At 41.2% G+C, this 60,948-nt stretch overlaps 2 protein-coding genes across 11 annotated transcripts; one reads left to right on the top strand and one right to left on the bottom strand.

The window, feature by feature from the left end:
• On the top strand, positions 29,419-37,493 carry SCOC (short coiled-coil protein). 3 transcript variants are annotated; one of them, XM_021396975.1, is made up of 4 exons: positions 29,423-29,748; positions 34,320-34,391; positions 34,495-34,578; positions 35,194-35,336. In XM_021396975.1, exons 1-4 carry the CDS (start codon positions 29,685-29,687, stop codon positions 35,334-35,336), a joined length of 363 nt encoding a protein of 120 aa, XP_021252650.1. In that variant the 5' UTR covers positions 29,423-29,684. The 3 variants fall into 3 exon arrangements, with proteins under 3 accessions (XP_021252652.1, XP_021252650.1, XP_021252653.1); XM_021396978.1 differs by lacking the exon at positions 29,423-29,748 and adding an exon at positions 33,826-33,850 and having other exon boundaries at positions 35,194-37,490; XM_021396977.1 differs by lacking the exon at positions 34,495-34,578 and having other exon boundaries at positions 29,419-29,748; positions 35,194-37,493.
• On the bottom strand, positions 39,055-60,165 carry CLGN (calmegin). Of its 8 annotated transcripts, none has more exons than XM_021396968.1 (17): positions 60,033-60,165; positions 58,669-58,847; positions 57,204-57,274; positions 56,165-56,223; positions 55,338-55,479; positions 51,099-51,180; positions 50,145-50,337; positions 48,470-48,659; positions 47,748-47,861; positions 47,016-47,172; positions 46,415-46,630; positions 44,777-44,896; positions 44,463-44,607; positions 43,873-43,932; positions 42,955-43,026; positions 40,974-41,074; positions 39,055-40,155 (listed from the first exon to the last, which is right to left on the bottom strand). In XM_021396968.1, the coding sequence occupies exons 2-17, from the start codon at positions 58,828-58,830 to the stop codon at positions 40,075-40,077; spliced, it is 1,965 nt and encodes a 654-aa protein (XP_021252643.1). In that variant the 5' UTR covers positions 58,831-58,847; positions 60,033-60,165; the 3' UTR covers positions 39,055-40,074. The 8 variants fall into 8 exon arrangements, 7 of the variants coding, with proteins under 7 accessions (XP_021252643.1, XP_021252641.1, XP_021252648.1 ...); XM_021396966.1 differs by having other exon boundaries at positions 40,974-41,077; XM_021396973.1 differs by lacking the exon at positions 60,033-60,165 and adding an exon at positions 59,726-59,895 and having other exon boundaries at positions 40,974-41,077.

The following is a 60,948-nucleotide window of genomic DNA, read 5'->3' on the forward strand; positions in this document are numbered from 1 at the left end:
CTAGATAAGAATGTTTTTATTTTCCTCCAGGGTAGAGGAGCAAAGACAGAATGGTACAAGAAATCATCATGCCAAAGTCATGATGGGTTTTTTTTTGTGCCACGGCAAAGTTATGTAGCTGTATAGGAATCCTGTCAGATTCCCTCCTTGCACTTTCCCCATGAGTGTAAACACACCTCAAATATCTAGCTTTCATGCTGTATTTTTGCACTTTTCCAATGTTATCTGCACAGCACATGCATTGCTATTCCTTTCCTTATTACAGCAACAACAGAGTGGTGTTAAGAGCTATGCATCGTCGCAGCTTCTCAAACCATAGCTTAACATATTGGCTTTGGCACTAAGACAGGCTTAGGAAATTGCCCTCCTCTGTTTGTCTTGCCTGCTCTGTTTGTTGGGTTAAAAATTGTGTTTATCTTGATTTATTTCACTAATGTCATTCCAGATGATCCAATTAACACTGGCAAAAGAGGGAAGCAAAGGGTGGTAAACTGTGGCAAAAAGGGGAATGAATGAGAAGAGATGAGCAGATGGAAAGAGAGGGGAGTGGTAAACATTAAACTGTCTTTGCTGTTGGAGAATGTACAAGGGAAAAATGCTCTCAGAGAGTTCAGTTATTGGTAAATCATCTTTCCTCCTTCAAATATTTATCTCTATTACACATATTCCAGCTCACATGATTTCAAAGTGGCAGCCAGAACCTTGGAGCTGTCTGTCAGGGCCCTAAGCAAAAAGCATGGACTGAAAGGACTCCCTTAGCAAATACAGGGCATGCACCTCAATTCTCCACACTGGTCTAACGTTTGGTAGCAGAGCAGGTAGCTGCCTGGAGCAGAACAAAATGCTCTGAAGGATGGCCAGTAGTGCTGCTCAGTCTCCAGCAGTGTGAACTCCACTGTACGTAATGACAGCTGTTTTGTTGAGTGCTGTGATACAGTCCAAGGACCCTGTTAAAATGCGTGGGGTCAGAAACTGCTGTGACCTTTAAGCAGTGGAAACCAGTCATTTTTTCAGCCAGGGAGACAAAACTCTTCTCATATCACATGTGCTTAGTACATTTCTGGGGGACCCGTGTCTCTGTGCCTAAGCTTCAGTGTAAAGGTCTGCAGCAAGAGGGTCAAGAAGTTCGGGAATGATAACAAGCTGATAACAAATATGGCCTTGTGTCTTCCAGAAACCTCATGAAACATTCCCCTACATAGACTCTGCAGCACTAAAAGCAAGGACAGTTTTCTCCAGAGGGAATTCTGTCAATATAGGAAATTTAGTGCCCATATATGCACCCAGGATATGAGGCAAAACTTAAAAATTTACGTGAGATAAACTGATCCAAGGTTTAGCATAAGTTCCCTTTTTGGCTAAGGAATGTAAAAGCTGACTACTGACATGCCATCCTGGGGGCAGAACATTTAACTGTAGAGATGCCAGATCTGGAGCTTGGTGGTCCTGCCTGTGGCAGGGGGGTTGGATGATCCTTGGGGTCCCTTTCGACACAAACCATTCTATGATTCTGTGAAGCTAATAAGATTCCTATTAAAGGCTGTTGACGTGGTCTACCAAAGGCTGTTGATGTGGTCTACCTAGACTTCAGCAAAGCCTTAGACACTGTCTCCCACAGTATTCTCCTGGAGAAACTGGCAGCCTGTGGCTTGGACAGGTACACTCTTTGCTGGGTAAGGAGCTGGCTGGAGGGCTGGGCCCAGAGAGTGGTGGTGAATGGAGTTAAATCCAGCTGGTGACCGGTCACGAGTGGTGTTCCCCAGGGGTCGGTGCTGGGGCCTGTCCTCTTCAATATCTTTATTGATGACCTGGATGAGGGCATTGAGAGCACCCTCAGTAAGTTTGCAGATGACACCAAGCTGGCAGGAAGTGTCAATCTGCCTGGGGGTAGAGAGGCCCTACAGAGAGATCTGGACAGGCTGGATCTCTGGGCTGAAGCCAATGGGATGAGGTTCAACAAGACCAAGTGCCGGGTCCTGTACTTTGGCCACAACAACCCCAGGCAACGCTACAGGCTTGGGGCAGAGTGGCTGGAAAGTTGTGTGGAGGAAACGGTCCTAGGGGTATTGGTCGATGCTCGGCTGAGCATGAGCCAGCAGTGTGCCCAGGTGGCCAAGAAGGCCAATGGCATCCTGGCTTGTATCAGAAATAGTGTTGCCAGTAGGAGTAGGGAAGTCATTGTCCCTCTGTACTCAGCCCTAGTGAGGCCCCACCTCGAGTACTGTGTCCAGTTTTGGGCCCCTCACTGCAAGAAAGACATTGAAGCCCTGGAGAGTGTTCAGAGGAGGGCGACGAAGCTGGTGAGGGGTCTGGAGCACAGGCCTTATGAGGAGCGGCTGAGGGAGCTGGGATTGTTCAGTCTGGAGAAGAGGAGGCTCAGGGGGGACCTTATCACTCTCTATAACTACCTGAAGGGAGGTTGTAGTGAGCTGGGGGTCAGCCTCTTCTCTCTTGTAACTAGTGACAGGACGAGGGGGAATGGCCTCAAGTTGCGCCAGGGGAGATTTAGGCTGGACATTAGGAAACACTACTTTTCTGAAAGAGTGGTCAGGCACTGGAATGGGCTGCCCAGGGAGGTGGTTGAGTCACCGTCACTGGAGGTGTTCAAGAAACGTTTAGATATGGCATTGAGAGACATGGTTTAGTGGGGTTATTGGTGGTAGGTGGATGGTTGGACTAGGTGATCTTGCAGGTCTTTTCCAACCTAGCTAATTCTATGATTCTATGATTCCATGATTCTATGACGGAAACTCCAGAACTTTTCCAAGCAATCTGTTTCAGCATTCAGCTTTATCATGAAGAAGCTTTTTTTTTTTTTCAAAAAAAAAAATAGAAAACCATTTACATGGAAGTTCTTGTATTGCAATTTGAGTCTACTGCCTTTCATGAAAGCAGCAAAATCTTTTTGTGTTTTTGTTTCCCCCCCCCCACACAAGTGTGATACAAACTAGCGAGCTTCTTATTTTTAGCAAAAGGAACAAAAGGTAAATTTCTATCAAGATTTACACATGTACCAGCAAGTCTCTCCAGACAGTCTAGCAATAATTGTCAGCAGTGTTGTCAGAATTTAGAAAACCTAACAAGTATCTTATTTCAACAAATGCAATTTGATCGCTAAATCCAGCCTTCACAAAAGGGAAATGCAGTTGTAGGTTTTGAGCCTCTTACCCTTTCCCCCAACAACCTGCCAATTAAAAGCTGGTAAAGGCTGATGGGAGTGATAAAAGTCAGAACTTTGCAAACTTCAGAACCCCCCCATCTCTCGTATCCCCACTCCCCTTCCTGCAAATTGTTCCACTGGTGATTATGACAGATTTCCACTTGAAATAATGACTTTTCTTTGCTACCTTCAAACTCTACAGAACTGCTCAACATAGAGTCACTGAGAGTTTGGTCTTGGCTAACTATTTTCCTCTGCTAGTTTTTGCTCTCAGTGAAGTAAAACAGCTATCACAGATTTGGCACAGCACAGTAGGAAAGATTTTTCTACACTCTTTTTGCATCATGAGCCAATATTAACTTACCCTGAAATCGGAATGTATTAGTGTGATGCAGGAGACAGTTTCTGGGTAAATTGGCAGGCCTGGTAATTAGAGATAATCTTTTATTTCTATCTGTACATCCTCAGAAGATAATAACTGTAGTTGCCCAGTGACAGCATTTTCACAATTTTCTTCCAGAGAAAAACTGAAATTTCAGGCACGTTAATCATGAAAAAGTCACTGTCATAGGAAGTCATCCTCAAGAAAATGGACATAAGATGGAAGTGCAACAAATATAGAAAAAAAATACTTTAGCCTGTAGGCTAGTAAGGAAAGGTGGTGTAAGGCTGTAAAGACAGACTAAGCATGGCAAGCTGCTCTGATTAAGGGACAAGGAACACAGCTTGTTAGGGATGTCAATATCAAAGAGCGACTGGAATTACTTAGAATGGTTCAAGGTAATAAATCTTCAGCAAATGGAATGTACTTAAGAAAGGAGAAATTCAGGTCAAATCTCAGGAAAAGATTTCTAATAGTGAAGAGCAGAAGGTTATGGAATATTTGCCTGAAGGAACAGACACAAGGCACATCCCTGGGGACTTTTAAAACTACACTGGAAAAAGCACTGAAGTATTTGGTACACAATAATCTTACACCAGGAAGGAGAAGGGCTGGATGATCTAATTGGGCTTTTCCATCTCTGCTTGCAGTGACTCAGTGGTAATTCCGCTGGCCGGCTCCAGTTTCAAATTGAAAAAATCCAGCAGCAACCATAAGCATCTCCTGCTGAATGCAAATGCCACAGAATAACTCACTCCAGGACGGAATGCAAATGGTCTTCAGAAATGAAAACGGATCCCATGTTTTAGCTTCTTTTTATGTGAATATGTCTACATTATAACGAGAATTTAAAAAATGTAAAAAGGTGAACAATCACTGTGTAGGTATTTCTATTGAGGATCTGATGTGCTCAACGTGGCTACGCACATTAAAAATGGGAAATATTGAATGGAAATTGTACGGATTCTGTTTAATTCAGGTCGATTCTGCAGATACATTACAATGTTGCTCAGCATGAAGAAGAGCGTCAGACTCGGGTTCTGTGAACTTTCAAAGGCAGGCTTACGCCTTTCTTGCTTTCTGCTTTTTTTTTTTTTTTTTTTTTTTTTTAATGCTGACGCTGAGGGAATAAAGAGAAAAAAAAGAGATGGTATATTTTACAGACAGATATCTGAAAATCTTATTCTTTCCACTTGAAATAGCTGCTACCTGGTGTTGCTCTCGGGTTGGGAAAGGAAGCTGCAGCTGTGCGCACAGCCCTGCTTTAGAAGCAGTGCACTCACCACTGCCTGCTGCAGGCCTGCCGCCTGGCGGCACAACGCGGGCTGAACCCACGTTAAAGGCCTCCCCAAACGATTACTGAGCAAATATTTACCAGGCCTGTCCAACTACCTCCTTGTTTATTCCCTTCCAAAATGCAACAATGGTCCATATTCACTGAGACGTCAGGACACCCTGCGTGGGACTGGGATTATTTACATGTACCTTGTGCGTCCTGAGTGCAGCTGCATGTAAATGTCTGAGAACACAGTCCTAGGAAAGTCATTTGAAAAATAATTTCCTCTTCACATAGCAGCTGCTGAGGTAATTAAGTCACTAATTCTTGGCAAGTCCCCCAGCTCCCAAGGGGCCGCTTGCACGTGGCAGCATTTGTGGATGCACACAATCCTCAATTCTGAACGAGCTCATTGAAGCCTCCCAGTATTGAATGGGAGTTTATAAACATGAGAGAAATCAACTTAGTACAAGGGTAGATAGTGACAGGACAAGGGCAAATTGGAAAAAAAAAGGTTTTAAAGTAAGGGAGGAAGGATTTAGATTAGATGTCAGGGGGAAGTTTTTTTACTGAGAGTGGTGAGGTGCTGGAACAGGCTGCCCAGAGAGGCTGTGGGTGCCCCATCTCTGGAGGTGTTCAAGACCAGGTTGGATGAGGCCCAAGGCAATCTGGTCTGGTACCTGATCTAGTGGCTGGCAACCCTGTCTGTGGCAGGGGGATTGGAACTTGATGATCCTTGAGGTCCCTTCCAAGCCAAGCCATTCTATGATTCTATGATTAAGTCAACACCCATTGCTATCAACCTTCTCCTCCTCAAAAATATTATGCAGATATCACATCAGAACTGCTGCTACATACCATTGCTAACATGCCTCCTTGAGACAAGCCTTTAACTCTCATCAAGTTGCAGAACTGCCAGTAAATATCACACAAAACACAAGGTTACTGGTACTAGAACAAGGAACGGGATTGAATTTCTGTTGTCCCAGGCTTGGTCACAAAATAAAATTCCGTCCAATTAGCAAAAGATGAAGACATCTCCAGGCATGAGTGTGTAACGATGCAAACGCTTAAAAGGATGCCCATGTTTTAAGAAGTAAGACTGGCATTTTAGCCAAAAGACCCATGTATAAGTCCCAATTCATCCAAATTTCTTTCAGAAATGCCATTTGTGCTTACAACATTACAAACATTCAGATCCAGTGAAGTCAGAGAGAACTGATGAAGCCACACGACAGCTAACAAATCAGCAGGACCTTTGATCCAGTAGACAGCTATTTCATGATTTAGGGAAGTTAATGCTTTCTTTCCATCTACTAGCTATACTTTCAATAGTGTTATAAATGATACTATTTATAGTATGCTAGGATAGTTTACTTTCAAATCTGGATACAAGTTTTTTTTATAACACATTAGAACAGCCATAAAGGATCTAACAGAAAGTCAGTTCAGCCCATTCTACCTCCAACAGCAGCCAATGAAGGATACAGAGAGTACCACTGTAATCTTGCCATGTTCATAAACTGTGGCTCAGGGATATCCTTGAGTTGACATTAAAGGCTTACTAGTTCTCAGTCTTTCATCCTTCAAAAAAAGTGCCCAGGCACTAACCTTTTTGCCAAACTTTCTGAAGAACACAGCATGATAAAGTAAATTGTGCATAGTTTCACGTCAAGTTTCAAGATTAGCTGTGATGCAGAACAGATGAACTTTTGAAGAAGAATTAGATAAGCTACTTAATTAACTGAGTGAATTTAGATTCATTAGAAAAGCTATTGAGGTTGTTTAGAGCCAAGTAAAGAATTCTGCAATAGTAGTAGACATGCACATTGTCAACACTCGAATTAGATGGAAAGGTGAAAAAGAATGTCTCATAATGTAGCAATCAGAAGGAACAACAAGATGGACAAGGCATTACAAAAGAGGTGAAAGGACTGGCAGGATAGCAAGGTGCTACAAGGGAAGGGAAGTAGGTCACTCACTCATATCAGAAGATTCTGGATTCGCAGGGAAAGGCAACTTCTGTGGCAACCCATGGGTCTTATCCAGGTCATTCTGTCCAGAGAGGCTAGCTCAGACAATTGCTGCTGCTTTTACCTGCTTTGAGCATGGAATACTATTCTCCTGTTGATCGAAGAATTCTACAGGACTCCTATTTTTGCTGAATTTACATTTGTTTGGATTTTAGATTATAAGCTAAAGGATAGCTCGCACAGAGCTCCAGCCATCTCAATCCCTAGCACTCACGTGAGGTTTGACTACTTGAGGCTGAGTGCCACTGACTTCAATGAACAAACGCTTTTGAACTGAGAGACACATACTAGTTTTATTATCCAATTAACTTAGCTCCATGAGTATACTTGACTGTCTACAAACTGCACTGCTCTGTCAAGGTGCAAGGCTCCAGATTGTTGACACTAAAAATGAAGAGAGGATATCAGTTATTTAATTTGTGTAATCTGTAACATAAGTAGGTTAGAGAATGGACCATATGGAGAAGTTCAACAGCTGCCTGTTGTGTAATATATTCAAAACAGGAATCACTTCCAATTATAGTACTGCTTCTAGTAAATCTCTACAGTTACTTTCCTTACATGCCCAGAAAGATTCCCTCCTCAGAAAGGACGTGTGTGGTCACAGGTAGCTCTGGGGCAAGAAGGAGCAGCAAAGATGACAAAAACTGTAGAATCTTTCAGAATAGATGAAAGTACTTTTCAGTGAAAAAAACCTCCTTGGTAAGCAGCTGCAATGCAGGACAATGCCATCAAAGGGAAAGGAAAGACAGATTTCTCCAAAAAGGTGACAGTCAGCTCAGATATATGAGTCTAAGGGCATGATGTGAGGAGGAGCAGTAAAGAAAGGCACAGACTGCAGTGAGTCTGTAGGTAGGAATTTCTGTGATTTAATTAAATGAAACTGAGAGGAAAGGGAGGAAATTACACACAAAGCAGATTTAAAACGTGCTCACAACTGGCAGGAACAAGTATTGAGCTTGTAAACAAACAAACAACAACAAAAAAAAAACACAAGAGAAAGCAAAACATTATCTTCCTCCATGTCAAAAGATCTTGAACTGATAAACTTTGAAATAATCAATTAGAAGTTGTCTTCCTTGGCACACCATTGCTTTCATTGTTGAAGGTTAGTCAAATTGTAAAATACAAAGTATTAGCTCGAACTCTGTAAAGATCATGCGAGAATTTAGGAACACGTTTTGGAAAGGAGATGTTCCATCTGGTTTTGACTTTCTGCCTCGATGGAGTCAGGTGGTCAGGGAATCGACACCGCATGGGAAATTCTTCATTATACAATACACTGTTAACACGAGTTTCAGTTATTTGTGAAGAATGGAAAGTCTAGGGAGAGCTGGACTTCACCCAGGAATTTTATAGACTGTCTTTAAAGTGAGCTGATACGTAGATGGGAAAGAAGTTAGGAGGAATAGCCAAACTACACTGACTGAAGCTTTTAGCTATCCCAGGATGAATCCAGGAGAGATCTCACTCTCCAAGCTTACACCAGGCTGCACCTATTAAGTGCTGGTGTTAGGAAAACAAAATCAAGACTACTGCAAATTCAGAAGAATAAAGCAGAGGAGGCTGGTTGATTAAAACTTTATGGAGGACCAAAGGGCAATAAAGTGCTTCATAAGGCTATCAGCAGAGCAACAGCATGAGGTAAGTTGGATATTTCTACAGGAGGACAGATTTCTCTGCAACAACTGTCCACAAAGTTGTGATTCTCTGAATGTATTAGGATCATATTATAAACAAACACACAAAACAAAAAAACAACAACCAACAGTCTTCTATTTCAGAAATCCTAGCCTGCCTTTTAATCAATCCTGTACTCTAATGAGCCGTCTTCCTTGCCTCTCACAAATAACACACACTTCATTGGTTTTCTCACTTGCTGCTTCTGAAATCCAGTCACTCACATCTGCCACTCAGAGCCTTAGACTTGACATCGGCAATCAGCAACAGACAAATCTCTTATCTCCTGAGCTGGTTTTTCCATAGGTCTTTGCTTGAGAACCATGAGTAGCAGCTCCTACTAATGCAATTCCCTTGCTGCTAAAAAGAACCCATTCCATAAGGCTGAGGAAAACATGGTTTGGCGTGCCCAATCTATGACCCGCTGGGATTTCAGATACACTCCCTGGCTGTGTCCCAAAATGTCACTTCTGAGGGTGACTTAACCCAAGAAGATAGAATTAAGCAATTTATCAATTGACTTGCAGAACACATATACCTAATCTTTATCAGAACATTTTCAGGAACCAAACCTGAATGGATTTCCATTTTGTTCACTCTAGTAACTCTAAGTTGTTGTTGTTTTTTTTCCTTTCTCTCCCAGCTCTCTTTCAGCAGCTCAGGAGAGGTTGTTTCTCATTTGTCCCTGCTGTGGAATGGCTAGGCAGTAACATGAATGTTTTGTTCTGATTCATTACTAGAAACGAAGTTTGCAAATTACACACTATTTTAGTATTAAGGAAGCTTTTAACTGCACGAGAGACCAATTCTGATCTCCACGTTCTTCCTTCCAGGGGACTAAGGTATTTCCATCCCTAAAAAGCAGGAGGAAATATGATAACCATGCTTTTATCAGCAACTACATTACACTGAACAGCCACTTCCCTGCTCTTCTACACAGGAAGATAACAAAGCACACCCAACACTTTCTACAGACACCATAAGCACTATTTTGCTTATGCCCTGAGTAAAGCACAGCAACTGTATCACAATACTAGTATTCCCAGTCATGTGATAGTTAGTCCTGAGAATTCCTGCATCTGAAAAACACACCACAGTGATGCACTTCATCTCCTGCCTAAAACATTTCCTTCACACAGCTACCACTGGAAATTTACTGCTGAAAACTTCAGAGAGTGCAATTAATTTCTCCACTGAGAGTTCAGACTTTGAGCAACATCACTTGCGTCCAATGTCAGCCCGAAAGTTGTAGAAGTGGAGTCCAAGATCAAAAGGACTCTGAAACATATGTGAGCTGAAGGAGCCACAAACTCCCTTCTCAGTTCTGAAAAGTGCTAAATCATGCTGTTGACTCCTAGAATGGTTTCCCTTTTTCATCCAGCTTGTGCAGTGGCTTTGAAATACGGGTAAGCTCATCGATAAACCTTCTGTAATGGGAATGAAGCCCTTTCAAAAAAAACTCTGCAGATCTGTGACTTTTAAGAGACTTGGATAGTTCTGCACAATTTCAACATCCCCACCCCGCCCCGACCTTTTCACCCAAGCAAATTCTTGTCTTGTTGGTTATGCATAGGGCACTTTCTCTCTGACAGAGTACCTGCCCTTCCTTTTGTTGTCACTTCAGATTGGTAGTCGCCAGGCTACCCTACATCATCTGTGAGAGCACCGATTCCTTTCCAGAGGTGTGGTAAGCACCAAGGCATCTTCTAGGTGTAAAAAGACCCTGCTCACGTCTCTACAGACCTTTGAAGTATGGCGCAAGCCTAAAAACATTAATATTGCCACAGGCCATATCCTGCTGAGAAAGAATCCATTTCCTCATCCTTTACAATGATTTGATTTTCAATGGTCCACAGAGAATCTAAGGCTGATAGCTTTTCTCAAGGATGTACAAGACTCCAGAAATGGCTGACAGTGCAGTTAGATTATTCTGACAGATTTCCCCAGTGATCTGAAAAGCTCGTGTCCTCTTTGCAACTGTTTAATTAGCCAGCCCCTGCTCCACACTCCCATTCTGTGCAGGACCAATGTAACAGAATTCATGTCTTTGTAATGCTGGGGATAAACACCCTGATTCCCAAGTGGGGGTCTCAGACCACTCTGCTGCAGCTCATCTGAGTACTCAGCACGGTGCTGGAGTGCACTGCAGGACCTTGGCTATCCCCAGCTGAGCCCACAGTGAAGCCACCTCTGCAGCAACGAGGTCCTTCTCTCGCTGACCTCAGCCAAGTGCTGTGCCCTTCAAGCTGTGCTCAGCAAAGCATGCTTGAGCTCTTGGTCCCCTAAGCATGAGAAGATACGCACTGAAGGAGATAGACTAGCTTTGGGGTTGATCCCAGGAGATGCAGAGCTGATCATATAAATGCTTAGAGCCACAGAGACTCTCAGTGTTTTGTTAAATTGGACGCAGAGTAGTAAAGCATTTTATTCTGCTGCATTTTCACACACAAATATATGCCACACTCCTCTGCTCTGAGAGATTTCTCTAGCACAGTGTTTTAGTTCTCATGTTCTTAAACAGAGTTTTCCTTAATTTCAGCAAAAAGACTTTGAGAATCCTTCTTCTGCCTCTAGAAAGGGTATTACATAATTTTATTCAAGTTTAAAGGACTACACTGTTCGGTAAATTTAGCTCTTCATATTCTGAAATCACACAGATAAGTCAAGTTACATCATGTGAATTATGAAGTGATAATGTCTTTAGTTCTGTCCCAATCAGAAGTGTAACTGTTTAAGGCTTGCAATAATCATGTTCAAACATATTCAGATTATAATTACTTTTCTTCTGATAATGATAGCTTGTCTGATTGGATGATTACCTATTTGACTTTGACAAGTCTCGAAGGTCAGAGAACATAATTACAGACATCTGTTTTCTAAGAAAAATAAACTCTTGGAAAATAATATTTAAAGTGACATCTGCAAATAAGTGTTTTAGAAGCATGAAAGTCACAGGCAGGCAAATAAAACAACAATAGCCAATTGTCAAGATACCAGGTTATCACACTTCCTTGTAAATAATGCACTTTTTTTTTTTTTGTTACTTATATAAGCATAGATAACTTGTCTGATCAGAATACATTTGAGTAGACATTAAGAATAAAAATAAATGAAGTAAAACAATGCATGTGCTATACATTTTTCAACCACATTTGCAGGCATAATTTGTTTGAAAATAGAATTGTTTGTTTACTCAGAAGGGCAACAGATTACATACACCACCTCTTGTTATTCCTGAGGAAAGAAGAGGAATACTACTCAAAAGAAATAAGCCAAAGAATTTCAGTGTCCTAACATACAATGATTAGAATCAATTCACTTCTTTGATTTGAGGTGTCATGCTCTCCAATGGGAAAAGATGCACTGATTACCAGTTAGCACCAAGGCTACTGCCTGCTGAAGCACGAGAAGTTGCTAAACGAACAAAAGTCACACACACAAGCCTTTGGAAGGAGAGGTGAGAAAAGAGCCATAGAACCTGACACATGGTTCCTAGAAAGCAGAAGTTCTCCACTCCAAAATAAGCTTTTGCTTTGCCTTATATTGTCTGCATTAAGTTACTCCTCTATTGAGTGAGTACAAAAATGCCGTCAAACCAAAATTCTCTGCTCAAACTAACAAATTCTTTGTTGCCAATCAACCTATTTCTTCTACATCAACAAAATTCAGTAGTTTGAATAGTTTTAGTCCTCAGCAGGCACTCAGACAGACACCTTTACAGAAACATCTGTGGTGATTTCCCTTTGCGTAGCTGATTCTACAGGATGTAGATTTCAGTTTTTTTGTTTCTTATTTTTAATTTCTAAGTGTAAATAATGACACTTAACTTTACGGATGCTCCCAGTGATGAAGTGCTGCTTAACATCGTTCAAGAAAAAAAATAAACAGAAATCGCCATAACCTACTAAAGCCAACTGTTGACATTGGACACCTCCTGCTCTTTAGAGCCATAATAAGGTCCGTTTCAATATAGTTATTGTAAATAATCTGTTAGATTCGGACATTGATCATCCATTTATTTTCATCTGCAACCTTTCTTGTTTTGTGAAACTTCATGCTGAGGTGAAATTCCTAAATTCTTACGCTTAAAATATGAACAGTGAAAAAAAAATGAGATATCACAGCTTATCTTCCAAACTGGTTTCCAGAGGTAGGCTGAAATCAGGTTAGAATCACTGTATCTTGAACAACACAGCCAGCTGGGTTACCTGATTGCAAGGAGATTAGGATCTCACAAAACTGAGAAACATCCATTCCAACAGAGATCAGACAGAGAAGGAAAATAGACCATTCAAGAGAATGGGAGGAACGCAAAGGCCTTGCACGGTGAAAATGCACTGAGGAGCATTCTGTCTTACTCAGGATAGAATGCAGAAGATAACAAGGAAAGCTACTGTCAATATGAACTGAGGATGCAGGCAGCTGGCCTCAAAAGGCTCGCAGCTTTGGAAAAGTAGCTAGATGGCTTTATATTCTGTACACTGAAATTATAAAAACAAAAGATCAATAACCTGAAAGTGTGCAACTGATTTCCAAAAGAAGAACCACACAGCTCAGTTTAGTTTTAAAGCACCAAGAAAAGCCATAATCTGAAAATAAGCAAAGAAAAAATGGGCACGTAGGTGGCTTTTTAAAAACTTTACATTTCTTGAAAATCTGAAGGTCTAAAAATCTTTCGGTAAAGTATGACCTACAGTATTGTGTTATAGCCCTCAAAATTTTAAGACACATGTTTTTTTTTGTTTTTAATAAAAGACTAAAATCTTTTAATAAAAGATTTCGCATCAAGGAAATGAAATGTTGAAGAAAAGTGCACTCGAGTGTTGTTAATACATAATAATGAAACTTAAATATTCTCTTGCAAGTGGATTTTTTTAAATACAAATGCAAATGAGTATTTGATAACATTTAGTTGCTTTTCCTGTTTCTGTACTTACACGAGAACAAATGGAGACGAGCAATGGGACAGATTAACCCCAACTCAAATTGGTATTGTACAAATGTAGAACAACAAACAGTTCTCCAGAGAGGTCTAAACAGATGTGCCAGACAGATGACAGGAGAAAGCATATTCCCAAATCACAGAAAGGGAAAAGAGGACACGATACATTAATGACCTTGCCCAAACTCATGCTAAACACTTTCTTCTTTTTTTTTTTTTTTACTCAGAGCTGCAGTTTGAATCAGCCTTCCGATTTTCTGATCTCTTAGTCTCTAGGAAGTATTCCTCTTCTCCTCTTTCCAGAACAGGATCAAAACAAAACCAATTGATCAAAATAAACAACAAAGAATATTACTTTTGCCACCATAACTCTATTATGGCAAGACAACAATGACGCGCAATGCAGCCAGCAGTAGGAAAATGCTATAGTTTACATCAGCAGAGGTGCTAAATTTATATCGAATATCTTTGTACGCAGTAACACTTCTCATTGTATTTGCCAACTTTCTGATCTAATCAGCCTTCCTTTAGGTAGATCAAAACTTCAAGGTAGGTTTCAAAAGCATCTAAGGAGCTGGCAGACTCAGGGGAAAAATCATGGGCTATTCCTCACCTGGCAGGATGAGGGCAGGACTGGGAAACTGCTCCTCTCATTTGTTACAGGACCAGGAGCACAACAAACCAAAGAACAACCATTCTTGAGCTGTGCTTCACAGCAAAGGAAGCAAATCTGATGTTTCAGGGTGCATCCTGTATTTTTTGGCACAAGTATTGTCTTAAATTAAGTGGAACACAACTGAAAAGAAAGACAGAAGTGATCCCTCAAGAAGTGTGCAACTTTCCAAGTATTCAGATCTTGCTTCTCTCTTCAATCACCTCCACCCAGCAGCATGGTCTTCAAGCTCCTTTTACTGCTTTGTCTACATAAATTAAGGCCTGGAAACTGAAGAGTTAAAAATGGCTCCACATATGCTTATGTGAACCAGAACCATTGTAAACAAATGTATATACCCCACTTGAGAAGAGAACAGGTGCTGCTCCTCTCTCAGAATTGCTTTGCTGCAGAAGATGGGAGACTAGGTTACCTCACCAGCTCCTTTGGAGATTAACAGAACAGGAAACAATCTACCAGAGGGCAGGCTGAAAATACAGAGACTTTCAAGTAAAGCTTAGGAGGTCATATGACCTCCTCCCTGCCTTAAACAGGTGTGAAAGCAAAACATCTTTTTACATTATTAGTCTTATCACTGTTCAGCCAAGCAGTGCAAGACACAGATAGAAAGAATTCAGCTGACATATTCATGCTTACAGTAGGTTACCAGCTGTAACTGTGTCCCTCAGCATGCATGTGCACTTAAAAACAAAAAGCTGAGGAGCATTTCAGCAAAGCAGCATACTGATATGTTTGTTTCTTCTTTGTTCTACTTCTCAAATGTCCCACTGTGCAAAACATTCCATCATTCCAGCCGTGACATGAAGTAACACATAGAAAATACATCCAGAGATCCATATCGTATCACAGAGACACATCACAGTCATTATTTTGTCACTGTAAGTGTTGATAGATGATTGGTACTGAAAAAATACCAAAACAGAACAACCATTGCACCTCTTCAAATCACATGTCAATACTAACGATCAAGAAGTCACTTTCTAATGAGTTTAATGTATTTTAGAGCAAGAAGCCTCATCTTGTCTTGAAGTGGACTTGGAGCTGGCTTTTCAGTTCAAAGGGGAAAGGAGTTAATTTACAACCAAGCTGTATTTTTAGAGCTTAGAGCAGGCAGTGAAAAGGAGACTCCTGAACAAATCCTTGCTCCCACAGTAGACGTCCTTAGTAGTAACTTCACAAAGAGGAAACAGCAATTCAGGTACACTTTGACATTGCTATTCCTAATGAAGATTTTACTGAAATATGAAACCCTATTACAAAATGACCCAATCATAACTTAGGAATTAAATCTTACTGGGATCTCTCACGTAGTGTTGGAACTATGGATAGAATAATGAACCACCCACAAAGCAATGGATATTAACCAACCAAACATGATTGCATCTGATGAATGTTTAAAAGTTTTCTTCCAAAAGCTATCTAGGCTGTACTCTTCAATTCCATAAGCTAATATGTTTTAGCAACTGATGCTAGAAATGATAAAAGTCAGCAAAGTTAAACCTGCCCCAGGAAAATGGGAAATTTGCCCTGAAAGGACACAGGACTACCAGTCTCAGTGATACTTCTAGACTATCTCCTACAAAAAGGATTTTAAGATATCAGGAGTGATACAGAGTGCCAAAGAAGACACAAAAACCTCAATGCCGGGCAAACATCACAGCTGACTTCTGTCCATCACTGCAGCACAGTAACTCAGCAGAACACAATTCACATCACTGCTTTCCGCCCCTAATGCCTCTGTGACTCACGGCCCATCGCCCCATCTATTCCTCCTTTGGCTTACACCACTCAGTGCTCTTGAGAACAGAATGAGCCACATAATCATAACTATTGCTTCCTTGTGCAACAAACCTTCCTTCCTCTTCTATTTTAAGTTCTTAAATAGCCAAATCAATCTATCCCGAAAGGTTCCCAAGTCTAAAACCTCATTCCATGTAACTGCAGCTTTTGTAAATTGAGAACTTGCTTTCAGCATCAACCAAGTGAAAGGAGTAGCTATCAGAACACCATCTTGCTTTGAGCAGCCAGCAGCTTTCCCTCACATTAACTCCCAGAAAGACTTCATGGGGAAGTACTCCAAGAAAGTTCTCTGAGCTACGAATCTGCCTTCACACAAACTACTCTTTTTGTTACAAAGAAGAGATTGTTCAGAGAATGTAGGAGAAAGGTCCCCAGCAACAGAACATGGTAATGGCCCACCAAAGATTCCACTTTTCGATAGAACTGTAAAGTATAGTTACCTAGATGGAATTGTAAATCTTTTGTACCATATAAATTAATTTACAGTAAAGCTTTATCCTAGGAACTGTTCTCAGACAGCAGCAAATTCTGTGGTCACTTGTCTGTCAGATTCCGTCTGTAGCCTTAACTATAAGGAAAAGCTTAAGAGAATCATCTGCTGTAAGGATGGGCACGCAACACAGATGCAGAGTTACAGTACTAAAGCTGCTGATTTGAGAAGCAGTGAAACAGGGAAGAAAAAGACCAGCGATGACCTTATAATCAGATTTACACATAGATCCTGGCTGCAGTATGCTGTCATAGAAAAACAGTGCTTTGAAAACCCTTGTTGCAGTTTACTGCTTACCTCTTTCGTCTGTCATTTCGCCCTTCCTCCCACTTCCTCTCCAGCTGTTTGATACTGTTCTAATAAACAGCTGCTTGAGACAGATGACCTTTACTTTCCATTAGAAGTCAATTTGTTCAGCACAAGCTGACTACCTGTATAACATATCTAGAGACATGACTTTTCCACCCGCACAGCTAACAGTTCTTATCTTGATTACCACAACATACTTCTCCTTGGCCTTGACAGATGCAATCCTGTCTTACTTCATTCAAAATATCATGGCAAAGATGATTGTTCCTGGCTCATTCCTTTGACCAGGCCATCTCTCTCCCAGTAGTTTTCAAAGAGCAACTGCTTCTCGGCAAACACATCCTGCCCATTCTGACTCCCGAGGTGTCCCAGACCTCTCCCTCCTCCTCTTCATGCTCTGCTGAGGTGCTCCACTCTGCTCACATGGAGCTGCAGGCCTGGCTTTCACATTCCTTCTCCCACGCTCCCCTGGTGACTGGGAGATCTTCAAGGGTAGCTGCAACATATTGGCAGCATTACCCTATTGTCTTCCTTTGCAGTTCCCTTCAGAATGCTCTCCCCTTTGATGCCCTAAAGAAAAGCTTTGACAATAGTTGAGTATCACTGCATCGAAAATGTCGCCTGGCATATCACCTTCGCTATCCCATTGTTTCCTCATGCATCCTCCTCCTTTTAGTTGGTCTGAATTGCAACCTCATTGGAGCAGTGATCTTTTTGTTCTGTATTTGTACAACATCAAACACTGAAAACCCCATCTGCGGCTAAAGGGACAGGTACACACGTAAATATAGGCAAAAATGAATCCACAGAAGTTCACAGGTTCTTTGGGAATATACTGTAGGTCAGGACCTGAGGAGCTGCCAGTAAGCTCAAGTTTTACTTGTAAGGTGTACTACCTTTATAGTATACTACACGCATAATTGTGTTGGCACACTTTGGCATTTCTAAAGGACTTCATAATATTCCTGGGTAGCATTTCTGGCAAAATGTTAAAGACATTTCGGCAAAACCTAAACATATTTTGGAGTTAAAAATCAGGAGAAAATCCCCCAGTGCACTGTCAGAGCTGCTGGAACAGTTGTAAGAAAGGACCTCACAAACTACTACACTCCATTTCAAATCCAGAGGTAAACTTTACTGTGAAAGCAACTGTGGTGCTAGGAGCCTTGTAGAAAAAATGTTTTTTAATGGTCCCATGAGTTGAAATATTTGAGATGAAGAGCTCACCTGTCCATCTGTAGAACTCTTTGTTCTGTGTTAATTTAGTAGATTCAGTTATGCAACACGGTCCAAAACTCTCGAAAAGCACATTTCCTAGCATTATATCCAGCCTGGTTCTGTGAGTTTCCAGTGATGGAGCAGGTATACATATTTGTTAAAACCTGACTGCAGTTGTTCTGTAGCCAAAGTAGCCTGATCTGAATTAAGTTTTACTCCTTTAAATTTCATCCCTTTGATTCCAGCATACCACTCCACATACCCAACCTCCATCCTTGCTACCTACCTAGTCCAAATATCCAGAAGCATGTGGCTTTGTTGATGTAAAACCATAAAACCCTTCTAATCTCTCCTCATAAATAATATTTCTTCTGAAAATGTATTTTAATGGACATCACACAGACTAGAACATGGGGAAATGTCCTAGTCATGAAGCATTCCCAGTTCCGCTTCCAGACTTCAGCGCAGGAAGGTATTCTCAGTCCCTCTTTCTGGTAACAGTACCAGTTTGTTTTGCAAAGCACCTCGTACTAAATGACAACACTTGAATAAATCTGAATAAATTTGAATAAATTTCAGGTATGGGAAAACATCATTGATATCAATTCTGCTTCTCTTTTTTTGTAATTTTTAACTGAAGGTTGGGCACTTTATTAGAAAAATATCAAAATTAAAAGTTATAAATACAGTGCCAGAACTTGGCTGCTTTTTTAAAAACATTCATGCTGAATTTGCTTCTCATTATTATTTCCATGATTCTACTCAAAAGTCCAGCCTGGTAAGGCTGATTTTTTACAAAGAATTAATGATCAACACTTGTCTTAGAAAAGAAAAAAACATGATGAATGATTACACCTTCTTGCATGCTTCTAGTCTCTTTAAATTTTATACAACTTTTCAATATCTTCAATTCTTTATTATTTGTTTTTCCTTTCTGCTACAAGAAGAAACTAGTTATTTACATTCATGGACAAAGGCTTAGTAGCTATTATCTACTAAGGCATATTCATTCAGGAATCGATTCAAAGTCAACTGAAAACATTTCTCAATAAGCTTTGGAAGACCTAGAAATCACAGAAGGCATTCCAAAACTCTGCAAATTCATGTACCTTCCTTTCAAATTCCTTGCCAGTTTCAGCAGTCTTCTTTCTTTTGTATATGAAATACTGCAGGGCTTTCCAAAATACATCATGACTGTTCTCCTTACCTCTCCCTAGTCTTCCTGGATTCCTGTTTCTTCAAATACCTTGGCATTGCCTGTCATTATGCAACAGAACAAACAGAAGTACCAGACATTCTGGAGAATGCCCTCCTCTGACCAAGCTACTGTGCTGAGTAAGGAGGGGTGCCTCTCTAACAGCAGTCCATCAGTCAGGTTACTGAGCTCTGCTCTACGCACATCCTCAACAGATGCAAAGTTAACTTCATCATTCTACTGTTTTGTCAGGAAAGGAAGGAAACTGTAAAAAGCATTATTTTAATTATACTGCCAAATTACATGTAATACTTTGCTAGTGAAATTGCATTCAATAAAATTGCCAACATACAGAAATGAAAGTGCGTGCTCTCCTAAAAAGAGGTCACAGGAAAACTACTTGAAAACCATGGCATTTAAGGGATTTGTGCATTAATTATCCCCATATTTAGTGAGTGCCCACATGCTCGAGCTACTGGAAAATAACTGCAAGAATTGCCTCAAGTCTGTGCCACACTAAGAGTCTGTACACAGTGACCCGATATGACTGAACGGTTATGACCTATGTTCAAATATAACAATGCTATTCTGAATATGGATACAAAAAGAATGAATTGTAGGATATTGAATATTTTGCCTCAATATACATACTGAGACACAAAGAAGGGGAAGGAAAGCATATGCATCTCCAAGACTGTGAATAATTGCTGCTCTTGACACAATTCAATACTAGCTGAACTACAGCAAGAAAATTGCTCAGCTTTCTGTGTTCTATCATCATTATATTAATATCATCTATGCTTTGGCTTAGCTACAACAAGTGCATGGATTGCTATTATTTATTCATCTATCCCAAGGCCTAATTTGTCAAGCCTGTGCGTAGAGATGACAATTGCTTTATTTACCTACATTGCTCGAAACTGATTCAAATTAGAGATCTGTGTTGTGGGTAATAAATCCACAGAATAAAAGTGCTAAAATTAAATAGGGGCAGACAACAACAAATAGCAGACATAGAAATACTGAGGTTTGACTTCTTTGACTCTGCATGAGTAAGAATTCTTTGCTGAGATTTACTACTATGCCACTCCTTGAACCAAGCAAACGTTTCCTTTATAACCAAGAACTTTCACTAGGCTGTGTAGTTCCACTTTCTATTCTACTCTGAAATACATTCTTTTAAAAATCAATCAAACAAAACTGTTTTAACAATACTTAGAAAATTTTACATAAATATGAGGTATATTACACCAGGGTGAAAAGCGGCTGAACTACACTTGAAGTCTGCCAACCGGTCCTTAATAGCTGATTGCTGAATCACAGAATGGCTTGTGTTGAAAGGGACCTTGAGGCCTGTCCAGTTTCACCCCCGTGCCGTGGTTAGGGCTGCCTCCCACCAGCTCAGGCTGCCCAGGGCCCCATCCAACCTGGCCTTGAGTGCCTCCAGAGATGGGGCACTGCAGCTGCACTGGGTGACCTGTGCCATGCTCTCTGCTGACCTAAGCAAAGACTGTTAGAGTAAGTTCAGTTTACCGGAGATAAAAATTAAAAAAGTAAGTGGAAGAGTCTCTCAATTAAGGCTTCTTTTCCAAATGAACTTCCCTTTTTTAAAAAGTGAAAACATCGCCCTCCTTTGGATCAGACATCAACACTCTTCAGTTAGGTTAGAATACAGCAGGAAAATCTCTGCTCCTGCAAGAGTGAAGTGGCAGAAAAATATTGCATCCTTTAGCTGATTCCTATGTAAGGTCTACCTTGCAAAAGATCTTACCAACTATGCACTGCATTTTGTTCTAATCCATCAGAGCCCAATCGTAGTATAGTTTAAGCAAAAGGTGAAAGAGCACTCTGGTTTACTTTTTTAAGCTACCTAGAACCATTTTAATTACCCTCACAAAGTTGTAGATATACCGGAAGAGAACAGTAAGTAGCATAATAGGACAGTACAGAATTCTTGACTGCTGTTTATTTCTAGATGTAAATAAGTACAGCTTATGTAAGGTGTAAAAATCAGGTGAAAGATGGTAGCTAGATAAACCATAATAAATCAGATTAGAAGTCAGAGGACCAACAGTGATCAATACTCAGCAAAAAGCACATGGTTTAAAATCTTATCTAAAAGGTATCATCCTCAGGGGGAAAAAAATGCATGCCAGGTTTGCCATGAACCTGTAGATGGAAGTATTCGTTGAATTCAAAACTATACAGTAGTATTTGGAATTGGCTCCAATTTGAAAGACTGCGAGCACATTTCTAGACATTTTTGAATGTTACAAAATTACTTGGCAACGTCTTCTCTACTCTCAGTGGAGAGGATAACACGCACACAAAGCAACGGACTTTAGAAAACATGTAGGTAGCACTCTCAGCCAATTAAGTAAAATATCTGTAGAGATTTGGTTTCCATATACATGCAAAGCATACAACACACAGAGCATAAATAATTAGCATAAATGAATGTCAAACTCATCACTGAAGACTAGCCGTGGATTTGGAACACTGCTGAAGTGTAGGAATACCATTCCATGAGGAACAAACACGAGGAAAGGGACTGAAGTCTATTGGGAAAGTCAAAGATAAAGGGGACTTTCTGTGAAAAAAAATGTTAAGAGAAAAAATGTGTTTCTTTTTCCCTTTGTCAGGCAAAGACACTCTCTGACAGTTTGATCTGACTAATGAGAAAAAAGTGCTGTTAGAGTCGCATTCTGAGAGGCTGCTTAGTTTTTGCACAACTATTCCGCAGGGTTTGTCAAAGAAAAAAGTCGAGAAAGCACAGCAAATTCTGGCTCTTCATACATGGGCTGGATGTAGAGAGCTAATAAGCTTTCCTTACAAAGAATCCACAGAGCATAGGAAAGCTGTTTATTCATTAATTTCTTACACATGCAGACTCTGTCTTCACCTTCTGTCTAAAACTGTTCTGCTGGATGCCACCTCTAAAGTTACTGCATTCATTACTAAAGGACAAAACTCGTAATAAAATTATAAAGCAATTCTTTACCTTCCACTACAAAGATGACATTTCATGCTAAGTTCAGTGTAATTTCCCTAAATATACAGCTAAACTCCCCCATCCATCCCCCAGGAGCAAGTACCAGACTCCTGCCTTGTATTTATGATCAAAGAGCAGGGAGCTGTGAACCACGGCACAAAGGTGAGCTACTGCCCATCAAATGATAATATTTTGCCCCTGTGGGAAGCAGACTACTATACTGTGTCTGCCAGAACTCGGCAGGAGACAGGACTTGCAGTAAGTGGCTGATGACAGAAACAGGGTCAGGTAAAGAGGGCTGAGAGGGAAAGAAAAGGTAAAGGTACACAGAAAGAGGGATAAAGCAGAAGCACAGGTAGGGGTAAGTGTGGAACTGGGATACAGCACAGTACAGTGTGGAAGAGCATGAGGCAAGAAAGGGAGATACAGATGTTAGTGGTTTGCTTTAATCTACAGAAATATTCTTCCATAAGACACACTAATCTTCCATAAGACACACAAACCAGGGGTGGTTAGGGCTGCCCTGCGTTTGGCTAGGTACAAAATCCTTCTGTGTTTGATCCTGTGAAACTGTATGAAGGGCCTGATTCCTCTCAGTGGCTAAAACTGCATCTCCTCGCGTGAAAAAGAGGAAACCCAACACCATGAGAAGATAACAGATGTATTGTTGCCATTTTGCCTGGCTGTTGACTGAGAGAGAACAGCTTTCAGATCCATCCCACACTGCACACAAACTTCAGCTAGGACACAGAACAAGCAAGACTTTTTGTGCTGCTGCTGCCTCACCTGGTCAATTTTTGGGGCCATGCCAGATAATTCCATCACTAGATTCACAATACCTCTGAGCAACTTTTTCATCTCTTGGCTTCTGGTGATTTTTTTTTTTTCATAACAAGACACTCACATACAACATCTACTTACTCTTGCATGGGCCTTGCAGCTGGCTCTCACTAAACGGCACATCATCACAACTCTTACAGTTTCATCATGGACTGCATTAATATAATGGTACATTTCTTCCAATCTTGAACTGATACACTTTCATTATGTCTTAGCTTTGACTCTCTATAAAGAAAGATTTCCTTAGGCCTGAATAGATCTTAGGAGCACTCATGTTCATGGCCAAAGAATGCAGAGGTGAATAAAACAATCCCAATATTTATCATTTTTTGAAGCAAAATCATTCAAGAATAGCATGTTTGAATCTTTGGGTTTGGCAATACTATCACTATAATTTAGCTGGCTTTGACATTGAGTTTGTTCATACACACCATTTTCTCCTTCACCCTCCTACTTTTCCAGCTTTTTCTCTTATGTGTTCAGTTTCTTCCAGGGTTCCCAGGAGCCTTTCCTTTAAAGTTTTGATCCTAATCACAAGTTTCAAATTTTTTTTTTTTTTGAATGAAAAATGTCTTTTCAAGGAAACACCAACTACTGGAAGACTTACAATAAACTAAGATCTGGCAGTGCTACTGAATGACACTGGGCACAACCCTATTAATAGAGTCACTGGGAAACAGCCCATTTTATAGGGGTTACAATGTGTCCAAAGATCTCTTCCTGTTTTAAAAACTGTTTTTTTTTCATGCATGAAGTCTCTTTCAACTGTGATTTTTTTTGCTATTGTATTATTATAAGTGTTATTGATCATCAAGACCATTAAAAGCATTAGTCATGTTAAATAATTAATTTCACCAGACTAGCTTCAGCCACAGATGCCATCAGCAATAACCTTCCAAAATACTTCTAGTAAAGAAAATCCAGCATAGCTGCAGCGTAAACAGGCAGCATTCAAGAGCCAGCAAGACAAAAATGGTCTAGCAACCATGTCACGTGATTATATTCCATGGGGATTTCTGTGAAGAGCATTAAATAATCTCAGAGTTTTAAAGATGAGATATGCAGCAACAGGAAATGTGAGACCTTCAAGTGATGCATCACTGTGAGAACATCAATAACATTAGTAAAAGTACAGGCCTTTGAAAAAATGTTTATATACACATGAAAGAATTTGTCCTTCTCATTGTCACTCCTAGCATCTGACTGCTGAATGACTGACATCTTATTCTGCAGCTCACTGGCAGCTCCATAGGCAAAGTGTGGCAGCCTGTTTACTGGCCTTGGCAAGTGTTTCAGGTATATGACAGACCAGGAGGCAGACAGCAGCAGAAAAACTGACAAATGCCTAAACTCCCTTGGTGCACAAAGTCAGCAAGACCAACGTCAGCTGTTCCACATGACCCCCTCTTTAAAAGCCTCCAGCAACAGCAGGCAGCCCTCTCAGGGTACTTGCAATGAAGCTGATCAAGCTCAAGGCAGACAGAATTCAGGCAATAAAGAGAATGCAGTTTGATTTTTCAAAGTAAGTTTGAAATGTCAAAATACTTTCAAGTCCCTTAACTTTTCCCTCTAAGTGCTAAGACAGAGAGAAAAGATAGAGTGTGTCCTGTGCGTGGACACACTGTTGGATTGTGTACCAGTACCTGTCTTGCCGCTGCAGTGCATGGCACGGTAAAAGCCAACTTATTGTGCTCCTGAAGCTAACAGCTCTTCTGAAGCCAGCACTGAAACGTGTTGCTAGAGCTAGACTGCTTGAGTACTCAAACTAGCGATCTCAGCACCTGAACCATCACAAAGGGAAACTTCTGTATCAAGGTCCATCCATTTTTGTAATTTGTTTGCAAAGTAAAATCCATTATTACGTTGTTGATTAACCAACAATTAAATTCATAAACCGATTGGATCTTCCCCAGTGAAGATTGTTTTAATGACTACATATTTAAAATCTGAAGTATTTTCCATTTAACTACACTGCGGAATGGAAGAAGCACACAAGTTAGCTGGTTACACACCTGGATGGCTCTAGGAAGGACCAAGAAGAGGGAAAAAATCTGACTGGCCATGTTCAGTTTAGAAGGATGGTAAAGGCCAGCCACATCAGAGAACACCAATAAAAGCATAAGGAACAGACATCCCAGAACATTGTTGTGCACCACCCAATTTCCTGCATGTTTCCAAGAGCTGGAGGAAACATTTAATATGACTATAGTGATAAAGAAAAAAACATTTGTTGTCAATTTCTAAAATGGTATACTCCAGCGAGTTAACCAATAATTTCCTAGTAGTTTTAATGAACAAAGTGAGAAATCGTGAGATATGTAGAAATTACCTGAGCCAACTCTGTTCCTGAGTTAGTGCCATCTCCACAATTACAGAAGAATGGAGTGAAAGAGAGCAAGCTTTCATTCAAAGAGAAAGGCAGACTAATGATCCTTAGTCACATCCAATGTCCAATGAAAAGTGCTGTTCTGCTGCATGTTGCATATGCCGAGTCATCTAGATAAGAATTACGAAAAGACGCCATCAGTTGAAAGGAGAGGGAAATGGAACACACTACTGTAATTCACATGCTAGTAAAATACAGATAGTCTCCCTTGATGCCCAGTCACTGTCTAGTTTTACAGGAATCACAATAGAATTAAACTTCAAGGAGTGTGTGAAGTACTCTGAAGCAGTACATTTTTTATTTTTCTTTTAATTTAGCGGACAAATGTTCTCCACGTCCAGACAGACGCACGATAGGAAATCTGAGAGTGAAATGGACAAGTGTGAACAAAAGTGGGTATATTTCAAGATGTGCATACCCAATGTTATGAACAAGTCACTCATTTTCAGACAGCAGAGGTTCAGATCCCACTTCAAAATAATTACGGAGGCAGAAAACAATATGTACACTTTTATCAAAATTAAGTGTAGTGAGTTGGCATAAATGCAAGTGGGCAGTTGTTATGGATGGTTTCCAGGTGGCCAATTGTCAGTGCAGCTTCAGAAGCAGCTTTTGCAAATGCTGACATTCGTTTGCATAACATGCCCTGAGCTCATTTCAAGATTTGCAGGACTGCCACAACAGAGCTCCTAAGTATCTTAAACTGGGGGAAGTGGTGAGGCAAGAGGGAAGAGCACATACACCTAGGAGACTTGCTGACAAGTACTAATACACCTCAGTGTACTGGTTAAATCTGCGAATGACACATTTCATACACTTCTGTCACCACCTCAGCAAACTGTTGTTCTGCAAGTGGGTTACTGTCATGCAGTGTCAGTCAGGCTAGCTCTGAGCATGCTGTGAATGTACTAGCGCTATCACTGCTTTATTAGCATGCACTAAACATGTGCCGCAGTTCCCTTCTAAGTTCATTAAAACAGAAACACACTGGCAGCTGTCACTTCCTAACAAGGCCCATATTTTTAAGATGCTGTGTTTTATACACTGTGCGTAACTGATAAAGTGGATGCTTTTTCAGAATGTTTAGTGTAAGAAAAATAATTCCAAACATTTTGTAGTATGCCACAAAATACCGGTAAATTTATGCACGTGTGTTACAGCACTGCACAGTCAGAGGTGGATTCTGCTCCTCTTTATACTTAGAGATTGTCTCACTGGAAACAAAATGCAATGTTTTCAAACGTGCTGACTACAAGCAGAAGGATACAAAACAGAGTTTTCCTCTTCCAGAATGCCCTATTAGCATATTTAACAGACTGCGTATCTTACATCTTACACATCCGCGTTTGCAAAACTTGTCTTTAGAGTGGACTCCTGATCAGACCAGCACAGCTTGACAGGACATCAAACTAAGGCAGTTCCTAGTGCTGCTCTACCAGGATGCCTACTCCCAGTCGACCACCTCAGACACTGAACGCCTCATAGGAGGAGCATAGGATGTCCCGCACCAATATGCAAAGGAACTTCATCATTGTTAAGGGTTACAGACCACTGCAACAGGCTGCCCAGGGAGGCTGTGGATTCTCCTTCTCTGGACATATTCAACAGTTGCCTGGAAGCCTACCTGTGTAGCCTGCTGTAGGGGCCTGCTTTGCAGGGGGGCTGGACTCCCTTGGGCTGGACTCGATGATCTCTAGTGGTCTCTTCCAGCCCCTACAATTCTGCGATTCTGTGACATCAGTCACACACTGTGTTACAGCAAGGACCTAAGCTACCCAGAGTACTCTGTGTTCCCCTGAAATCAACAAAAACCTACTGCTTTGGTGCTCTTGACTTTACAAAAAAAATCTTTTGTATTCCTGACACTGAGAGAGCATTAGAACAATACCAGGCACCTCCCTACAATTACACCTTTGGAACAAGTGGTCAGTGAGGTCTCTCAGCTGAGCAACCTCCTGTCTCTGACCCCACTCTTTCCTCTTGCCTCTCCAAGCAAGAGAAATACTTGAAATAAAAGCACTGGGAAGTGTTTCCAAAAGGAAATCCTTTCTGCTCTTCCTCATAAGGCAAACACGAGGACAGCAAGCAGGGGGTACTCCTACTCCACATGTGCATGGCTTCTCCTGCCCAAAGGCCTTATTTCACAAACAGGCGGCCCCCACCAAAGGAAGCGTTCCTCACCACAGCGCTCCCGTAAAAAAACAGCTACAGTCAGAACCTTTGAATTTACAGAACACAGGTGTATGTTTGAAACATGAAAAGCCTCGTGAGCAAGACGGAAACGAGAGTGTCTGTGGAGCCCTCTCAGCTAAAGCCCATCCCTCTCTGCTGGTACATAAATCGAACTCCACAGAGGAGAACTCCATAGACAAACTGTGCAGGCCTCCCACAAACCTAACAGAAGCCCAGGTCCTCACAAACAGCAAAGGCCTTCCGGGAAACCATGCAGCTCTGTAAATAGGCAGCATGAAGCAGTGTGCCTGGCCCAAAGGCTGCAGTCTGTGGCATTTGGGGATCGGTGAGGTGAGGCAGCTGCTCCTCCCTGAGTCATACCCCTTCACCCCGAGGAGTCCTTCTTACCCACTCTTATTAAATACAGCTTTTGTTCTGCATCACTTTTACTCACAGCTGTGACCCAGACATGAGTAACAGCTGCACAACTCCTGTATTCACTCTGTTGCTGTGAGTCTTTGTCTAACACTAGCTAATGATCTACCTGGAAACTGCTCCTATCAGAACAGCACTGACACAGGCAAGAAAAGTTAATTACGCATTTTAGATGAGAGCTGCATGGCAAAATACAACCCTTAGTTCCATGGGCATGCAACTTTACAAAATGCAGAGGTAATACTATATAATTGTCTGAGTTTTTAGTATATGCCCTTCCAAACCAAGTTGTTGATACGCTTCAACCATATGTAACATGTCTGGAACCAAAAAGGAAAAAGACAAAACTCAATATGTTTTCTAGCTTCATGAATGCTACTGAGAGGATTCTGAAGCATGCTATTGCGTCACTGAAAGAAGGAGAGAGAAGGATACAGAATCCCCTTTCCCAGAGGTAAGATGACCAAATTCCAACATGACAACAAATAAGCACTGTAAGCAGTTACTGCTGGCAATGGCCAAGCAAAGAGCAGGTAACAGCTGAACAACTACTGAAATAACAGAATTACATTCAGCACTGTGCTGAAAATGCAAGGTGTGCCTGATTTTCAGTAATCTCTGAAGACAGTTGTCAGTACCTTCCCTATTTTACGAGCTTATATAAAAGCAAAAGCACACACAAGCAGCTAAGGGACCAGAAGAAAGCATCACATCCATCATTTCTGTAAGTTGGCAACGCTTCGCAGAACTAAATTCAATTTTCAGCAAGACTTCAGACAGGTTCCTAATTAAGAAAAAAATATTTGTCAACATCTAAACCTGGTCTTTTCCTGCATGCAAATTTTGATTAAAAAAATCCAAGTCAGGTAGATTGGGCGTGCAATCTGAGCAGGGAGCAGTTCCACTGCTCACTACACTATCTTTAACCAAGACCAGGGCAATCTATACTTTTAAATTAATTGCAAACAACTATGCTATTCCATGCATGCAAAAGAAAGCTATTTCTAAGAGGTAAGAAGCGTGAGATGACTTTCTAGTTTATATGTTCCAACGACAGTCAGGCTTTTTTAAGATGCAAAAACAAACTGCCCCAAAAGCTGGGGTTTCCTTTGAAGCTATTTTCTCTTTCTTCCTCCCGCCTCCTCTCACAGAACCTCAACGCTCACTTATTTTACTTCACTTGTACACATCAGCCGGTTGATTTTGGTGTGACTGTTCAAGTCAGTAAAATTCCAGAGAATTTGAAGATTATACGTTAAATTTGCTACTTCAAAATCTGTTCATTCTGGACTGTAAGTAACACTTTATGATCACATAACATTAAGACTTTTCCTCTATCAAAAAAAACAAAAGGGCAAACCACCTTAGAGAGCCTCAGAGACGAATCACAAGCACCACCACCACCCCTCCGATTCAGGTGAATGCACAGCTCTTTCCCAGAAGGCGTGCAATTACAGTGTTTGCTCAGCACATATCCGATGAAGCTGTTAGAGCCTTCCAGCTTAACGATTTCCGGAAAAGAGCTCAAGGTTCAGAGGAGATATCGCACCATACCGCGCGATGTGTAGCTGCCCGCAGGATCCGGTAACACCTGAGCTGCACTCATTAAGGATTTAACAAGAGAAGCTGCATGCACTGAAAATGGCTGACAACTGCCACGCTTAATGCGCTTCCCTGAAAACTTTGAAAGAAGGAAACAAAATGGATTTACCCTTAGATGAGGAGGACAGCACTTTCACCAACATTTCTTTGGCTGATGATTCAGGTATGAAACTGTGATTATCTGTTGAGACAAAACAAATGCCATGGGCTGAAAAAGAACACTGGGTGAGCACACAAATCTGTAGATGCTAATTATACGGTACAATGTATTTTTAAGAAAGCACCCCCAAGTAATAAATTTTTAGTCGTGTAGTTGAGTAAGTCTTGTGATTAGAGTTGAGATTTTGGGAGTCTGGGGGCAACCGCAGCTCTGCCATAACAGCATGCAGTAACATACATTCACCACCTGAGCTCACAGAGCTTTTCGCTGTTTGTGAAGAGAGTTACAGGAATGTTAACTCAGTACCTGCTTCAGACAAGATAAATACAGATAGTATGAGTACGGAATGACCACCTCTGGCTTACTCCAGAGAGAGCTCACAAGAAGTGATGCAAATTAATTGGCAACTGAAACAAGCTGATCCACTTAAATCCCAACAACGAAGCATTAACTGTTTTAAAGGAAACTACACAAGCAAAGGTTGCCTACCCCTGCCCTTCTAGTTTATAGAACAGAAATTATTTGGGATGGGAAGCAGGATAGTTCTGCTAGCTCTACTTACTGGGAAAATTGAGGTAATATGAACTGATAATAATTTATGTAGAAAGATGTGGCCAGAGTAGCAACCAGATCACGTCAGGTTGGCTGTCATAGAGCTGTGCTGACTTACACTAGTTAGAAAATTGAATTGCTGATTAATGAATACTACAAGTCCTTTTATTTTATTTTTAAAAAACAGTAGACTGTTTTGTTTCACTTTTAGCTTAAAGAATGCTACCGTACATGTTGTCTTTACCACCTGTATATAAAAAAAAATTGAGCAGATCTTATTTTGAGAGCAGTTTTCTAGCAGTTTCATATTAGTACAATACAGCTGAAGCAGACAATTAAACGCTATTAGTTTATGCAGCACATAATCAGCCCTACATCAATGTCACTAAGCTAACTATTCACAGTAAGACAAATATGTAGATCCTGGTGCAAGCTGTGCTGCCAGGAGAACTTTCCATTGCTATGGGTCTGACATTTCCCTGTAAGAGGGAGTAGAACAGTAGGAAAAGGTGTATTCTGTGACTCTGCAGGTGCCACTAATATTGAAGTAGCTGCTCAGCAACTGTGCAATAAGACTTTGCTGTACCTCAGCACTTAGATCTACACGACTGTTGACTGCACGAACGCACCCAAACTCAGAAGAAGCACAGAGAGGACCACAAGCAATGCTTCATTGTGCTGGATCTGCTGCCAATACCAGAGCTTTCCCCCCCACTATGAGAGTGAAGAGGTGGGGAGAGTCACTCAGAAGCAGAGAAAGAAATTCAGAGTAACTGAGAGTGACGTTTTCAAGCAAGTTTTTAATATGAGGGCAACACAGAGAGAACATACATAGTAAGATTCATGGTGAATATGATGGCCCCAGTCCGTTTGTTCTGCCAGAGAGTAACACCTGAAGGCCAGGGAACAAGGTGTCAGAAAACTCCTAGCCTATAGCAGCAAGGGCCTATGACATGCTTTAGAGCAAACCGTTTTCTCTCTCAGCACACGTTAAGACTAATTATAGTTAGAAGGGGTCTCACAGCCTTCAGGCTGGAGATGGACATCAATTCCACAAGAGTGGGAAGATTAAAAAAAAAATTTTACACAATGAGAGAGAAAAAGATTCCTTAGGATGGCCAACAGCAAGCTCAAGCAAGGAAATAAGAAACTGGACAGCAATATGTAGATGCTGAAACAAATTATAAGCAACTGGACTTCACCTGAGGGTGACCTGATGTTTTAGAAGCAAGTATTCTGTAATTAAATCTTAAGTAGGATCACAAAGATGCACTGGTTTTAATGAACTCTAGTATGTTTGTAATTGCATAAGGCCTTCCCCCACCTCTCAAAGTGTACTGGCAAAGAAACTAAAGACAACTAGAACAACACGCTATGTATGTGCAATCTGACAACAAAATAAGAAAACAACCTTCATATCAAAGTTTCCTTAGCACACTGAAAAGCCATTGTGGCAAAGCAACAGGGGTTACCGAATCTGATTAACTGAGTGAGCTCCATGAATATTTAATACCTACTGCGCTTCCAAAACAGATGCATTTCTCTATTCATTAAGTATACAGGTATTAAAAAAAAGAAATTACTCTCATGTAAATCAAGAGAAATACAAAATGGTATCGAGATAGAAACTTCCCAATCAATATTTTAATAGCAATTGCAAGAGCATTTCAAACGAAGGAAAGCATTCATTAATAACATTTGTTAAAAGGTGAACTGAACATATTTTCACCTCTAGTGAAAGAAATACCTTTCCATTTAAAAACTCAGCACTAGATAAAATTCCTTCAAAAAAAAAAAATACAGATATAGATGAAATTAAACAAACAAACAAAAAACAAACAAACAAACAAACAAAAAAAAACAAAAAAAAAAACCAGGGAGATGACACCCAACAGCTGCAAAGGTTTCTGTGTCTTTCTCTGCTCAATGCTCTATAGGTCAAGCTTCTCTTCATTGCAAAAAACCCACAAATTATCTCACTCTTTGTTTATTTTTGGCCTAACCCAAAGAAATGAAAAGCAGTTTTTCATCTCGAAGTTTATGGAACCTTGCTAAAAAGTCCATCCAAGCATTTTGCAACAATTGCCATCCTTTTCATATTCTTTTTGTGCAAATGCTAAGGGAAAAAGTGGTGCAGTTCAAATAGCAGACATCTCAGAAATATGTTCAGCAACAACTTCTGGTAAAAAGGAGAATGCATTTCCATTCCCGTGGTGAACAGTGAAGCCTCTGTCATCAGCCAGTTCACGCAGGCGCCGTTGGTGCCTGTAACACTGCTGCCAAAAAAGAAGCGAAGGGCTTGTTGGTGTGTGCTGTGTGCCACAGAAAAACAGCATCTACACAATTGATTCAGAAATGAAACCTCTGAAAAGCATTTGCTGTTAGCAGCAATGACTGTTAGAATCTGAGTGCAGGGCAATGGAACTCTCTCCTGTAGTTTTGTAACCGTACAGACCTATGTATTCAGGTTAGTGCTTAATGATGCCTTCTGTCCTAGGGAGATTGTTGCCATTTTAAACAAAAAAGGTCTTTCAGTAAAATTAATAATATTAATTATTAATAAATTTCTTCATTTTTCCAGCAATGTTGGTTAGTTTTAAGAAATCTTAATTGGAACGTAGGATACATGCTAAGTATGAGAAATTGCACTTGTGAAGTGAAAGTCACTGTTCTTCTAAATCGAATGTAACACAGATGACAGCATTGGGAGCGCTCCCTGGCTTTGGAAAAAAATGCCTTGGAGGATATAGAATGAATTAGTAAGAAAGAAAGGGATTAGCGCTGGTTCTTGGTTACATCTCAGTCAGTTCTGACTTTGGGAGGTCTGAGGCTGCTCAGCATTACAAGCTCTCTTTGTAGCTCTTCAGTCAGAAAATCCACTTACCTGAAGCAAGGGATCTGGAGTCTAAGCGTAAAAATAGCTTAAATTGAGCAGCAGAATGCTATTTAGGGCAGCATTCCAGTGTTCCAGCAAGGAGAACCCCCTAATTCCTTCTTTAAACTACAGAGTGGGTGCTGGAACGTAGTTATACTACTACACATGAGAAAACCACTGATTTCCAGTTTTTGCTAATATTATTTCACTTTCTTTAGATATATTTTTCTCAGAAGTGGAACCCCACAGGACACCTCCTGGCATTTAAGGGCGCTTACTCTAGGGGAGGGCACAGAGAAGAGCTGGGTCAGCACTGTTTCTCCAGCAAATTGATGAACGGAAGCAATAAATATGAACCGTCTGCATGCAAGGCTTGACACGTTACAGCTCAGAGAAGCTGCATTTTCTAACACAAAAGAGCCAGGGCTTGAAGGCTGACCTGTCAACAGGAGCAACAAGCAAAACAGGACGCTTTCGGTTACCCCCGCACTCCCAAAGCCCAGGCACCAGCGGAGAGGGCCGCCTGCAGAAACTAGGGAACGGATCCGGGGTTAGAATGCCTTTCGTAGCAAGCCGAGGGCTCGAATTAACCTCCCACCCGTGCCGCCCGGCCCCCGCGGGCAGGCCGAGCCCGGCGCAGGCGCGGCGCTGGCGCAGGCGCGGCGGGAGGAAGGGAAGGCAAGGCCGGCAGGAGGGGGCGAGCGGCGGGGTTGAGGCCGGGCCGGCGCTGCGCTGCCGGCGGGAGCGCCAGGTGGGGACGCGGCGGGGGAGGCCGGTGCTGGGCGGCAGCGCGGGGAGGCGGCCATCCCCCCAGGGGCGGCTCGGAGCGCCGCTCACCTCGGGCCGCCGCCAGCCCGGGCCCTGCCGCCTGCGGTAGCCGCTCCTGCGGTCCTGGATGCTCCGTAGGGCCGCGGTAGGGCGAGGAGTGGCGGCGAGGGCCCGAGGCAGCCGGGTCCGGCGGTGCCGCGGATGCCCTGGAACATGACGGGATGGGCGGTGAGAGGAGGCGGCCTGCTCGGCCTCTGCAGGAGTCGCTTCCAGAAAGATCGGTGCTGCCGAGCTACCATCGCGCGCAGTGCTGGTTGATGCAGCGAGGGGAGTCTAGATCTAGAGCCTCAATTTTCTCTTCCCTTTTTTCTTTAAGCAGATCGTCGCTCAGGCCGACGGAGTTCTAAAGCAGAAAGAGCCCCTTCTACAATGATGAACGCTGACATGGACGGTATAAGTTCTTAATGTTCTTGTTCTTCGCTGTTATTTTTTCTACTTAGTATAATTTCCAGCTATTACAGTGATTGCATTAAAGCTCCTATGATTTATTGCAGCTGTTGAGGCTGAGAATCAGGTGGAATTAGAAGAGAAAACACGGCTTATTAATCAAGTTTTGGAACTGCAGCACACACTTGAAGGTTAGCAGTTTGGCACCTCAGATATTTTATAAGCACAATATAAGTGAAAGAGGAGAACCTTACTGTTCTGCGCTGTCGTAGTCTAAAGTGCTGCTGTTTGGAAATACATCACACAGTTGGAAGTACACAAACAAGGCCTCAGAAATGTTAGTGACGACAAGAACTTCTTTTTCCCCCTCTTTCTGCAGTGTAATGTTTGCTCAGTGCTCACGATACACAACAGGCAGAAGGGGCAACACATTTAACTTCCCAGGCTTGTTAGCTGACCTGCATCATTGCATCCACTCATCACTGAACCTTTGTTTCCAAGTAGTTTAGTTGCAGTAACTTAATTCAAAAAGTCAACAGAAGAGCACATTAACTATCAGTTTATGTAACATACCTGTCATAATACAGCGTAATGCAGGGAAAGTGGACTTGAAGTACTTTCTGTACCACCCACTGTGGTACTCCCAGGTTTTATTTCAAATAATACCTTAAAGCAGTGTTCCCCACATGGAAAAAAAAAAAAAAAAGAAACAAAAACCTGGACGGTTTGATGTAGGTGCATAGAATATATTCATTACTGTATGCAATAGTGTCTAATTTTTTTTTCTTATAATGTCATCTTCACAGATCTCTCAGCACGAGTAGATGCTGTTAAGGAAGAAAACTTGAAACTGAAATCAGAAAACCAAGTTCTTGGACAGTATATAGAAAATCTGATGTCAGCATCTAGTGTTTTCCAAACCACTGACACAAAAAGCAAAAGGAAGTAGAGGATGGCTCACAGGTGATGTCACTGTATTGCTGCTGTCTTTTTTGTTTTAATTGGTATAGGCTACATGAGCTAAAATTATCTTAGTTTGTGGCTTTACTGGGTATCTGAAGATTATAAACTTCAGTGATAAGCAGAATTATGAACATTATCATGAACAGGAGATGCAAGTTTGTATATTAAGATTAAGCAATGCGCAAATATAGTGTAGAGACTTACTAGACTTCAATATTTGTATTAAAAATGAGCATATCTTGTTAAGAATGGGATTCAGTTTGTCAAGTTAAACAAACGTGTCTTGTTGGCTCTCTTAGAGGTCTTAAGTGTTCTTGACTAGAAAAACGATAGTTATAAAACGGTGTTGAAAACTTAATTGGTAAAAATATTCAAAGTCTGCATCACCTTTTTCACCTTAAGTGTTGATAGATTACTGTGTAGTACCATTCACATCTCTGCAAAGCAGCTTTAAACGAAAGCCTATAAACCAGTTAGGAATTTTTGTCAAGTAGTAACAGTCTGACATTATTTGTAGGGTTTGCATGCAGGAACACAGCTAAGTTTTTTAGCGAGAGGAAGTTAAAGTGAACAAGGATAAGCAACTTGCATCAGGGAAATATCAAACAGATGCAATATTAACGTATCTATCATTTGTAAGATCTACACTTCAAACTATTTTTACTTTCTTTCCTTAAAGAAAGCTCAGCTTCTGTCATAACATAATATCCAACCAAACAAACTCCCCCAAAACCTGAGTAATAAGCTTGACAGAAAGCCAGCAGTGTTTTTCCTCATGCTCACTGTGAACAGGGTGCAGTAGCGAGAAACTGAGAACAAGTCTTTCCTTGCCATCTTTTTACGTTCCTCCTGAAGTGCCAAACTTGTCCTTGCTTCAGGCCTTAGAGCAGCTGTTTACCTGCCACAGTCAGAGCTTGTGAAGTACCTCTAGAGACATAGCACAAAACCATCAAAGGCAGAAGAGGCAGCAGTGGCTGCTGTCTGTCAGATCTGGGCTACACTGGGCAATGCCTTGTGTCAGGGTGTCCTGTTTTAGTTCACTGGCTTGGCTTTGTTAGAAGGAGCTCAGCCCAGATTCTGGGTGCCAGCACTTCCCCTAGAAAGCATACATCTAGCATAATGAGTATTAGAGAAGAGCAGAAGCTGAAATACAAGCAGCGTGAATTTTAGCTTAGTACTGTTAGGTCTGTTTCATCTTGCCATATAGCAGCATGGACTTAGGGATGTCAACTAAAACCGTCTCTTTGGTAATGAAGTCATTTTATTCTACCTTTTAACAAAAGGGAACCATTAGTTCAAGCTTCTCTTTCAGTTTCGCTGCAATAGAATGTGTAAAATAAAGCTGCAGGAAATGGATGTGTGGATGTCATGGCAGAATAAATCCATCTCAAAACACAAGTTTCTTGGCAGCTAAGCACTGCTATTTCTCATTCTCAACTTTCAGCTGATACTGCGAGATCTCCCATTTCTCTCTATTTAAAATGACTGTAAAGCACTCATGGGAACGTCAGCAGAGTTAAATGACTAAAAACAAAGCACTAATATTTTGTGGCTTGAAGGCTGTTTACAAAGTCTGTGTCAAGAAATCAGATTATGAGGAATTTCACCCACCAGGGCAAAAGCGGCTGATACTGTTTGTGTCACAGGGTCCTATAAGCAGCTAATATTATATTAAACATCTCTGGACTGCTCTGTCACATTGCTGCCTATCTGAAACTTTGAACACATGCAAGAATTTCTAGCAGGTGGAGTAAATCACAGGGCTAGCCCAGGGTTTGAGCACTAAAGACACACACTTCACCAAGCATTTGACTTCTGGAAACTGCATTTCATTACAGCCATCCTAGCTTTCAAGCCATGTCACTGCACATCTCCAGCAGCACCGTGGGAGACATCCACAAACAGTAGTAACACAGCATGCACTTATTAGACTTGAGCAGTTCTGAGATCAGCTAATCTTAAAATCATGGTTGTATATTGTAAGATTGGATAGTGATATTTTATCCATCAGTCTGTATATAGTAGTCACTTAATCTATATACCATTTTTCATCCCACTACTGCGGCCTTCATTTAACTTATGAGCATTTTAAAGATGTTGTATTTCTGACTTTACACTAAATAAAACCTTTTGATTTGTCTCAGTTTGGTTTAACATTTATAAACCCTAAAACTTCTTTTAACTATCGGTAGTCAAAAAGTAGGAGGATTGCTATTATCTTAATTGTTTCTACATATTTAAGTCTCTGAAAGACTAGATGTAATTATCAAGTGTTGAGATTAGAACTGGGTTAATTACTGTTTTCAGTAAGCCTGGAGTCTGACTCACATGGTATTTTCACCTGTGAATCTTAGCAGACTTTTCAGTGTAAGCTGCAAGAAAAAAGAAAGACTTGGCAGACCGCATCCTGTGTTCTCGAAGCTAAAACTTGTCAATCTCCACGTGGGTTAATTTTAAGAGATGGAAGATTTTACCTTCTTCTACACGTGTACCTAGCTCTACATTAGAAAGAAACCAGAATTCTTATTTCATCCTACCTTTATTATGGTGGAAGCTAACTGAGGACGAAATTTGAGAGAACACCCCTCCACCATCCCCTCCCGTCCTACTTCGCCTCACCAGAACATTCATACATACATCAGCTATACAGAGCAACCACAGAAGGAGACCACAATGTTACGAGTATCAACGGAAGGGTTCCCTTTTTGCCTGATTTTTTTTCCCTCATCTAGAGCCTCAAATCCTATAAGCTCTCATCTTTCTCCCCTAATTCCTAGCATAAGACTAGATGCAATAAACCGATGCGCAGGAGGATGTGTTTATCTGCAGGCTGCAGGTAATGGTAGTCATTAAGTCAATCTGAAAAGTGAGACTGGTCTTACAAAGTAGTACTATTGCAAACAGCACCCAAATTATGGCCTCTTAAGGCAGTTTTATCTGTAATAAATGACTCCTTATTTACTGAAGTGAGGTGCAGGCAAAGATGCTGATGAGGCATAAATCAAGGGCTTATGGGAACCCCAAGGGAAGACTAGCACCAACTATAAAGGTGATCGATCCCTGAAGTATATCCTTACCAATAAATGTGTGCTGACCTACCAAATACATCATCAACTCAAAAGCCCACACTTAAATAATATAACAATTCCAAAGGACTTTTGCCAGGCTCAGATGGGATTCATTCCCAATGAGTGCTGAAATGCTCCCTTACAGCTAAAGTAATCAGCAGTCCATACTCAGGCCCATTGCTCAGGTTCCTTCTGTTGTTTGCAGGACACCTCATTGGTAACAAGCTATCTATTACTGCAAAGTCACAGACCCAAGGGGGAATCTGGAGTCATTACTTATTAGCTCATGGACTCTAAAGGGGATGAAACTGTTGCACTTAACATTTCTCACTGTGGCTTCCCCATGTATTTCTCCACACAAAACAGAATGCAGTACTCTTGACTTCAATACAAATACCTGTGCAGGCTGGCTTCTTCCTAAGAGTCAACTAAAAATTGTTACAAACTTCCTATAAAGTAATATCAGAGCAAGGAAAACAAGGACATCTGTGGGGATTTAATGTAAAAGTAAACTTACGGATTTCCTTGGCAAGAAGCTAAGTTCTTAACAAATTAATGAATTTCTAAATGGTTTTAGCATATCACTTGCTTTTGCTAGCAGTTTACAACTCACTAATACTACAGGCAGCAGCAGGATTCCAAAAGCTGCAGTTTTATTGGTCTGTTTTAATATACAGTTGAAGTTCAAAAATTTCTCTTATGATATGCAGTTTATTTAAACTATCTTAAAAGAATGACCAGGTACTCACATCTGTAAAAAAAATTTGTCCATCAAAAATTCTTATCCATATTAATAAATTTCATGTTAAGCAAGAATCATTAAATATTTTTAATACACAATGTACACTCAGGAAGTATTCTATAAACAAAACCTATGCCATTCTGGCTCAGAACATGAGAGCTATAAAAGTTTGAAAAAATCTATGTATCACTTCTGTAGATTTGATATCTGCATTCAAAAGCAAAATAAGTCACATCAATTAACCGCTCCTTCTCTGAGTATCCTATTCTAAACTATCTCTTAAAAATAAATTACTGTAACCAGTGTTTAAAGTGAACAGGTGACCATTCTGTAACAGTATCAACTACAATAATTTACAAGAAAAATTGTTGCTAGCACTAAATCATCATACAAAAAAGGAATATTGCATTTAGCTCTGCACAGAAAAAATACCTTTCTCTCAACAACCTGAACTGTAGATGCTACATCTATACTACAGCCCTCTCTTAGCTCAAATGTGTAAACAGCTAACTCAGTGCTAGAGCTGCAAAAATATTTATTCACCTTTTAAAAAATATTCGGAGTACAATTTTTCATCTGTAAGCAATATTGATTTCTAAGAGTCTTCAAATCTTAAGAATCTGCTTTTTAAAATCAGTTGGCCAACTTGCAGTTTCACTTTGATTCTAAATGTGAAACATTAGCTAACTCGTCACAGATAGTATTTCTCCTTAAAAAAAAAAAAAAAAAAAAAAAAGGGCATCAAGGAAGCTTGGGAAGGTTAAAAGAGGTTAGGGAACTAAGAGAGGTTAAGTAGCAACGAGTCCCATTTTTCCCTTCACATCTCAGGAACCTGCATACTGTCAGGCCCCTTGTGGCATGTCAGAAGTTACTATTGTTTAGACCTAGAAATAGAAACAGTAGCTGGAATGAGCTCAGTCCTTTTGTACTCTTCTTTTGCGCACTGTCTTCAGTGGACCATCCCCAGAATCTGCAGCTTCGTCAGCTACTGTCATCTGAAGCAAAGAAAATAAAATCAGCACTCACATTTTTAAGTAACGCACATTTAATTCTTTAAACTTACGTTATTTATTCCTCCCTCCCCCAGATCATATTATCACTCAATATAACACTTCAATGGTGGATTTTTTTCCATAAATTCAGAAGGAAAAGAATAGTACATCTCAACTGACATCATAAATTTGTTTTTTCTCCATTTACTCACTAGTTTAAAAGCAATGTCTTCTAATTAATTTAGCAATTTTCTTCAAGTACATCTTATGCTAATTTTAATTTCCACTTGTTAAGCAAGAAGCATTTAAAATGTAACTTCCTGTCTTGGAGAGCTACAAACTGAACAGACCGTTCTTAAATCAGATGTCTGTTCTCGCTTTAGAACTGCTTGGCTTACTGAGGCTCCATTCACAGACAATGCCTTGTTTCTCACTTTCCTGCATCTCCTAATGGCAAGCACCTGATTCAGAAGGCACAGCTCCCAGAAGGTGGCACTACCGGGCTGAGGACATGGCATGCATGCAATCTCCAAAGCAGGTCACTAGCTAAGTCGTGTTAGAAACTCAGACACCCTGAAAATACCTAGGTAAGAGCAAGCCTAACCTCACCATATTCTATTACGCATTATCAATCATACATTCAGCTCTTGTTACTACTTTCACAAAGAAAGGGTTAATGGATTCAGCAGACACTGCATTCCTAGGCAAACGTACAAGAACAAGCATACAGAAAGGAGAACTGAGTAAGGGGTAATTAATGAAGAATTTCAGTTAAAGCAATGCAAACTCATACAAGGCACAGTTTCACAGAGGAAACTCACCTCATCTTCTGAGCCAGATATATTTGACTTATCACCTTCTTGACTTCCATCTGCAACCTCGTTTTCTTCGTCATCAATATCTTCTCCATCTTTACTCTCATCTTCTGCAGGAGAAATTCGTTTCACTTTGTAAACAAAACTATATTAGAAACACACTACAGACACACACTAAGGTTTTTCTAGCCCATTTCTGTTCTAGAATGAACTGCTTGTTTGCAATAATATATAAGCTAAACAAAGCAGAGCCACCTTCTACTTTCTTACTGAAGTTGTAGTTTACTGTAGTTTAGTGCATTACTGTACTAAACTAAAGAGAGCAGTGAATGCATAAATATTACAGTTTCTAGCATACTCTCTAATCATCAGACAGGTTACCCTTCTGGGCTATCTCTCTCTTTCTCTATTCCATACATACTGTGAAGGAGAGACCACACACCCAAATGTTTTGGTTTCTGCTTTGGGCCTCAAAAATTACAAGCTGGCACTCCGGTGCCTACATTTTAGGTATCTGTGTTCAATGTAAGGATTCAAACCATGATTTAGAAAAAAAAGTTACTTAGGTGTGGCAAGTCTTTTCCTTTACTTCAAACAGTGATATTGAAGTGGGAATTTCTAGAAATTGAGAATCTATTGCAAAAATTTCTATCAAAGAGTAAACAAGAAATGACAACCGTATCTGACAGAAAGGAAATAAGAGGACATATTCTAACCCAACAGTCTATAGTAGATCAGTTAAGAACAGTGATGAAACAGCTGTAAAGGACGACTACCCCAAACAGTGCTCTATTCTACTCCTGCCATGTGATGCCCTAGCTCATAATCACTGCTTCACCTTAAAAAAATAAAATTAAGATTTCAAGAGTTTAGCTCAGTAATGCCCAAATAAAAGCACAGACACCAAAAACCTTATCCCACAATATACTAGTAAATTGAGCCAAGCAATTCAGCACAATTCGTTGAAGTCTAAGAGTTTTCCCAACTCTTAAGTATACCTCATACCTATCTACACTAATCTCTCTCAACTACTGTTACCAAAAGGAGAAATATGACCACAAAGCTGGAGGTCATAGTGTAAGAGAAATGTAGACAGAAGATTTGTTTTAAAAGTAAACCTTTAAGAGAAAAGCATGGCAAAAACATACAAAACCTTTGCTCACACTTTGATCAAGCAATTAGAAATGTTCAGTGATGCAAATCTGGCACCTCCTATAAGTATTATTTTCAGTAAAGGGGAAAAAAACCCAAACCTTCAGGCAACACAAATAGCAAAAGCCAAAACTGGATAACTATAGTATTTAAAATTTTAAGTCTTACTCTTACTTACTTATTAGTTTAACAAGTATTTTATATAAGTAAATGTCTGTAATTTAATAAATAAGCTTCAGACTTTGCCCCTGAAATTCCTTTTCTTGACACTTTTTTTTTTTTTTTTTTACTTCCTCTGATATTCTTCTGCAGTGTAAGGAATGCCAGAAGAATAAGAGGACAACACACACGACCAGGCAAGACAAGGGCAGATCATCCTTTAGCAATGCCACAAAAATTAACATAAAGCACAAAGCAGTAGGTCCCAAGACAACGCCATTTAAGACACCTGCAATTTATTCTCACTGGAGCCAAAGAAATCTCCAAGTGTTTCTGAAATTTGCCGTTGTGCCACACTTTCAGACTTCCCACAATAAAACGTGGCTCTGAAGTTATCCAGTGCTTCACAGTTCAAAACCAGTTTGAAGGTAACTCCAGAAAACAAAGAAGCAGTTAATGATTATAAAGAAACTACAGAAATGATTAGGATCCAAAGGAAAAGATTAGTAGAGAATATTGATGACTACAGATACCATGTTGAGACATCTCACAGGAAACTCATATACTTATCTGGCATCTACCAGCTTAACGTTCTACTTCTGGCAATGAGACAGAAAGAAAGAGAAAGGAGAGATCATTTTCAAGTCCTAGCTCAAACTACTTCCCTTTCCAGTACCTGAAGGAGGAGTCTCCCTTCCCATCTTATTTGTATCCTCTATAAACTCTGTCTCCTCCAGTTCTCTTCTCTCTGTAGCAAAAAGAATCATACGAAAACAGAAGACAATCTATGATTTCAGATATGAAGAGGCAAAAGATAGATGGAAAGAGAGCAAAGATTTCAACCTGCAAGCGTAAAAGGTAGCAGGAAGGCTAAGGGAAGGTAAGCACTTCTTTTTGGAAAAAGAAAAACTCAGTCATGTGACAGCAAAGTATAATTTTTTCCATCTTTGAAGCCTGGAATGAATTTGAAAAGCTTAGAAAAGTCATAGAAAAGCTAGCTACGTTGATTTTGCTCTGTGTTTAGTTTAGTAACCAGAATTCAAGGCATAAAACGGAGCCTAGTTTTGAAATACCATGAACAGCTGGTAAGTAGAAAGGTAAGGCAGATGAATTAAATTTGGTGCAGCAAAGCATTATGCCAAAGTACTCAATTCTCTAAGCATGGGAGTATTGATGCAAAGTTAAATGTTAATACATATAGTCAAAAGCCACCAACTCTTGTGGCCTTTGGTGCAGGGATAGACAAAAATGACAAAGCTCTAGTCAGCAATACAAGAAGATGTCACTACTGAAAAGAACAGCATTTATGTTTGCTTAGTTTCTAACTTTTGATGCCAGTCATCCACAACTTTCTTAGCTCTTACCAGAGAGTGAAATAAGGGACAGAATCTTGCAGTATGAGGCGAAGAATTTCCTCATAGGAGTCGAAATAATGCACTTCAAGTTACGCTACTCTCTTTTCACTTGTAACTATAGGCTGAGAGAAATGCTATCACAGGATCAAAGCCACAGCTGAATAGTTCCACTTGTGTTTGATAAAGTAACGTGAGACACTCATGTTAATCCTTGAATGCCAAAGTACATCTTAACCTACTGATCATTTGTTTCTTCCTTGGAACAGCAGAACAGATCTCTGCAGGCTGGCATCGCATTCCTAAAAAGCAGTATCAAACAAGCAGCAGATTTCAATATTTCAAATCCACTGTATTTTCAGACTTTTCAAGAGTTACTAAAACCAGCAGGTTTTAGTAGTTCAGAGTACAATGCTCCCACAGAGGAATAAGCAAAGAATTATGTTAACGACTTAAAGCTATTCCAGACACATTTTAAAGACAACATGATTGTAACCACTTGAGGTACAGATACCTGAATCACCCAAAAAGTGTTCAGTATATGAGATACTTCGGAGGCAGAAAATATGCATCTATGTTTACAAACATAAGAAGACGTATAACAATTTATTGAAAGTGAAGAAATACTGAAGAGAACCCTACATTTTCCTCGTATTTATCAAAACACTATTACTATAGCATGCCAACTGCTAAAAAGGTAAAGGCGGCTCAGGGCAAGGCAGATTTTGCATACTCTAAGGTAACTGGTTGCAATTATTGCAGTACAATCCATGACTTAGTTCTTTCCGTGCTTTGACATTTATCAAACTACAAAGTGACATGCTCATCTTACCATCTTCACCAATATCTTCATTTTCTTTTTCTTCTTCTAAATCTATTTCATCATCTTCAAACTCTTCTCTTCCTTGTTTTCGATCTCCCTTTGTAACTGGCATAGATAAATCACTTTTTTTAAAGTCAGTATCTTCATCTGTTTTCTAAAGCAAAGTAGAAATCAATTTATTTAAACTGAGATTAAGAATTAAACACAACACAGCTAACTAATATCAATGGCACAGTAAGAGAGCATACTGTTGTACAAATACTAGGAGTTTTAAAGTATTATGAACGACAGAAGAAGAAAAATGCATTAAACATGTCTCTAACCTTTGCTGGCCAGCAGAACAACACGCCTAGACCAACAGGCAGAGCTAAAGTCAAGATATAAAGAACCCAGAGCCACGGATGGTCTTCTGCAGCAGTCATCAGTTGACTAAACATTCCAGGCTACGTTAAAAAAAAAACAAAAAATTGCATTTATATCCCTCTCAACACTTGGGTAAGCTTATAAAATGTATATATTTTAAGCCTTATGCTGCCCAAAGAGAACCCTTTGAGTTTGAGCCACCTCATGCTTTCCGCTCTCCCCAGCTATTTTACTCTTTCCCCATGCTGTGCTAACTCAACCGATAGCTCCCAAAGCATCAAGAACCTCAGAGGAGCAGCCAGCCACCTGAAGAGCATTGTCTTGCTCCATCTGTACTATCACGCTGCCTCCTCCAACAGCCAATTAACCAGGCAGTCAGCTGCCTTCCAGCCCAGTTCTGACTTACGGAGTACGAGGAGGTAGGCAAGTGCTTGGTTCAGTTAGACTCTGGAAAGGGGACATCAGCAACCAAGGTAGGAAGCTATGGAAGCAGTGGAGCAAAGGGACCTCGGGATTACCTTTTGCTATTGTGTGTATAGATACAGATGCAACAACAGATATAAAAACAAATATCTGAAATCAGCAAGGCTGTGAAACGAGGTGGCTTTCCCAAACTGCATGGGTAGATAATCTGTTGCTACTTTCTCACCCTTTCTGTGAGAAACAGCATCTGCCAGGGACTGACCATACTTAAAGCCAATTCATCATTTCTTCGCCACAGGTCTGCTTTTGTCCCCCAAAGGAAATACAGGACTGCTAGAAGAAACTAGTCGTGAGGGTGGAACAGGCTTCCTGAAAAGATGATGCCCCATGCCTGTCAGTGTTCAAGAGACAATCTGGACAATGCCCTCATGCTTTAACTCTTGTATGGCCCTAAAGAAGTCAAGCAGCCATACAGTATAATCTTTGTAGGTCAATTCCAACTGAACTACTCTCGCTAAACTGCAGTCAGTAAAGGCAGCCACTAGAGGGGCTCATGTTCCCACATACTAGGACAAATTCATGCCATGACATAGGGAAGATATCTAGAAAAACTGGTGACTGGCCAACTGCAGTGAGCAAAACATGGATGTACACATAGAAACAAAAGAATAGATGCAGCTCCGTAAACATACACACAGTATTTTCAGAGTCGCATAACACAGATCCAAGCAGCCAGAGACCTAGACTACTAAACACAAAGAATACATGACTATTAACCATTCTTTATGATAGGGAAGCACATCTAAAGAACACATAAAAAAGAGTTATTTAAAACTTTTCACTTTTGGCTAAGTAAATAAAGAGGTCTGGGTGCAAGTAGCTCAGCTTCCATTTGCTGACAAATACTGACTTCTAATACCACAATTAACAGTGGAAGACATATTAACTATAATGAAATCTTGCTATGTTTCTTGTAAGATGCTTAAGTAAAATGCTGTACCCTTTTAATTTCAGTCAAATATTGATCTGGGAAAACTGTAAGCCAAACTAGGAAAAGAATACCATAGCTATTCTGTAAGATTATCAATCGCATTAAAATCATATTAAAGAAAATTCTTCCAACAGCACTCCTTCCTTGCTACTTCTGGCTACCGAGAATATAATAGAATTGATACCTCGTTAGCACTTGCTACTAATTTCTTCAAGCCCCAGCCATCTGCTGCCCAACGATCAGCTACTTCTTTTTCTGAACATATTACGAAGTTATCAAAGTAGATATCGGATGTCATAGACCAGAGTTCTAAACCGATAGCACTGATAGGTGTCATCTCAAATGGGTGAGGATCTTCAAAATAGTCTGGGTTAGGTATTTTCCGAGGACTCCAGATTCCCTTTTATGGGGAAAAAAAACATACAATCACGTTATCTGTACTTCAAAAATAAACACACGCACAAAAAATGGTGAACTACATTTTAGTGTAAGTAAGACTTTCTGACTATTTTAAATACATTATTTAAAAAGCAAAGGGGCAGCCTCTGAATTTCAGGAAAACAGAACTGGAAATAGCTTATAGGATTTTGGCAGATAGGTCTCAGATTTCTGGCTTAGGGTGGACAGATTTCTCTTAAATTCAAACCTTTTTCTCCATACAAGGTTATAGCAGTAACTGACTGTAGCAAGCTCATTACGAAAGCCCAGATAAATACACTAATTTTACTTGTCCGCTTGGCTGAGCTCCGCACCTCTTAAATAATAACCTACAATATCACTAGTACCTGATAATTAGGATTAACTATCATAGGTGCTTTCCATTTTCCTTTATACTTGGGGTTGTTCTTCATGGGACGCACCCACAGTCCGCAACCAGGTGCGGTCGCACACTTTGGATTAGGGACCTGAGGGGCTTCCCACTCCCCATCCATTTCTTCATCCCTACAGAAAGAAAGGTACAAATAACCAATTTCAGGTTGGTCTGACCTGAACACTAACATTTGGTCTGACTTTGGATCCATACACATTTTGCTGTACCAACCTCAGAATTTTGATCAGACCACAGAACTTCAACCAACTGCAACGTGCATTTTCCAGAGTACTGAATGCTTTAAGGCCACACATTCATAACTACCGCAGCCTGGTTAAAAGTAATCATACTCCTGCATTTGCAGGCAGCTTGCAACGCTTCCCCATAACATACTTTAGGACTACTACATGACTTCAAGCATCAACTTCAACTGCTTTGCTGCTTATCCCTGTAGTAAGTTCTTTCAAATAGCTCCCCGGTATTTATTGTTTACAGCTCTTCAGAATACAAGGCATTGACATTTGCATATTTTTCTAAAAGCAGCCTCACAAATCAGCAAATAGTTGGCCACACTTATTACGTTCCAACTTAATATGTTAAAGACAGTGAGATTTGGGTTAAATTCTAATTAACTCACAATTTGCCAGAGAACAAGTGGACTTACCTACAAAACACATTAACAGACCCACATACATTAAGTTCTTACCAGTCCTTTGGCTTTTTTGCACTGGGGTCTGGAACATACTGTGGTTCATAATCAAGCCATCCTTCAGGCTTAACAGCATCAAGATCTTCAATTTTGGAAGGCTCATCTTCATCCCTTCAATTACAGACTAATGTTAGAGAACACATCAGCTTGAACTAGGCACCTACTTCTCTGCTGATTAACATTTAAACTATATTTACATTGTTTCAAGGCACAAGTTAGCCCAGAAATTGCTGCCATCAACTGCTAGGTGTCAATCAGGTCTCCCCTCAAAATGTTTCCTTCGTCTAAGTCACTATATGAACACTACTTCACAAAGAAAGAAGTGTGTATATAATATCTGATCTAGTGGGTGGCAACCCTGCCCGCAGCAGGGAGATTGGAACTAGATGGTCTTTAAGATCCCTTGCAACCCAAGCCATTCTGTGATTCTACAAGTAGTGAAAAAACCCTCTTCCTAATCCTTCAAGTATGGCGATCTTGGTGACTAATTGCAACAATGGAGAGTGCAAATCAGTTGAAGTCAAGTTTTTACTTCTTTCCTTTAAAGATGATCAGATCCTTGTACATCCACCTCAATTACATTTTTTCAAGCATTACTATTTGTGAAACATATCCCAACTGTTGAGAGCGAGAAAAACAACTAAATAAAGCCAGGCAAATATTATAAAAAAATAACTTGCACGCAAAACGTTTTTTTACAGATGAAGCTTTCTCCTTACCAGTCATCCGGTTTGACAGCATTGGGATCAGGTATTTTTTGTCTCTCATCCCAGTCTTCAGGCTTCTTATCAGCAGGATCATCTATTTCTTTGGGAGGGTTTACTGGAGGAACCATATCCTCAAGAAGACTTCCCTTACTGATGACTGACTGGTCGATCAGCATTTCAAATGTATCATCTGGTTTTAGCACTAAATTGAAGAGATTTGTGTTACAGAAATATTGAAGTATTCACTTTACAAATTAATTTACCATTAGCCCAAACCCATATATATATATTATATACATACACTTAATCAACTAACAGCCAACAGAATCTAATTAGCAGAACAGGAGACATGCAGGTAATAGACCTGGACACAACACAGTCAAGTCATCACTGTGTGGATTTCACAACCTAGAAAAATGAAACCTCCTGAATCCAAACACGTCAAAATTCTGCTGCTTTACCCTCCTCCTCCCTGCACCACCGAAGAGAAACCTTTGCCTCCAAAAGCATCTCTGCTACCAAATTATAATTCCACCCTTGAAAGCACAAAAACACAAGAGCTGTGTAAATATCACAGCTGGAGGATCAGGCAAACAGTATTTTTCAGACTCCTATCTCTGACAGCATCTCTCCCAGCTGTCAGACTGTGAATACAGATTATTTTCAAGTCTTTAAATATTTTAGCAAATGCAAGTACCTGATAAGCAAGGGTCACAGAATCAAGCAGTCTCAGACTCAACAAGAGACATGGGATTGAAATACACTTCTAATAACCAGTGAGCACATTCTAGTCCTTTACAAGTATATTTAAGTGCCCATTCAACACAACCAAGATTACTAATTTGAAGTAAATACTGTTCCAGTTTTATGAAGATATGTGATAAAAACCCAAGTAACACTGTTATAACAACAGTTTGGTAATACCTACTTACCATCTTGCAGCCTACTTCCCACAATTAAAACATCAACAAATGCAAAAAATTAGCCCCCCCATACCATTTTAGATACAATAATTGATTTTTCAAGTTATGTTTTCAGTCACAAAATCATTAGAAGTCACAAACCTGTATGGAGCTCTTGCTGACCAATCATTGCAGAATAAACGCCATTTGAGCTGAAGTACCTTTAATCGTTACCTCTAATGAACAGCCCAAATACAGGAATATATGTACACTCCTTTATCACGAGAACAGGAGTTTGGGAAGGATTTTTGCCACACAAACTAAGAACAGCCCAAATTCATTCATCTTCAGTGAAAGCAGTAACCTATCTGTTCACACACAGCTCTGCAGATCCAGGCATCAGTCATAACTCAACATGTGGAGGAACGCAGCGTTCAATATGCTGTAGGAGACCTCCTCTAAACTCTGATGCCTCCCTGTAAGATTGGATTTTAAAACTATTTTTATCATACTGTGTACTGAAAGTATTAAATCAATTCTTCAAGTTATAGGCTGGCCAAAGCTGGAATGTTTTTTCCTGTAACTGAACATTAAACAGCACTACTTCAAAGCCACTTACGTGTCGCAGTTAAGCTCACTCATTATATAACTTGAGGCCAAATCATTAAGCAACCAACTCCAGAATTAACAATTACAAACAAAGAGAGTAAAACATGAAGCTTCAGTAGAGAAAAATTATTTTGTTATCTCTTTTCTAATTTAAACTTGTAAGAACTGAACAATACCAAGAGTGTATAGATGTGTCTTCTTGTCCAAATAGAATTTTTTTAGGTCCACATCAGGACGTTTTGCATGTTTTTCATCATATTCTCCAGTTTTAGGATTCTTATGTCTGATGATAAAGTGCAATTTGTAATCTTCACCACATTTATCTGGTCCAAACATAATAGTATAAGGCGTTTTGTCAAAAAAGAATTCCTACAAAATTAAAAAAGAAAGCATGTGTTAAACTGTACATTTAATCAAGTTGTTTGGAGTACTACTACCCCATGATATTGTAGCATATATACAGCACAGTTACCTTTTTCTAAAAGGTGTTTGATGCAGCTTCAATTCTAACACTGAAAACTGGCAGGGTAAATCATGAAAGGAATTTCACAGATCCTATGAGTTGCTGAAACAGCCTAACCACAGAGATCACTTAAGCCTCTTCAGACAAGATGAATGGGCTTACTAAGTCCTTACCCTTACATTAAGTGGAAATGCTTGCCACAAATTGAAACATCCAAACATACTGTTCTGTATGCATTACGCTAAAAGATGGAAGAGAACTCATTTCTGTTCTTCAAAGCCATTTATATTTCAATACAGATGAAAAACAAGGTATTATTATCCAGCATTTTACCACTGTGTTCTTGCTCCGCAGCAAGTAATAATAAACAACTCTTTAAATACCAGATGAAGTTTTCTTCAGAGCATATTGCATTAAGCTGTTGAGAAATTTCAGTATTTTTTTAAAAAACTATTTATATGATTTTTCTGTTTGGAATACACAGTACCAAGCTATGTTTTTACGCAACGGCTTGAAGGAAGACCACTTGATTTCTGGAAGTTGTCTTCCTTTGAGATATATTCTATGGGTGATGTATTGTTTGAGATGGGTCTGCTTTTTTTTTTTTTTTTTTTTAATATGCTCATTCCTCAAATGAACAATTGAAAGCAAATGTAAAGGGACGTACCAGATTCAAGTCATCCATACTGGAGAGCAGTTTAATATATGCACCACCACAGTCAATGCCTCCTTGAAAATTCACTTCGTATCTAGGCAAAGAGCAAATTAAAAAAACATTCCACATATCAGACAAATACAAATAAACTTCGTATCTGCAGTTCTAACTACGAACACATAAAAATCATGTATGAGTCACTTGATTTTTTGTGAGGCGCTACTGCCAAAACATTCTACATGACTGAAAGGTTTTTAGTCGCCACACAAACCAATACCTTAGTAATGTCAGCCAAAAATTCACAGGAGCAATTGCTATAGTTGGTAACACCAGTAAGAAAAGTTTCAAATTGGTACTGAGCTGGAGGTTGGTGGCGTTGCCTGAGGCAGGGGGGTTGGAATTTGATGATCCTTGGGGTCCCTTCCAACCCAAGCCATTCTATGATTCTATGACCACTTTTTCTTTGACCATGGGGCGGTTTACTCAGCACTTGGCCTGATGGCTGCAGACAGGCCTCTCCTGTCTCCAAGGGGAAAGTGAATCCTAGCCCAGGAGCTGGCAGGGCTTGTTGAGAGAGCCTTAAACTAGGTATGAAGGGGGATGGGGATAAAATGACGCTCGCTAGGGTGGAGCAAGTAGTTCAGAAATCTCAACTTGATTTGATGGGGGAAGAGGGTGAAGGTCAGTGGGACAGAGAAGGGCTTGGGGATGTTGTCGTTGCAGGAGATTGCAGTTCCGACCTGTCCTGTAGGATCCGATGGGAAGTCCTCAGAGGAGGTAATGTTGCCGACCCCCTGTCCGAAACCTTCTTGTGTCCCTCTAGGAAGCAGAGGGGGAAAACTTGAGATTTCTTTTGGAGGTTTGAGGGAGGGCCCCTCTAGAAAGGTAGTGTGCCGGAAAGCCCACCTGAAGTGCCTTTACACCAATGCACGCAGCATGGGAAATAAGCAGGAGGAATTGGAAACCGTGATGTGCTTGGAAAATTATGATCTGGTTGCTATCACGGAAATGTAGTGGGATGTATCCCACAAATGGAATACTCTGAGGGCTACAGATTCTTCAGAAGGGATAGACAGGGTAGGAAGGGAGGGGGAGCTGCCCTCTATATTAAGAAGTGGATAGATTGCGAAGAGCTGTGTCTGAGAAACAGCCATGACCAGGTTGAGAGCTTATGGGTTAAAATCAGGGATCGGTCCAGTAAAGGAGATCTAGTGGTTGGGGTCTGTTACAGGCCACCTGATCAGGGGGAGCCTGTTGACGAGGCCTTCTCGCTCCAGCTGCAGGAGGTGTCACACTCGTGGGCTCTTGTCCTGATGGGGGATTTCAACCACCCGGATATCTGCTGGGATAGCGACACAGCAGGCGGGACACAATCCAGGAGATTCCTGGAGTCTGTTGAAGATAAATTCCCGGTCCAGGTATTAGATGGACCGACCCAAGGTGAAGCCTTACTGGACCTAATGCTCACCAATGTGGAAGAGAGCATAAGAGGGGTTAAGATGGGAGGCAGCCTGAGCTGTAGTGATCATGCCCTGGTGGAGTTTGCGATCTGGAGGAATGCAGGCCAGGCAAAAGGCAGAGTCAGGACCCTGAACTTCAGGAGAGCAAAATTCCGGCTGCTCAAGCAACTGCTGGGTGGGATCTCCTGGGAAACTGTCCTTAAGGGCATAGGAACAGAGCAGAGCTGGGAGCTCTTTAAGGACACCCTTCTGAGAGCTCAAGAGCTCTCCATCCCCCAGCAGAAGAAACTGAGCAGAGGAGGCAGGCAACTGGCATGGCTGAGCAAGGACCTGCAGCTTAAACTGAGGGAAAAGAGAGAAATGCACACGAAGTGGAAGCAGGGTTGTGTACCCTGGGAGGAATATAGGGCTGTGTCTGCATGTGTAGAGATAGGATCAGGAAAGCTAAGGCACAGATAGAGCTGAACTTGGCCAGGGATGTGAAAAATAATAAGAAAGGGTTCTACAGGTACATAGGCAGGAGGAGACAGGTCAAGGAGAATGTTCCCCCTCTGATAAATGAGGATGGAGAAGTGTCTTACTCAGACATGGAAAAAGCTGAGGTGCGCAATAAGTGCTTTGCCTCGGCCTTCACTGGTGGTCAGGCTCCCTGTGTCTGCCAGGACCCTGAACCTCAAGGTGTGGGTGAGAGGAGTGGATTCCATCCCACTGTAAGAGTGGAACAAGTCCGAGACTTCCTCATGAAACTGAATGTATGGAAGTCCATGGGGCCACATGATATCCATCCTAGGGTTCTGAGAGAGATGGCTGATGTGGTTGCTGAGCTGTCCTCCATCATATTTGAAAAATCATGGCTGTCCAGTGAAGTCCCCGGTGACTGGAGGAAGGGAAACATTGCTCCCATTTTTAAGAAAGGGAGAAAGGATGATCCGGAGAACTACAGGCCGGTGAGCCTCACCTCTGTGCCTGGGAAGATCATCGATCAGATCCTCCTAGAAGAAATGTCAAGGCACATATGTGACAAAGAGGTGATCCGAGACAGCCAGCATGGCTTCACCAAGGGCAGATCTTGCCTGACCAATCTGGTGGCCTTCTATGATGGAGTGATGGCATCAGTGGATGGGAAAAGGGCAATGGATGTCATCTACCTGGATTTCTCCAAATCCTTTGACAGGGTCCCTCACCACATCCTTCTCTCAAAGTTGGAGAGGTATGGATTTGAAGGATGGACTGTTCGGTGGGTTAAGAACTGGTTGGCTGGTCGCAGCCAAAGGGTTGTGATCAATGGTTCTATGTCAGGGTGGAGGCCGGTCACGAGTGGTGTCCCCCAAGGCTCAGTCTTGGGACCAGTGCTCTTCAACATATTAATTAATGACATAGATGATGACATCGAGTGCACCCTCAGCAAGTTTGTAGATGACACCAAGCTGAGTGGTACAGTCTATACATTGGAGAGAAGGGAAGCCATCCAGAGGGACCTGGACAGGCTGGACAAGTGGGCCCACGAGAACCTAATGAGGTTTAACAAGGCCAAATGCAAGGTGCTGCACTTGGGCCAGGGCAATCCCAGGTATTTATACAAACTGGGGGAAGAACTCCTTGAGAGCAGCCCAGACTTTGGGGTCTTGGTGGATGAGAAGCTAGACATGAGCCAGCAGTGTGCACTGGCAGCACAGAAAGCCAACTATGTTCTGGGCTGCATTAAAAGAGGAGCGGCCTGCAGGGAGAGGGAGGTGGTGGTCTCCCTCTGCTTGGCTCTTGTGAGGTCCCATCTGGATTACTGCGTCCAGGCCTGGGGCCCCCAGCACAAGAAAGACATGGAGCTCTTGGAATGAGTTCAGAGGAGGGCAACCAAGATGATCAGAGGGCTGGAGCACCTCTCCTATGAGGAAAGGTTGAGGGAACTGGGCTTGTTTAGTTTGGAGAAGAGAAGGCTCTGGGGAGACCTCATTGTGGCCTTCCAATACTTGAAGGGAGCGTAAAAACAGGAGGGGGAACAATTGTTTACGAGAGTGGATAGCAATAGGACAAGGGGGAATGGTTTTAAACTTAGACATGGGAGATTTAGGTTAGATATTGGGAGGAAGTTTTTCACTCAGAGGGTGGTGATGCGCTGGAACAGGTTGCCCAAAGAGGTTGTGGATGCCCCGTCCCTGGAGGCATTCAAGGCCAGACTGGACGTGGCTCTGGGCAGCCCTGCACTCAGCAGGGGGGTTGAAACTAGATGATATTTGAGGTTCTTTTCAACTCATTGCATGATTCTATGAAGGTGAGGCAGAAACCAGGAAGAGTTCTAGAAATTTGGTTCTGTCTTTGAAACTGCCCATACAGCATACTGAATTTAGCTAGAGGACTCATCTGGATATGTCTGCAAGTACACCAAAGCATTCCAAGTACTGGAAAGAAAAACGCTCCTATTGTCATGACACTCATCAACAACTAATACTGCTAGAATCATGCATGATCCAAATTGTTTTAGTTGAGTTATGCAGAAATACTCTGCAAGTGTAAAAGCAGTGCACTCAAATCACAAGTTAAATCTTTTCATGTAGGACTGAACATTAATTAACTTTTTAAAGTATTTTATAAAATATTAACTTATGCTCAAAATAGGTCAAGTGTTTGAATAGAACTTCTTATACTTGTACTACGAAGTTACTTGCTTATTACCATTTGTACTTACAGTTCTGGATATGTCAGTCAATGCTATATGAAAGGATTTACATTACTTTATTGAATAAAGACTCGAAGCGCGGTAAATATCAAGTACAAAATCTGAGGGAACACTTACTGAACAATCAAAGGTTTTTTATCGAAAATAAATGCCTTTGTTAGCATAGCTGATATTGCATGATGCTTTGCAGCTGATTTTAACACTAATCCTTTGTCTCCAGGTACTGTGTTTTCTTTCAGCCCTTCAACTTCCCATCTTCCTAAAAGAAAAAGACAAACAAACAAAAACCAACTATGCAATCTTTGGGAAAACAAAAGAAAGTATGCTGATGAGAGATATTATAGCCTGGTGGCAAAGAGAAGTAAAGAGTTCACAGCACATAAGAATAATTGCCAAAGTAGGGAACAAGTCTTGACATTTGATGTCAAAGTTATAAGTTTACTAACAGTCATCCAATAGGGCACTGATTATCCTCCTCTGGATACAAGTGATTATACAGACCACACTACAATTCCCAAAGCTTTAATTGCTCTGCAGCACTAAAATACAAAAAGAACGTTCATGGCACACAAATTTGATGCTGCCACCTTCCTATCAAATCAGCAATACAGTGTTTTAACCAGTACTTCTCAAGAATTAGAAACCATTCGAATTCTAATTCACAGTAAAGACAACAAAATAAAAACATCTCCAGGTCAAAAGATCTAAGATCCACCTAACCTAGCATTTTGGCTCAGGCAACCAGGAGAGAAGAAAGCTTAAGGAAAAAGGCTGAAAGGAATACGGCAAATTACAACCACAAGAAATGACCAACTTCTGCTTTCAAGTAGGTTTTCCAAGGTAAGTACAGTGTAATGGACACACAGTGTGAAGGAGAATCATTTCCCAAAAAGCAACAGAACATCAGAAACCAAGTAGTGAAAGTAAATATTAAAAACGCTTACCATCATATTTAGCAATGTTGTCATCCGTGTCTTCTTTCTTGGCTTTAGACAAGACCCACCTAAAAGAAGCGTACCAGTCACTTAACTACCTATGCAAAGTTGTGCTATTTAACAAGCACAGGACAAACAGACTGAGCTTGTACCATGTGAACGTGCAACAATGATTCTGATGGTCAGCATCACGGAACTTGGTGTAACGTAAGGAATGTGAACACAAAAATTAAAACAAGTTTAATATAACACTAATTTCAAAACACTTCCTAAGAATCTAAATGAATGTATAGTCATAACTTGAAAGAAACACATTTACTCTGAATAAACTTGGTTTTTTTCTATGAGCTGAGGCTGACAGAATTTAAGACTATTACATGGGCATATAATGTCATAAAATATGTGAATAGCAATGCCAAAATAACACATCTCTACAAATCATGCAATGACTTTCAATGCCGTTTCCAAAGAGCTATTATAGTCTGATGATATTTCTAGCATTTTTCCTGTATTTTGAGGAAAGAAAGGCAACACGCTGATTACTTTTTCATACCTTAGTTTCATACACTCTGACAGCACAGAAATTGCAGTAGTTTAATTGCTCCTAGCAAGGAATAAAATCTAGCAGTAGCCTTCAGTATCATATAATGTTACTTTCATGTAAGTTACGTATAGCTCAAGCAAAAAGCCAAAACATGGTATTCTAAAGCTTCAAATATTAGATTTAGTGGGAAAACAATACTCCCACAGATCTCATGAAGCTAAGGATTGACAGAAGTGGTATCACAGCATTTAAGTTTTTGCATTTACTAATTGAGGTATACCAATAACACGTTTTGATTTGTCTTTAAAAAGCAGATACTTCTTCCCCCAACATTTTCAAAGCTTTCATCATAAAGCAAAGTACTCTAACAGCTGATCATACCAGCTCCTATTAAAAACATTTCTACTGAGAAATTTCTAGCAGGAAAGTGAACAGAAACTAAGTCCTGCCACTGTAAGTCACACTGCTGAAATTACAAGTTTAGAATTTTAAGGTGCAGCTTACCCAGTCAATACTCCATCAAAGGTTTCTGCAAAATAAACTTCTCCACTTGGCTTTGGAGTCTGGTACACAACCTAAAAGACATTTACAGATATGTGCTCTAACATAACTACAGTTTTTTAACTGAAATATACTACCATATGCTATTATACTTATCAATGCTTGTAAATATCTAAAACGCCAGAGTCAAGAACCAGGCTCTTTTTAGCAGGGCCCAGTGATGCGACAAAGGGCAACAGGCACAAACTGGAACACAGGCAGTTCCGTATTCATATGAAAGAACATCATTCTTTATGTTGAGGGTGACAGCCCTGCAACAGGCTGCCCAGAGAGGCTGTGGGGTCTCCTTCCCTGGAAATAGTCAAGACCTGCTTGGATGCTTTGCTGTGCAACCTGTTGTAGGGAGCCTGCTCTAGCAGCTGGACTAGATGATCTCCAGAGGTCCCTTCCAACCCCTACGGTTCTGTAGTTGTACATCCAGAAGTAGCCCATGCAGACACAACACCACTGTTGCACCTAATGGAATAAAACACGCTTCCTCTCCAGCCCGCCTCATTTCTACAGTTTGGGCATGTGCCTCTACCAGTGAGCAATTTCCTATCTGCTAAGTACCTGTGTGACATGGAGATAACGATCAACAGCAGCCAAGAATCGAGACTCTATGCAAGGGCTCTTAAGGCAGGAGAGTCTGCCCATTTCATTTCCAGCATTGCATTACTGATGGTAAAAGAGGCTGCCAGGTCAGTTTCAGACTCACTTTCAGATAACAGAAAAAAACCTTTCCCCAGATTTCTGAAAACTAAATGGTGGTCCTCCTAGTAAACACAGTAACGAGCTCAAATGCATGCCAGATTATCAGTAGTTTCCCCCTCCTCTGTTTTTCATGCCCTAACAGCTTAACATTTTCAAGTTAGAAACTTCAAAAAGTTTCAGACACCAGGATAAAAGTACAGATACAGTTTAAAAGAAAACCTGCGGTCAAAGCTCCTAACTGAAATACTGTTACATGTCTCATACATATATATATAAACATTTAAGAATACAGAAAATTTACTCAGCTTGCACCAATTCTCTGCTTCCTCCCGATTTCTTTGCAGGTTTTCCTTTCTTTTGTTTTCCTACCTACCTGGCACATCACAGTTGGGCTACACCGTTTAAAAAAAAAAAATTGAAAAAATAAATCTATGAATATTGCCCAAATCTATTACCAAGGATAAGGACTAGCAAGATCTTCTTCAAGACTATTGACAACAGGTAGGAGATCTGATTTTGCACTCTGCCACAGCAAGGTCAATAAATCACACACAATGACTGAAAAACTCAGTGTGGTGCATTCGACACCCATCGAGTTGTCAGCTCTATGTTCGCTGGCTCTTTTTAAATTCATTTAGGTGCCAATTTGTCTATTAGTTATAACTACATACCTTAAAATTACACGAGCTTTAACTAAAGACACCTAGAACCTTACCCCTAAGGAAGATTCCTCTTTGTCAGCATCAGCTTGTTGAGACTCTTTGTCAAAATCCTCCACTTCAACATCTGCACCCAGAACTTCTCCATCTTCAACTTCTGCAGATACTGAACTAATTATCAGGAGCCCCAAGCACAGCCAGTCCCACTGGGAATGCATTCTGGTCACCTGAAGAACTGAAAGGTTTAAATGGTAAGCATTATCAGATTCACCAAGCAATACAAACATCAGAAGCGTAATGACATTGGTTTAATATTTCATTTATAAGTCTGCTAGTTCTATCAAGCAATACAAATAGAGATCCACACCACGGCAAAACAAACAAAACACCCACATCCCAATATGACTGTCCAAAAGAAAAACTTACTATTTTCTCCTTACTCCTGCTAAGACTCCCTCAACGTTGCCTGTACTGATTATACCTACAGCCCAAAGTAAGCTGTTTGACACACTAGTGCCATGCCAACGTGCCAGCTAAATCATTAAAAGCTTCACTTCTTGGGACAGACTTGTATTTTCCACAAAACTACATTCAATTACGTTAAAATCCTTTTTTTTTTCTCCCACTAATCTATGCCATCCATTGTCTTTGATGCTTTCCTTTCTTCTCCCAAACAAGACCGCTACATCTTTTCATTTTTGTGAACTTTCTCTGAACTGCCACATTACAACGCGAAACCTTTAACCCTAACAGCTTCTAGTCCTCAAACAGTATGCGTATAATAAGGGAGTTCAATGGATACTGAAGATTAATTAACATATCAAGCTCTATGAAAGTCTTCACACCTGTAAGTTTATTTTTTGCATAGCTTGGTCACTCTTTACCATGGGAACACGGGTAACTACAGCGCATCGATATACCAGAGGAGACCTTCGAGCCAGCAGCACTGCTGTAAGGCAAGCCCTCGGGAACAGCAACCGCACTGCAACATCAGCGCGGCATTACGTCTCAACAAGCCGCTGCTTGCGGGACACGCCGTAGGCAGCAGCGCAACGGAAAAAACAGCGAGGAGAAAGCTCCCCCGGCAGCACCGGGGTCTTTCCCGGCACGCACCCGCGGCAGCGGGACCGGCGGACTCCACGCCCGGCTCCCACCCGTAAGCTCGGCGCACGGGGCACCGCTCCGCCCGCACACAACGCTCGGGCAGCCCAGCTCCCGCCGACTCGGTCCCGGTGCCGCGTGCGGCCCAACGCCCGCCAACGAGCGGCGCCCAGCAGCCCCGCCCGCCGCGCCCTCATGGCCGCCGCCGCTCCCCCCGCCCCAGTTATAAAACAGGCGACGCACGACGCGGCTCGCCCGACGCAGGCGCCCTGCCCCCGCGGCCGCCCCGCGCTCCCCCTCCCCGCGGCGGGCGGATTACCGGCGGCGAGATCCCCGGCGCGCCCCGCCAACGCTACCGCTAGCGCCGGCACGGCTCCCGCTGCCGGCGCATCCCGGGCCGCGCACGCGCCGGCGGAGCGCAGGGCGGCGGGCGCCGAGGAGCAGGTGCTCGCGCCGCTCCGCCCCGGCCAATCGGGGCCCGGCAGGCGCCGCCCTGCCCAATCCGCGCGTGAATCACGACCCGCACGAGCGCCGCGGGAGGGAGGGGGCGGGCGGGCAGGCGGCTGCGCCAATCGCCGCTCGGGCCGCGGCGGGCTCCCCGCGCTGCCGCTGGGCTTCGCCGCGGCGACGGCGATCGGCGCCCGGGCGCGGCAGGATGAAGGCGAGGTGGCTGCGGGAAGCAAGCGTCGCACTCACTGCTTCCTCTGTGTTAAATGCTGTTCATCACGTGAGGAAAAATTATTCAAGGAATGGCAAATTCCATTCAATGAGATTCAAAGTTGAAAACAGCATTTTTATTTTTTTTTTTCCAAGCAAACGTTGCCGTCACGGTCACTGAGATCTTCAATTGACTTATGGCAGTCACTGTGTTCCACACACCTTTCATCGTTTACCAGCCTGTAGACAAGGCCTTTTTCTCCCCACGGCTAATTGAAACATCTTGCTCAAATGAACCAAACCCATTTCTGCAATTAGAGACTGTCAAGCAATCCAACCCCGTTTCAGCAACAGCAGAGGGACCATATGGATTCCTTTCAGTCCTCACCCAGCTCTCCAGAACACAGGAGGTGTGGGGTTGCTGCCCTCACCAGCGTTCTGCCTTGGCTCAGCTTCAACTCTTACGCTCTGGCAACAGTACTGGTTAAGCCAATTTAAATCATGAGGTACGGCACGAATGTCTTAAAATACGCACCATGTGGCACAGACAAAAGCATTTCCTTGTGATATATGTTAAG

This window comes from Numida meleagris, chromosome 4 (assembly GCF_002078875.1).
Source record: "Numida meleagris isolate 19003 breed g44 Domestic line chromosome 4, NumMel1.0, whole genome shotgun sequence".
Classification (NCBI taxonomy): Eukaryota; Metazoa; Chordata; class Aves; order Galliformes; family Numididae; genus Numida; species Numida meleagris.

What these genes read in the sequence shown, in the direction of transcription:
- SCOC (XM_021396975.1), top strand. Translation starts at nt 29,685, where the DNA reads ATGGATTTACCCTTAGATGAGGAGGACAGCACTTTCACCAACATTTCT. An exon ending in TTCTTTGGCTGATGATTCAG is followed by an intron (nt 29,749 to 34,319) that starts GTATGAAACTGT and finishes TTCTTTAAGCAG; the next exon opens with ATCGTCGCTCAGGCCGACGG. An exon ending in GATGAACGCTGACATGGACG is followed by an intron (nt 34,392 to 34,494) that starts GTATAAGTTCTT and finishes GATTTATTGCAG; the next exon opens with CTGTTGAGGCTGAGAATCAG.
- CLGN (XM_021396966.1), bottom strand. Translation starts at nt 58,830, where the DNA reads ATGCATTCCCAGTGGGACTGGCTGTGCTTGGGGCTCCTGATAATTAGT. An exon ending in AAGAGGAATCTTCCTTAGGG is followed by an intron (nt 57,275 to 58,668) that starts GTAAGGTTCTAG and finishes AATGTCTTTTAG; the next exon opens with GTTGTGTACCAGACTCCAAA. An exon ending in TAGTAGCAAGTGCTAACGAG is followed by an intron (nt 44,897 to 46,414) that starts GTATCAATTCTA and finishes TTTTTAACGTAG; the next exon opens with CCTGGAATGTTTAGTCAACT.